The sequence below is a fragment of the Nelusetta ayraudi genome, unplaced genomic scaffold (assembly GCF_046127955.1).
Source record: "Nelusetta ayraudi isolate G7.1 ecotype Tasmania unplaced genomic scaffold, CSIRO-AGI_Nayr_v1 ptg000026l, whole genome shotgun sequence".
Lineage (NCBI taxonomy): Eukaryota > Metazoa > Chordata > Actinopteri > Tetraodontiformes > Monacanthidae > Nelusetta > Nelusetta ayraudi.
The window spans coordinates 7,938,442-8,008,245 of record NW_027466076.1 but is presented as its reverse complement, the minus strand read 5'-3'; the positions used below and the strand labels follow the sequence as shown (position 1 = coordinate 8,008,245).

The window sequence follows — 69,804 nt, the reverse complement described above, 5'->3', positions numbered from 1 at the left end:
GTTGCCACAGTCTTTCAATAATCATTTATTATTCCAACATTTGGCTAGTTTGAACTTCCAACTTGTGTTCTTAGTTTGTTTTAGTCCATTATAAATAATAAACTCTAGTGGGAATAATGTACTGCAGAGGCTGTTTCAGTGTTGACAGCGGCGTCTTGTGCTCACCTTGGGGAGGCGGTTGAATTGTCCCAGGCTGAACTCGGAGATGTCAATCTCCACAGGGTATATGATGGAGAAGCTGCAGTTCCTGTGCTGCTGCGGGATCACGATTGTGTAACTGCCCTCTGGTGACTGGGAGATGACATTGCAGGCTGGATAAGATACATGAAAAAACATAACTGAGACACACTGGAGCGGGAACAACAATTACATGTGTGTATTTGTTAACTGAGAAGGCGAAGAAAAAAACAAACATTATTTTGATATTTTGATGGGGAAAAAACATCTGTGTGGTGCGTCTAACCCAGGTAGGAGCAAACTACGGCCCGGGGGCCATATGCAGCCCATAGAGCTTTCTAATCCGGCCCGCCAAACTTAAAGAAATCGCATTAATAGTAAGTAAGCCATAACATAGCTGTATTTCATCCATGTTTTCAGTGTTGTAAGAGTCATTTCAATAAAGAGCTAAATACTGTGGGGCTTCAATAACAGATACTTTAGTTGCAACTTTGCTTTTGTTCATTGTCAATGGACATTAAATCACATGTTTTCAACTCATCCCATGATATATTTTTTTCTCCTATGAGGGAGGTCACCAAAACACCCCCGGCCCCCCTCTGTCAAATTCTAGAACCCATTGTGGTCCCACCAGTCAAAAACATTTGCCCACCCCTGGTCTATTCAGAGCCGCCACTCTCCATCCATGGGCTGGAGTGTCACCATCAGCCCGAAGGCTCTTTACTCACGGAACGGGTTGATGTGCTTCCTGACGGTGAGCGTGAAGCTGCTGCCGGCGCTGTGGATGCGGAAGAAGACCATGGCGACGTTCTGGGAGGAGCGCACGGTGCCGCGCGGCGCGCCGGAGTCGCAGTAGTCCACGTAGCGCTCGCGCAGCGGCAGCGGGTGGTCCTGGCTGCTGGGGAACTTCTCCCCCTTCATCACCCAGCCGTCGAACACCTTCACGGACAGCCACAGGGAGGAGACGGAGGGAGGACAGTCAGAGGCTGTCGGTGCGCGCATTGAGACTTTTAGTGACGTTTAATGGTGCGTAAAAATAGCCATGCGAGACCAAGACCTTATCAAGACTAGAGAGTGTTGAAATTGGTAAATGGACTGCGCTTACATAGTGCTTTCCAGCACCTTCACGGTACCCCAAAGCGCTTTACAATGGCCTCTTATTCATCCATTCCCTCACACAATCATACGCCAGTGGGTGGCTGCTGCCATGCAAGGCGCTGCCAGCCCCATGTGGGAGCAATTAGGGTTCAGTGTCTTGCCCAAGGACACCTCAACATGCGGACAGATGGAGCCGGGATTTGAACCGCCAACCCTTCGACCACCAATTTGAAGCCCGCTCTACCAACTGCGATTGAGATCGAGACAATACCAAGGCATATGGAGGTCGAGGCCGAGATAAGACTGTATGCGTCGAGGAAAAATCACAACAAAACAGAACGAATGGCCAGTATCTTTTTTTTTTTTAGTTGAAGTTTGCTTGTGACGGAACAGCCACTCTCCTTTTCAGTGAGGCATCTTCTTATAATTTTCTGTAACATTTTGCTGCTTTGCTAGCTATTTTGAAATCATTTTCACAAAAACTACTTTGCTTCAAAAAATTTTTTAAAAAAATAATGAGGATTAATTCAATGAAAATGATGTCATGCTAAGCATAAATAAACTGCGTAAAAAAAACAACAACAACATAACCTTAATGTCTGAGCTCAACGTCATCTCACTCATGGTGGTTGTGAAAGACCTCAAGGTTCTGCAATGCTCCAGGGATGAGGTGGTCAAACAAAATCTTTCTTATCTTTCGTTATTAGTCATTGCAGTGTTGGCTGATCCTCGACTGGTCTTGATCAAAAATCTCGACTCCGCGAGACAGGGACCCTTCAAAAGTGGTCTTGAGACCAACCAAGACCAGTTTCGAGTACTACTAGAGCCGCTATGAAGGTGGCGCTCTGCGACCGTCGGTACCCATAAGCGCGTTACATACACACGGATTCCTTCTGCTGAAGGAGCTTTGTGTTCAAGAGTTGACCGAACGGAACCCAACACTGTCTGTCGAAAACAAAAACAGGGGGCACATTCCAACACTTTCCGGGGATTACACCTCGCGCGCACGAATCATTTGCTAGACTGTTGCGTTTCTGCTGCGGAATTTACCGACGTTCAAGTGCAAAAAAAAAAAAAAAGAAGAAGAAAAGAAAAGAAAAAAACAACAAGTCACACCTGACATCTCTTGTCGTTGTTGTTGTGAATTGTGTTTGCTTCGCTTACGGTGATAAAGTCGCCTGCGCTGCAGTCCACGTCCACCCCGTCGTATTCCACGCTGATGACCTCGTTGGGCTCCGCCATGAAGAATGCAGCGCAGCTGAGCTGAGGACGCTCCGCGGTGAACGTGAACTGACCCTCCACCGCCACCATGTCCAGGCAGCCTGCGGGGGGGAGACTTCAGTTATCAGTATTGATCATGATGGACCCTGCCACTCAAACTTGGACGAACACCATCTTTTTGACTTCTCACTTTTTTTTCTTTCTTTTTTTCTTTTTTTTTTTTTTTTTTAACTCAGAAGTCTTCTACTCTATGGAGGTATCTGGGTTTTGTGTTTTAGTAGTTTTGCGCGGTGCAGTAAAACGCAAATCCCCCCTTTTTTTTTTTTTGCATGCAAACGAATGTCAAGTGTTATTTTTGACACAGAAAAATACACAACTCGTCAGACTTACGCAGAGGTCGACGATACATCAGCTCCTCCGGCGTTTCCCTCTTGAGCTCCGAGTCCAAAAACGAGTACAAATCATCTTTGGAGATGTCGTTGTTCTGCGGCACAATGCGCACCCAAAGGAAAGAAGAAGAAGAAGAAGAAGAAGAAGAAGAAGAAAAAACGTGCGTAAAAGTTAGACGAGAGCCGTTCAGAGGTGACAGGAGGAGTTGCTGGCGTTTCTCACCTCGATGTATCTGGAGTCTCCCTTCAGCACGGACAGACATAGCACCAGGAAGAAGAGCTGCTCGCGGAAGGTGCGCTGCTCCATGACGCGCGGAAGGTGCGTGTGTGTGTGTGTGTGCGTGCGAGCGAGCGAGCGAGCGAGCGTGCGGGGCGCACCTGAGCCTGCGGAGGGGGGGGAGAGAGAGTGACGCTCACCGCGACCGCCGCTGCTTTTTATGGGAGCAGCCAAGTTCTGTTACGATCAAAGTGACATGCCCCCCCCCCCCACACACACACACACACACACAGTTTCTCCCCTCCCTCATCCAAGGCGATTGCGTGGGTGTGACGAGCGCGATGGATGGATGGACAAGCGAGGTAGAGACATGGTGAGAGAGAGAGAGAGTGGAGGATGTGTGTGTGTGGGGGGGGGGCGCACAGCTGATCCCCAAAGATGCTCTGGCAACACGAGTCGGACGTCATCGTCCCTCAGATTATCTCTCAAGTATAGCAGCCCACACACACACACACACACACACACACACACACACACACACACACACACACCTGATCTTCCAACAGCTGATTATTCATTCATTGATGGGACCTTGAGAGGAAGAACTGTAGGTGACTGAAGGGAAACAGTTAAATGAACAAATGTGATCTATAAAATAAGTCCAGGCTGATCTAAAATAGAAAATATGACAGCGCATGATTGTGAGGGACGATAATAGAAACAAAGGGCAAAAGATATAAAGGGTAATTTCTGATGCTTTTACAGGCTTGCATGAGACCTTCATTTTTTAGTTTTACACTGTAATTATTTTGTGGGGAGGGGGGGCTGTCTTATAGTAACAACCCAAGCGTACAACATGCATTGTAAGTGTTACAAATGTACTGTTTTTGTTATTGTGTCCCCCAGAACAGCGATTCTAGGTCCCCAACACAGACGAGAAAGACAATTAGCTGCATAAAAAGTCGCAGGTTTTGGGTCTCGATAGCGAGCCATCATGTTTTCAACACCAGAGGGATAAATGACACGGTTTCATGCATGCTCACAAGGTCTTTGCAGTCACTTGAAGTTAGATTGTGTGTCGAGAGCATCTTCCACCTGTCCGCCGAGGTCTGCAGAGGTGCCTCAGGCCCTTCAAAGGTCAGTGCATTTTTTGTGCCATGAAAAAAGAAGAAGAAGGAAAAAAAAAAGCAAGCCTCAGAATAATCCACACTCTTGGAAGCACACAGCATGTTTGAGTTTTTGTAAGTCAAGTCATTGAGATTAGTGAAAAGATGGAGCTGGGAATAATGGGATAATCCAAAATCAAACAAGTTATTAGTGACTGTTTATTAGTAGACATAAAAATGCTTAGAATGGCTTCATATTAGCGTTTTCATTTTGAAATATGGACTCCCTCTTTTTCAAACGCTCACGAAATCTCTGTTCAGCCTCGGTGCGCCTAACCAGGATTTCCTCCTATTCGCCACTGAGTGAAAGCGCCGCGATGATGGCCGCTCCAGACGTTCTGCCTCGTCTTCACCGAGTCGTGAGAGGTCTGCTTGAGAAGCCGAAGCCATTAAGCACCAACGGTGAAGCTTCATTAGGCTCCATCAAAAATCGGAAGGCCCTTCTGGAAGTTATGGACATTATCTATCGGTGGCTCGGACTCGGGCATAATTAATGTCCACTTTAGCAAATGACATTTCTCAAATAGGCCCTTTTACGCCGCTGCAGGAAGGAAGGATTCACATCTGAGTGAGTTACTGCCGTGTGGACATAAATGTCTCCAGATGCACGAGTGCCACTCATGTTGCAATCTGCAGTGTTTTCTAATAGGCCGCTTCAGATTATACAGCACGCACTGTATAATTTACTTTTTCAGATGGGCAGTTCTGTCAGTATAATTTCCTTTAAAGCATTGGTCACATTCAGACAATTACCAAAATAAGACTATGTGGTTTAACTTTAATCGGGAATTGTGGAATTTGAGTGTGCGTAGTTGCTTTACATATATATGTACACATATATACGTGCATATATGATCATTAACATTACATCAATTAACATTCATTCGCAAAGTCTGACACAAACAGGTTGTCGGCGAATTAAAATGCAGATGAATTTGATCATAATAACTCGTAGTGTAGGTTGTAAATGGGATCAATATCCAATACACATTAAACTGACATATGTTAGCAGAAAGGCTAATTTTTTGCCAAAATGCTAACGTTATAACATGTTAAATCGCTATTTTTCCTTTGCACTAATATTTGAGAATGGAGAGCCGGTGCAAATATGCTAATAAACAGAATTATCTCTGTTATTTTAGTGACAACGGTAGATTTGTGCAAATTTCATCTGCATTTCAATAATTTATTCTACATTTATTCTTCTGTCAATCTTGTGCAGAGGTCTGGCAAGTATAAAGACACTCGCTCGAATGTTACTCATGCAAATCGCTCCTCACAAATGCCTGTGTGAAGATACAACCTGAGACTGATGAAAGCAATTTTGCAGGTAAAGCTAAATGCTGCCCTATTGGACTCAGTGACTCACTACTGTTGATGTGCATACGATTTATCTCGACTGCATCTGAAACACATATAATCCTTGGTTGGCTGCATTAAAAGAACATTCATGAACACTCCAAGGCAAAGCAACAGCTGTGGAAAATTAAAAAGCTTCATGACGGTTGAAATACGTTAACTGACTTGAGAGAACAAATAATCAGGAGTTATAGCTTCCTGTGAAAAGACCTTCCATCTGTCAACATCATTTTCCAAATCCTGCCGCTCTCGTGAAAAAAAGCTCTTGCAGAAAACCTTTGAGACAAACAGTTCTCCCGTTTGAGGCCGTGTGTTGAGGCAGTAATCCTGACAGATTCAATGCAAAGGATGGAAATGGTTTGTTTCTGACGGCTCTGTTTTTTGTTTTGTTTTTCGAACCACCAGAAGTTTAATAAAAATGCAAACACACGCGGCAGATAACACCACACCACCATAGCGGCGGCGGATGCTATCAGCCGGCCTCTCGACAACTGACAAACAGCCCTCAGCTTGAATGGCATTCAAGGGAAAACCTTTTGTTTGCATTCTCAAGGTGTTTCGGCGTTGAGGAAATGACATTTATTTATCGGTCAGCTCTTATGGATCTTCGCCTGCTGCTGCGCGCTGACGCTCAGACAGGGAAGGCAGAAGTACATCAGTGCTGACGCAAAACATGCAGATCGATGTCAGAGCAGCCAGCTGTTGAATCAGAGTGGATCGGAGGACTCAGAGAATTCCTCAGAGAAATCATTTCATTTTTTTTTCACATTGTCCATGAAAACAATCAACTAAAAAAAACATAGGACAAGTAAAAACAAAAAAGGGCGTCGGTCCTCTTTAAATTAAAAGAGGACCGACGTGATTTTCGGTTTGATGTTTTGCTAGCCTGGAGTTAGCAATCGCTGCAGGCAAGTAAGCTGTGATGCACCATAATGCCTTTATCCTTCATACATCATTTAGTGTGAAATGTGAAGCGTCAGTGTCAGAGAAAAGCAAATGCAGCTTGTTAGTTTGCTTTAAAAGTGAAAAAAAATAAATAATAAAAAAAAATACAGGGACATTCACATGCAGCAGCCACATGTAGCTATGTGTGCGCATGCAAACGAGTGAAATTCTCATTCATGCATCACAGAGTAACATAAGCAGGTGTGTGTGTGTGAGTGTGAGTGTGTGTTAAGAGGGATTCTGCTCAGCCGTGCATAATTCAGATTTAGGGGGGGAACAAAGGCCTGCTTATGTCATAACAGGGTAAGCTACATATTCCTGCAAGCCGAGCAGAAGGGGCTGAAATCCGGCCCAGTAAACAGGATGAGCGCTCACCTGGCGTTTTTGTCTTTCGTGTGTCTTCCAGGCCTCTCACCCACCAAAGCATAACAAAAGTCAAATCAACTATTTAATGAATCACTTACTAGCTTGTTTTTTGTTTTGTTTTTAGCCCAATAATACAACTCTTCTTATTTGTATTTTCATCAGGTGTTTCATCAGTGCGCCACACATTTTGCAAAACGCATCTTCCAGTAACAATCAATGTTTACACATGTTTACGTATTGAGTAAGTCACTCAAGAGTGTTTATCCTCTTTAAAATCTCCAGAAGTCTGTGTTCTGATGTTAAAAATGAGCCTGAGGCGAAGGAAGAAGAAGAAGAAGAAAAAAAACTTTCAGAGGCGGGAATAGGATTCTTATGGGCTTTGTTCGCCCCCTGCTGGCCAACTGAAGAACCTGCAAACATCTTTTTTTGTTTGTTTGTTTTTCCACTGTTGAGCGACTATACAAAGGATCCAAAATGGTATGGTCGCAGAGCGGGTAAGTGAGGGGGAAACTTTTACCTGCCGGAAGCGCTGGTTGTTGATGAGTCATAGCTCCGAAAACAAACTGCTCTTGTGGGGTTTTTTGCAGCTCAAACACAAACAATGGGGGCGATTTCCTTCATCTTAAACATTTCCGTGCATCTTGTTTGAGTATCAAAGGTAGTTGAAGCAAAATGAAGAGAAGCAAAGCAAAGGCGGTCAGCAAAGTACGACGTTCCCCGCTCACCCTCGCAATTCATTCGAAAAACCCGCCACAGGTGAAGAACGGCTGAGATTACCGCCGCTGACGCACCACCTACACCACGTGACGCACATCCCCGTATGTGACTAATAACAAAATTCATGAAAGCGTGCATCCTTGGAAACACCACAAACACTACAAATAACATTAGCGGGCACCTACAAGGACAAATCAGCCACTTCCTCTAATAAGAGGGGGGGCTGTGCATGGAAATCACCAGGAAGAACCAGCACCAGTGCAGGACATTCACCCTGTGCCAGGAGGACCTGCGGGTTCGCACGCACTCACCCAGTGGGCTCCATCCATCACCGTCCAGCGCTGATCACCTCATCTGACAGAGCTGCAGAGACAAATGACTGCTGTCGCTTTGTCCACGCTGGAGGACACACAGCAGGCATGTCTGCATATTCATCTGAAGCCTGCTACTATTGGACAACTGCTGATAGTCAGCGGGTTTTATTTTCCCTTTTTGCTCTGTGTGTTGTCAGAGATTTCAGCAGGACATATAGTCACTGTTTTGTTTTTTTTTTTGTTAGTTTTTATTTATTTTTATTTTTTTCCAGCCAGTTGGCTGACGGCACTTTCAGGGGTATTTTGCTGTGCAAATAAAGGCACAAAGCACAAGGATGTCAACCATGAGATGAGGCTGTTTTGTCAACTTGCGTGTTCAAGGTTGACAGCCTGACTGAATGTGGGTGTTTCGTCTCTCTCTCTCTCTCTCTCTCTCTCTCTCTCTCTCTCTCTCTCTCTCTCTCTCTCCGTGTGTGTGTGTGTGTCTTGCTCTTATGACATTCAAATAAGTTCCTGAAGATCAAGTGGGACATCAGAAAACGTTCAGTCATCTTCGCCAACTCAGCTTGTATGTTGAAGAATGAAAACATGCTTCACACTTAAAGACACAGTTCTATGCTGTCATTCCCACAAGCACTTTAAATGCGACTTGCTTGATTTGCTTTTGGCTTCACCATAAAATATACATCTGCCGTTGATACTACATCATGGTATCTGGAAACACGTATTCAGAATTATCAATAAGTACAAATCTCTGGAGCGCCTGCAGTTAAGTGTTATCCATCACCATGACAACACATTTCCTGTTGACATTTCCGCTCGCTGTTTGTGAGACTTCTTTCCTTCATCTCGTAAACTCCTCCTCCTTTCTTTTTGACGAGCAAATGTAGAAGGTTCTTTTTACTAACTGTCCGCTAGCCTCTAGGATTCAGCTCCATTGTCCAGGAACATTTGACAGCCCACGGTTGTGTCCAGTCCCCGCTGTGTTGACAGTGAGCCGCATGACCAGCCACAGTGCCCATCATCGTCTCTGGACGACTGCTTTCACCAACATCGAAATTTCTTTGAGTTCCCATTCCGGGAAAACGTATGAGCCGTGTCCATCGGGGCAGAGATTTTAGCGTTTGGCTGCGATTTCTACAGACATGTTCCAAGAGCAAACAGTAACACGTACGGCCTGCGTGGCGAAAAGCACTACGCTGGCTGCGAGTCATGTGATGGTCAGAACTTAGAAGACGGCCTCTCAAAAGTGCAGATATAGCAGTCAGTAAGCCGGCAGTGAGAATAACTCTCACACCTTGTCATGGTATTTTTTTTTTAATATTGAGGCTTCACTATTAGTTCACCTCACTGAGGAAGGACCTGCCCCCTGAAATCATGTCAACACTCACAGTTTTGACATTCTAGCTATAGCTGGAAAATAATATAAATGATTTTCTTACCATGAAAACCAAAATGCTTATCAGAAAAAAACGTTTAAAAACATATATTTTCTCTTGACGAGGAATGAATAGAGTTGTAACATTTGGACAGTTGGTTAAAAAAAAAAAAAAAAGAACAACGCGTAAAATAATATCTTTTAAAAATTGTAAACATTTTAAATCAGAATTAATGAGGTAGCGCCTTTGCAGGAGGGCACTAGGGCCACACGGACATCGAGCCTGCAGACACACCGCCAAGGTTATGAAGTTCACGGACCGTCGGACAACTCAGCTCTCTACCTGTGGCGCACCGCGGCTCTTTAGCCACTACTAATATCAGATGCGAGGTCGGAAAACAATCCACATGATCAACGCAAAAAGACGAGATTTAAATTAGGGATTCTTTTACATCTGAATGGATTGAGGGGAGAGAAAAAAAACAAACAAACATGAGCGCGTTTCCCGCAGAGGAGGAGGTCTTGTCCCCAAATGGACCAGGAAAGGTAAGAAAAGTTCACAGTAAGATGAAAAAATGTCTGCGACTTGCAAAGATTTATTTCAATTTGACAGCCCCGAACTTCTGACACAAATATTATATTTTGCCTCCTCAACAACGGGCAAGTAAATCGTAATGATGAGAGTTAACGTGACATCAGGTGACGTAGGAAGCAGTGAAAAGTCAGTTTGAGTGTTTTAAAGTCAACTGTTTTACTCAAAACACAGTCACAACGGGATTCATTGTATTGGATATGCTGTTGCTGCTCTAAATGAATTTGCTTTGCATACGACTCGTGTTTGCTTGACTTAATATGGAAAAAATGGAACTGTTTTTAAATATGAAATTTACACTATCCTTCAAATAGTCACGCTCCAACAATAGGCTCAGTGTTGCAGTGGGATTAACTTTAAAAACCAAATCAAAATTCCAACATTGTTATTTACGCTGGAATAAAAGAGTAAGGCACTACAGCATGGTAAACCATGAATTAGCTTCTGGTCTGCTGCTCGCAGTGCTCATCCAACACTGGGATATGTCAGCACTATAGCTGGTCATGGCTGCAGACTACCAGCAGAGGGCGCCCTGCAGCGTAAACAAGCAATAACAAAGAGAAGCTAGAGGCGACACGCTGACTTTGAAATATCTACTCATAGCTTCAGTAAATGGAATTCAATCAGTTCGGAAACATAGACCACATTACTTCAACAGCACGAATGTATTGAGGTGGTATTAAGTGTGAAGCAGCTGATACATTAATAAAACACTATTAGTGGGGAAATGAAATTATACAATAACCTCGTATTGATTAAAACACAAGCACTTATTAAGTGAAGCATCCTTGTATGATTAATAATAATAAAACAATACATCCAGTATGATGAGCCCTCTGTGAACCAGAGTGCTGTCATTAATCTGGGAGTGATATTAGCCCTCTTGGTGACATCACAAAGGGCTCATTTCCTGAACTCTGTTTTTTATTAGCGCACCCAATCTCTCTGAGCTGTGCGTGCAAAAGGAATATTAGATTAGAGACAAATCAGTTAAAACAATGCAAAATAAATTTTTTTACCCTAACCCATTATGGAGGACTTTAAGATTGTAGGCAGCCTGGCTGATGTTTCCTCATGTCCTGTGTGCAGTACAGGCACATTGCCAGTGAAGGGGTTTGGCCAGGCCAGTGTCACGCATTCTAGTCCATGACCCTCCCAGGCGAGTTTGAGATTACATTTGTATTAGTTAACTAAAACTCCTCAAAGAAAAGAAGGAATATCAAACTGGTTTATTGCTGAGCAATTGTACTGAATGGAGCAGGTTAAAGCGTCACTGCAATATAACTATCCCACGCCAATTCCCTGAATACTCACTGAGTCCAATCGTATATCAGTAACCTGACTGTTAATCTACCTGGCGTAGCATGTGCGAAACAATGGCGAAATAAAGTTTATTCTAGTCCAAGTCCACCCAAAATATCTGATCATCTGAAGGGGAGCTGACAATGAGAAGAAGAAAAAAGAATCCAAACAAACTGGATTAAATGAGCCATGAGCCAAAGATGAACCTCAGCGTAGAAAAAGTAGGCGGAAGCCAGACATGTGGGTGTCTATTTGTGTACACGTTTTCATTTGGACCCAAATATAGCAGATTGTTTTCACAAGAATGAGCTGTGTTACTGGAAGCTGTGAAATGATAATACTGGCTTCACCACACCGCTGGTGTCTCCCCCCCACCCCCACTATACTTTATAAGAAGCCGATGGTTGATAGTCGACATCATTTTCGTGACGCCTGTGATGGAATCTGCCTCTTTGCTCAGCCTCCCACCACTTCCTCCGCCGCGTCAATCTGTTATCTTTTAATAGAAGGTGGGGAAGTGGCTTTTAATCAAGCCTCGCTCGAGCCGCTACATCTCATTCAGCAAAGTGAGGACACGAATGACCTCGTGGCTCCGGGTTCGCGGTGTTCTGGGGTGTGTGTGTGTGTGTGGGGGGGTACAGAGTCACGATGATGATGATGATGATGATGATGATGATGATGATGACGGAGAGATGTAAGCGATAAGCACAGTGGCCAATCAGCGGCGAGCGCCGCGGAGGAGAGAACTTGGAGTGGAGAGAGACACGCAAGCCAACATTTCCACGGAAGCCACTCGAGTCTCTCGCGGGCCTGACGGGCGACGATGAGCCGGGCGCAGAGGGGCGGAGGGGCGGACGTGAGGACCGAGGTGATAACGAGCCGCCAGGTGGTTCCGTCGTCTTCTCACTGACTCCAAGTCTCCACCAGATGCGCGGTAACACAAGAACAGACAAGGCCAACCGCTGCTCCTCGCGCGTTTTCTCCCTTTTTTTTTTTTTTTTTTTTTTTTTTTCTCCATTACTATTATTATTTATTTTTATTCCATTGCAAAAACATGACATCGGATCGCGCGGTTCCACAATAGCGGAGGAGGTTCGGGAGGCATGAATTGAAATAGAGAGACAAAAGAGAGAACCTTTCCGACGCTTCATGAGCTCCATCGTTGCGCGGAGGAGACAGCGACCAGAGCCCGCAGCGGCGGCGGCAGCCTGCGCCGACGACAGGAAGGCGGTACCCAAGCGTCGGCGCTCATTAGCCGGGGGAAGCTGAGCTGAGGCATGGGCTGCGCTCCCAGCATCCACGTCTCTCAGAGCGGCGTGATCTACTGCCGGGACTCGGACGAATCCAACTCGCCGCACCAGACCACCACCATCTCGCAGGGCACCGCGGCCACGCTGCACGGGCTCTTCATCAAGACCGACGCGGCCGAGAGCATCCCGTCCGTCATCACCTACCAGAGCCGCCACTCGCGCAACAACTCGTGCCGGGACCGCAAGGAGAACAGCGGGGCGCACGTCCGCATCGAGGCCGAGACGCAGACCAGCCACACCAGCGTCAAGGTAGGGCACGGAGACCCCCACTCTTCATCCAAACCACCACGACCACCATCATCATCATCATCATCATCATCATCATCATCACCACCATCATCCACCAACAGCAGCAGCCGCATCACTGAGCGTGAATTACACGTGAGGAGGCCCATTTGTTTGTTTATGTCCAGGGGAGGCCCGCAACCTTCGGTGTGGTGCGGTTTATTAGATCTGTCCGCCCTTAACACTCCATTTCCCGTCTGCTTACAGCGATTTAGACACCACACTGTAGATAATTCACAGTGCTAATGGGCTTTTTTGTGTGTGTGTGTGTGTGTGAATTACGGGGGACGGCATCATGGGCGCCACACACACACACACACACACACACACACAGTCAAAAGATGCTGTGAGTGAAATCAACCCGCATGCCTTCAACATGTTATTGTTATGATGGGACATTTTTGTGAACAAGCTTGTATCTGCGGTAAATGTCTCAGTGTTAGTAATGCATGTCTGACTGTAACCTGTTAATGATCTCCCCAGAATCGAGGAGTCCATCCTGTACCTCGTGTACTTGCTTGACTTTGTCATGACACCTCAGTACTTAGCCCTTAGGTTGTTTGTGCCCTTTGTGACATCACTAAGGGCACAAACAACCCCAGTCAGGTGCTTGCTCTGCCCTTCTCTTCTGACCATCTCTATTTTGTCTCCTCCCAAACAAGCGCAAGGTCCTGCAGAGCATCGGCTTTTAGCAGGAGGCTTAAAATCAAACTGACTGTATAAGCAGAAGTGTTGAATGTGCTGTTTTCGGAAGAATTGTGGAGGTTTGGCGACAATTTATTCATGTAAAACTGCCACGCAGGTTTCCGGGGATGAAAAAGGGCCAAAAGTGGGACCTTTGGTGTGTCGGCTCCCAAACGAGGAAGTCCAGATGTTGATAATAAATAGAAATCAGACTACGGTGTCCCTCCATTGTTAAAGGGAAGAAGGCAGCATTCCAGTAAATTGTCACCCTTGTTTAAAGAACACTGCACAGCACACAAGCGCCTCTGTAATTTCAACTTCCTCGCTCCGTATTTCATCTCATCAGCCCCCCCGTCGTCGCTGTGAAAGAAGTGTACAGTCTGTGTTTCGTCTAATAAGCAAAAATGTGCGTCGAATCGGTCGCCTCAGAAGCAACAAAGCGCAGACAGTGTGCCTCGACGGGCCAAAAGTCAAATGATCGACGGCGGCTTAACAACTTGTGCTCGTCCCGCTTCGGCTCAGTCCACCATGCCGGCCGGGTTTATGGGACAGAGAGCGACACTGTTGTGTAAACAACGTCATCAGCCTTCCGGAGAGACAATCGGCAGGATTAGCAGCGCGCACAGCTATTAGCAAGGTAAAAAAAAAACAAATAATAATTTGGCCCGTAAAACATAAGTTCCGAAAGCTATGAACAAGTAGGTTTTTACTTCAGCACAATCCTCGGTGTTATTATTATTATTTTTTTTACAGGGGGCTTGTTTGGCCCAAACTCCCTCAAGCTCTCCCCCAGAGAGCATGGAAGTCATTTCTAAGGGAAGAGGTGAAAGGTCCGCATCAGTGTTTAAACTTAAATTTGTCCCTGGTGAAACGGAACGGATGCCTTTTCCTCAGCGGGAGACATAAGTGATGAATAATGGGCTGTCAGCAGGACAAAGAAAACTTTGGGAAAGAGAAGAAGCAGAGAGGGTCAGAGTCAGAGAACATGCCGACTGGACGCACAAGCGCTGGAAATGTTGATTTGGAGAAAAGTAAATAATAATTCAAGAGAAGTGGATGACATGTTGTTTTTTTTGGAGGGGGTGGGGGGGGGGGGGGGTGGTACTGATGTTAAAACAAGCACTCCATATTTCAGACAAGAAAGTTCCTGGGCTATATTTTAAAAGTACACATTAAAAATGACTGCAGTGTATTTATGTTTAAACCTTTTAAAATATTCTGTTTGGTCCACGTTTGTTTGGTTTTACTGTCACTCTAATTTGACCATCATACCAAATTCCATTTAGTAGATACAAGTGCTTTTTACTAATAATATTTCCCATTTTAAACTGAAGAACAAAACTCTTTTTTTTTTTTATCCCCAGAGCATAAAATATCATCAATGCGTCGCTGCTTTCATTGCAATCTGGATTTTCCATCTCAGGGTTGAGAGTATGAACAGCGCGTGTCCCCGCAAAAAGACGTGTTTGAATTGAGAGATTTAACGTTTTCTATTTTGCTCTCCTAACGAGCGGCCGCAGGAGCAAAATCAGATGTGCAGTATATAAATATCATAAACTCGGAGCCTTGTGTACATGTCTTGTCAAGAGGGAGCATGTGAACAGATACTTCCTTATATTTATGATTGACCCCCAGAGGATGTGGTTGTGTTTTTTGGGAAGAGGTGATGGAGCAGATGATCATGTCATCAGGCCCTTTAGAATAGATTCACTTATTCAGGCCAGATGAGATTTATTAAAAATTTAGTCCGATTTGTCTTTTATGTTGCATTAAAAAAAAAAAAAAATTTTAAGCTCCCACGTTATATCAATTGTCACATCTTTTTTGTCATACCGGAACTCACACCTTTCATTTCCCCATAAGACGTGCCCAGACCTCAAGAAGGCGCACATTTTTAGCCCTCTGTTTACAGCCACCCGCAAAAACAAAACAAAACAACACTGCTGAACCGATGATTTGTTGACTTTCCACATGTTTTGAAGGGGACAAAAATAAGAGAGCGGAACAAACAGCTGACTGGGGGAGCTGTCACTAACCTGGAACTGTGCCCTTTGTGACATCACAGCTGACTCACCAGTTGATTCCTTGTACTGTGTATATTAGCGAACACTTCTAAAACAAGTGGACAAGAATTAAGGGTAGGAGTTTATCACTGGCAGGCAAGAGACGGATGAATGTTACAAATGACGGGACCTTTAAATATGTTTAACATATAAAGTATCTGAGTTGAGCTTTTGCTCTTTATCATCCTGTTTTCCTTCACTCTTATTTTTAGCACTTTTCTAGGTATCGTTCATAAGACAACTGCAGTGACTTAAGCAGTTGGGTCACAAACTGCGCGTGCGTGCACAGTTTGTGTGTTTGTGTGTGTTTTTGCTGGTTTTGTCAGCTGCTCCTTCCCTCTGTTCCACTGCATCTCGGAGGGAACGCTGAGGATCAATGATACCATTTATGATTTCAACCATCTGCCTCCCTGCAGGATCTTGATAAACTGTCCTAAAACCTCAGAACTCGGCCCAAACATGTGACCCAAGTTGTTTTCTTGTGGTGTAACTGGACCAAAAAAAAAAAAAAAAAAAAAAAATACAGTTTGTCACACTTATCCCTTCTCCTCTTTAAAAATAATCAGATTTAGAGGAACTTAGTTTTTTTTTTTTTTGCCGTACTGGAGCAATTCCTGATTTATTGCCGACGCAAAGCTTATGCATTCTAAATTAAAGTACATTATCATTATCATTACTATTATCAGCAGTAGTAGTAGTAGTAGTATTAATAGTGGTGGTGGTGGTGGTAATGTGAACACTGTTCAACATTCAGATCAGTGCGAGCGTGTGTTTAAAAGAAGGCCTTTGCGTGCGCATGCATGTCTTTGTGTGTGTGTGTGTGTGTGTGTGTGTGTGTGTGTGTGTGTTTGTGCGCGCGCGTGTTTATGTACACCACTAATTTGTTTACCCCTCCGGTCAGTGCAGCTGGAGTGCGAGCATGTGAGCGGGCCGCTGCTGCTGCTGCTGCTGGTGGTGACCCCATACACACGTCCCTGCAGGGCTCAGGCGCACACACACACACACCGAGTAGCGGAGTTGAGGGTAGGGGCTGGGGGGAAGCCCCTCCCCCTGCCACAAAACGCAGGAGTTGTGCGCTCTGGTGTGCGGGTCTAATTCCAATAAAAAAAACATTTCTCAAAATCTGACGTGAGCAACAAATGGGGCCCCGGTGGAATAAAACGTTCAGAAATCAGATATCAGAATCAGAATAAACTTTATTGTTCCCCAAGGAGGAAGTTTGTCTTGGCCTTTCAGTGCCCATCGGCCACAGTACATTACAAACAATAAAAACCATCCCCCGCATGATTCCAACAAGGCAAAACAATCAAACAACACAGTAAAAGAGACAATTTGTGACTTTGTGTCAGGACACCCGTCATTCAAAGCAATCAGTACTTATTAATAGCTGCAGTGGTTTATTACCATTTTTTTATACATTTTTTTTTAGATTTTTGCTGATTTGCTTTGGACAGCGAGAGCGCCGAACCAGGATGACATTCCATACCTGATCAAACTTCCTAGAATGGCCTTATAGTAAATTCACGTTGATGACGTCTCCAGTGGACTGGAGAGTCAAACTGGATTGATTCCACCATTCACACTTTAAAAAAAAACAATTCAATCATGGTGTTTATCAGGTCTTTGTGAAAAGCCGGCTGTTAGAGAGGCATCATGGAAGCATCAGGACCTGTAATGGCGGAAATTGATAATGTTTTGATTGAATCTGCACGACCGATTCCATTTCTCTCCGTTTGAAGAAAAAAAGAGCAAAGCCTTGAAATTGTTTTAAGAGAATTACAGTTTACGCAGTTTCATAATTCAAATTGATTATTTCTAGCAGTAGTTTCAAATGTCCCAAGATGTCCCAGCTCATCACTCAGCCGAACTCTAACCACCAAGTCAGGACAACAGTCACTTTTTCTCAAGTACACCCAAAATCTCCTGTGCCTCAAATAGCACAAAGCAACAATCAAAACACCTGTAGACGCTCATGATCTGATTGTTGGCAGGTTGAGTGATTCCTCAAAGACCGGCAGCCAATCACATCCCACGCCAATCTGTCAGCGACTAAAGACGGTGCAGAGGCGGGACCTCTTACCTTACTTAAGGCCTCCGTTGGCGGGACTACAACTAGGCCCGCGACGACGACGGTGATGACGACAGCGGCGGCGGTGACGCACGGAACCTTAAAACAAATTATTTTAATTTTGCCTGATTACAAGGGAAGCCTGAGCGAAACATAGACATTACAGCATCGCCAGTGAGAGGCTGAGAGCGAGAGCGCCGCAGCGAGACGTTGCGAGTCAACGCTGCGGCCCTCGGCTGAAACGCTTCAGGAGAGCCAAACGCCGACGTCACACTGTCGCTCCTACGAGTTTGCAGCTTCCTGCCTGGCGCCTGCAGGGCGCTCAGCTCCTGCACGTTGACGTCAACGTGTGTAAGACTTGAGGATTTGCGACATTTTTAAGCATGTTTGATTTGACCCCGAGACGCGGATGAGAATCCCTCGCAAGGAGTCTGGATTGAGTTTTACCACTGTCAAACTCCAAACTAACGTTACAAAATGTGCAGCTTCGTATGAGGACAGTTTTAAGGTCTGCTGCAGACCGCTTTAGTCGCTGCTGAGATTTATGCTGATCGTGTTTAACTTTGTAGTTGGATGTTTTGTCACCTCTGCACTTCCTTTGCTCCTTTTTGTCACATCTCTGTTTTATGGAGGGTTTTGCTTTTGAATTTTGACATTCTAAAAATCGTGGCCGTCCCCTGCAGATGTAAAAGTGTGCTTGGATGGAGGAGCGAAGAGCCTCGCTGGCATGTTTTAATGCGCTCATTGGGCGACAGATAATTGCGAGAGATATCAGGAATCAGTCCCAAAGCGGGGTCTGCTAAAGAGCCGGCTGCTCAGTCAAGCAGAAGCTGTGAAGAGTTTTTGATCACGGATCACGTAATACAACTTTATAATTCATCAATAAATGCATGTGCATGCGTGCTATGAAGGTTTAGCAAGTTTCAGTGCTAATATTAGCTGTTCTGCGCGTATGAATATTAACCGTGGCTTTCGGCCTCGTGGCTTTTTTTCAGGCTTTGAATTATAAAACGATGGTTGAGCTAAAAAGACCAAGATGTCTCACCAGCTGTGCCCCATTAAAATCGAACGTCCTGTCACACCTTTATGATGCTTATTTTGAAACATGGAAAGGTCAATGCTAAGCTAATGGAATTCTGCAGAAGAAAAGTACTCGCATCATCATGGAAATGTAACGTCTGCACTGCCTGATGAATTCATCAGGAGATGTTGGGTTGTACTGTAGTAGTGCCGTAATATTTTTATTTTTATTTCTCAGCTTACCTGTGTATAAATAACAGAAGGCATTGCCAGGACACACGGGGACAGAAGAGGTCCTGGGTCTGGGAATTTACCCCGGGCAGACCACAGATATCAAAATCTTTATGTAGTCCATTGTGTTGACTTTGTGTGGCAAATGCATCAGCTTCGACAAGATTGTGAAGCAGCTGATGACACCGCTAGAAGTATAAATCTAATTCGATTTTAACAGAGAAGTCGCATTAAGCCCGAGACAGCTTAGCAATTAGCCGACTGATATTTCCACACGCTCACACGCACAGGCGCACACACAGACACACATGCGCAAGACTATGGGCTCTGCGGCTCACGCCCTCAGAGGACTGTCAGCTGTGTCACATTACGACTGTAAACACTGAACCATACAATAAAAGCAGCACAAAGAGAACGACACATCGACCAACAACGGCTCACTGTATCCGCAGCCACGGCGCTCCGTGTGATCTTCTAACATTAGGTTTGCTGGCAGCAAAACAGAAGAATATAGAGTATAGATTTCCATCTAGAGCCACACACGGGACATTGCCACAAGTCTCATTATAAACCCTTCAGTGACACTGGGAATTCTGAATTATTCACACTGGCCAGTGTGTCCTCACACTCAAAGGTCACCACCTCTTGCTGTGGTTATGCAGTTGCATGTTGGCAAAAATAGTCCAAAATTCTACTTTTTTTTAATTTTTCAAATCAGAATAAGAATAAGTGTTTTGGAGAAATACCCCCATACTTGTGTACAGGGCCTCAGTATCTGCACTGCCCACCCGGCCTGTGAATGTCTCATGGAAGCTGATGTTGAAACTTCTCAGCTGATCATTTTCATCACAGTTTGAGCTTCCGGGCGAGAGCGCCAGAGAGGTGACCGCTGTCTGATAAAGGTAGCGAAAAGAGAAAGTGTTAAAAACGGGCTGCGTGCGTACAGTTAGGGACATAACTGTATCAATTGGCTAAGTGTTATCTGAGAGAAGGGGCACAGTTGCAGCCTTGTTGCCGTGTGCAACAGCAGCCTCTGGACAGGTCTATTCGTGGTAGCGTATCATCACGGTTGAAAAGTTACCGCTCCTCCCCCCCGACCCCCAGCCCCAACCACCACCACCACATGACGAGGCAACAACCCTACCCCCCCCACCGCGCGTCACTCCATCAATGTGAACTTATCGTGACTTTTGGAGATAACTGCGTCGGCTCGTGGAAGGCCACGTGCCACGCCGATGAGACCTTGTTGCAAGGACTGGTTTCATCTACGTAAAAAAAAATAAATAAAAAAACCCACCAAGGTCTCTCACTCCTGGAGACGAGCGCCGTAAAAACACTTCACGGCCGTCTGGCGCCGCTGCGGCACGCGAGAGAACCTTCCCGCCGGCTTCCTGCGGGGTGAGACGTCACCCGCGGAATCGGTGCGCGACCTCGCAGCTGCGTCGTTATTCTCCCGACGGCCTTTCGAGGTTTTCCGAGGGAGAGCCACACACGGGGCTGAGTGCAAATGAGCGATAGGCCCTCAGCTCTGTCATTTTCATCAAAATGATTAGACGTCTTGCGCGTAAACAGGGGCGTAAACAAGTCTTTCAGCGCACCGGCTGCCGCATAAACTAGAAACCGGCGTCTCATAATCCCACACCGCTGTAAACAGTCGGCACACCTTCAAAAGAACACATTAAACACGGTTTAACTTTGTTCTGGTAATTGGGTTTCCCCGAAGAATAAACGGCGCGAGCGAAACGCGCGGGGGAACCGAGCGCAGTTGGCCTCCGCCGTCAGAGCAGTGTTTAAACTTAATCATAACAAAGTGCGCGCTGTATATGGAATAACATGATGTACCTGGGCCACCAGTCACTAATCAGCGGGTTATTTACACAGCACCTTTAAAAAGGAGCAGCGTTTCAAAGTCTTGTCCCGAAAAACAAAGCTAGGCGGCTGGATCGCCCCTTCCCCGAGATCGCAAGTGTGAAGTCGGCCACAGTCCATCTTAAAAAGGCAACCAGTTTCAGACCGGATATTGGAAAAAAAAAAAGGAGCAATCGGCTTCCTATCAGAGGTTTTCTATGGGCTCCTTCAGCAATGGGTATAATCAATAAATTCCTCGATTTCGTGGACTGGATGCGGCTTTTGGGTTTTCCAGACTAATTACCACCGTCGGACAAAGCCGGTGCGCGGTTGAGAGTCCCGACTGCCTCACTGCTTTAGTCACTCAGTGGCTGCCCAGTGACTACTTCCAGCTTTTCTGCCATACGACTACATTATTACAGCACTCGGCCATTCCTCCTTCTGCTTTTATCACTCCAATCAGCAAGAACACTCGCTAATCCGTATTTTTTTTTTGTGGGGGGCGACCTTGCTCGGCGGCTGGATGGCCCCTACCCCGAGATCGCAAGTGTGAAGTCGGGCAAATCCATCTTAAAAAGTTAATTAGTTTTAGATGTTCTGTGGCTTCCTTCTCCAATGGGTATAATCAATAAATTCCTTGGTTTCGTGAAATATTCCAATGGCCGTGCAAGGTTTTTATGCAAGACAACATATAGCTGAAGGGCTGTGAAGGTTGGGAGTGCCAGTGGGTAATGACGGGAAATAAAAGTTTGGTAGACTGTCAAAGCTCAACCACAGTCTGACAAAGTGTACCCGACTTTGACCAAAAGAGGTTATAGTGGATCATGGTGTGTATAATTTGATCTTTTAGCTACATCCAGTGCAGCTCAATCCCATTTGGATCTGTGTTATTTCAGTTCTAGTTGGACACCTCTGGGTATTTGTCATCCTAAATGTTGTTTTGTAATAGCAAACATTGTCCCGACAGTGGACCCGAGCCCACCCCCATGAGCCTACGGTGGAGATGGCAGGTTAATTAACTTGATTGGTGTAACTGTATTTAGACAGAGTATGAGTGGATCATCTGATTCTCAGTGTATACTTTCCCTCTCCCCTGCCTCTGAGCCACCCACTGTATTTGTTAAAGACATCTTGTTTACTCTGTATGTTGCGCCATGATTCGCTCTCCCAGCACGTCCTCCATCATCTCCTACCTCCACGGACCGATCCGGCTCCGAGCAGTGATCGCGGTCAAGTCGACAGCCGGCTTCCTGTGCTGTTTCACATCTGGCTGTGTCGTCCACGGACCTTACAGAACTATTTTCTCATGCAGCCAACTCCCAAAGCTCTCAGACATTTTTGCTGTGTGTGCTTCTCGTCATCACAGAGGCTCTCTGCAACCGTTCCGTCCTTTTATGTCAAGTGTTTTGGCTGCAGTATTAAAAGCACCAGCTGTTTTGAGACACTCTGCGGACGTCAGCTTCGGCACATTTACTTCAATGACTTAAAAGACAACCAAGAATGGTTCTTTTCTCTCAAGAAGTCTAACAGGGGCGAACATGTTCATATTAGTCATCCACTTAAAATGATTTACTTTTTCAAATTTGATTAAAAAAAAATACCTTGGTGTGTTGAACGGGTTCATCTCATGTCACCATCTGCTAAAGAGCCCATTGAAGGCCTTTGAAGGCAGATTTTGAAAGGAACTTTTTGTCTAGCATGTTCAAACTGTTTAGTACCGTTGCCATTGCTGAAGGCTTCCTATTAGTATGAGAGGCAACATTGGCCTAAGCCCTGTATCATCCAAATCAATGCAGCCTAGCAAGCTGTTGGACAGCAGGTCCATTTGTGAGGAGGTGGCAGTATTGCCCAGAAGAGGGTTTTTCCCCTTGGTATCACATCATGTATAGTGAAGCTGTGACATGAAGTGAGTCCATTAAAAAACAGGAAGTTCCATTTGAGTAGATTTCCAAAATTGAATTTACTGAAGACAAATTAATGTTCCCACCAGTACTGACCTATTGTGATATATATGATATTGGATAGCTATACCTAGCAGGTCAGCGCAGCTATAGATATAATTCTATAAGTAATAAATATAAAGGTAGTATTTGTTTGCAATTTGTGTTAGTACCATTCGATGATACTGATCATAACACACTTTGGCTTCATCCCAGGTGGTTGTCCCTGGGAAAAACACTCTGGCTGGTGTTGGCTTGCTGGGACTGGATGCGGCTTTTGGGTTTTTCAGACTAATTACCACCGTCGGACAAAGCCGGCGCAGGGTTAAGAGTCCCGACTGCCTCACTGCTTTAGTCACTCAGCAGCTGCCAGGCGACTACTTCCAGCTTTTCTACCATAGAACTACATTATTACAGCACTCGGCCCCTCCCCCTTCTGCTTTTACCACTCCAATCAGCAAGAACACTCGCTAATCCGTGTGTGCGCGTGCATGCGTGCGTGCGTGCGTGTGTTTTCATCCACATATTCTAATATTATTCTGTGAGGGAACATGACTCAGCAGCACTGAGTACTCTTGAAAACATCCAAATTCCTGCCTATGACACGCAGAGTGAGGTGTCCAGCACGGGATTGTGTAGAACATGGTGTAATGCTGAGTCACTGCTGTCTGTCTGCGCGCGTGTGTGTGTGTTCCCAGAGGATGCACATGTAGCAGAGTTGCCAATTCACAACAGAATGACGCATGGGGTTAAGACTGCTGTGTGTGTGTGTGTGTGTGTGTGTGTACATGTGCGTGTGAGCGCACACACACACGCACACTCACTACGGTACAGAATGTGATTCTCCCGCTGGCGGATTATGTGAGTAAACCTGTGAGTTCAATCTGACACCGGCTGCTAATTCCCTCTAAAGAAGTTTGGTCCACTCAGAGCTGCTAAGGCTGTGTGTAAACATCCAGAGCGCGGTGCGGGGAGAAGGGATCGCACCAGCCGCTTGCTGTTTTTGAGGGGATACACGCTCGAGACTTAAGGTGGTCGAGTGCAGCTTTGACAGTTCGAGCTCGGATACGACAACATGCCAATATGCTCCTGGACATTAACGGTATAATGGTAAGGAGAAGGACGGTGCCTGCAGCGTCGGTGCCTCTGCGCTTGTGTCTGTTTTAACCCTGAAATTGTCGCCCACTGTGTGCAGGTCTCTGCTACAGAAGAATGCGTCGGACCAATGAGACTGACACAGGAGCCAATACAGGTGAGAGCAAAATGGGTTTCTGATTTGTGTGTGGTTTCTAAGAGTCTGATTGCATTTAAGTTGCTTAAACTGTGTTCAAATTCCCAATTTCTCTGTGCTTTGTTTGCGTCAGTGGACATTCGTTTTTAATCCTGACTAGTGGAGATTAGTTAGTGAAACACCACCACTAAAGCGATCGGTGACATCTCTAAATGCCTGCAAATTAAAGTTAATTAAATTATTGGTTACAATCAGTTGGTACTGGGAGTGAATCGGTCAGCCGCTAGAAAATATTCCCTGTGTGTTGTAAGATCTAGGCGTTATGTTGACTATCATCAAATTTACAGAAATCCTGAAAATGGGCTTTTACTTACAAATTTACCCTATCTGGGATAAATTTAAAAAAAAAAAAAAGATACACATTTCTCCTCAAAAACTTTGAAGGGTCCGCAGGAGCTCATCCGTGCGGAGACGAAAGTGGGAATATTTCAAGGTGAGCTGGATTTGAGCCAGGGATTGTCTGCGTTCATCCTCCGCTCGGGGATTACGCCATGTCCCAGTCAGATTTATCCTTATGTAACAAAGAAACTAAGAGTTCTCCGCCGCAACTCCTGTTGTTGCTGCACCTCCTCCCCCAGGAACCGGCTACTTTATTAGGTGCTTGTTTGCCGCTTGGATCGAATTTGCTCGGGGTTTGACGGATCTCCAGACCGTTTCATTGAGTTCGGCTCAGATCCCTCTCCAGCGGAGTGATGTGAGCGGCCTGGCACGCTTGGCTACGGTGTCTACAGTGCCCTCCTCCTTCCCCGCCTCCTCCTCTCCCTAATAACTCGCCATGCCAAATAATATCGCAGCAGGCAGGTGGAGGGAGCTGCCTGCTGCTTTATGAAGACTTATTTTCATGCCCTATAAACTCTTTTTAAGCGCAATCTGAAAAACCCCGTCTCGGCTGGATCCGTGACCTGGGCTCATTCTCTCCAGCCGCAGGATCACAGAGATGTAAAGCCGGAGATAAAATGCTCTGTAGACACGCCGTGAATTTTATTGACATTTACTGTTACGGCCCCTCAGCCCTGCAGAGTCTCAAACTCTCGGCGCTCAACCTCCCCCTCCTCAGACAGTGATTCATGCATTTCACTTATTGCGCACACGAGCGACGGTAAGGTCACACATGTTGTACGTTGCTGTTTTTCCTCTATGGGCAGCTGCAGTGGTTATGCAGAGCCGTTTCTTGCTTGAAACCTTGTTTGAGGCTACCTTAAATATTTTACTTGTAAATTATATGTGGAGATATCTCACAATACACTTAAATCGTCTCAGGTGTTGCTCCAAAAGTGTAATATGAGCAAAATGGCCCAAGCTGTGTATTATCGTATCAATACGCTTGCTATGAAACGCAAATCACAGAACACTGCCAGGGGAAGGACCAACAAGGCAGAGAGCTGAGATTTTAAGTCTGGAATCTGGCTCATCCATCTTGAAAAGCTCTAAACTGAAGCCTTTGCACTGCGTAAAAGTCAACATCCGTCCATTTGTGACAGAAACAGGAAACAACTGACCTGAAAAGGCTTGATATTAGAGCTTTTCAAGATGGATAAGCATGTTGAAATCTCAGCGATCCCGCCACCTTGCAAAGTGAAGGCCCTTCATTCGTGGAATTCTTTTATGCACATTGGAGGACTTGTTTTCATCTTTTGTGATGTATTGAGAGACTGGCGAGGATGCTGCAGTAGTGGCTCTTTTATTACGGCTGACCGGCATTTTTTCCTTCAAAGAACAAAGAGCACCGGAGGTGTTGCCCTGTGAAAAAAAATATGTTTAACTTTGTGCTCAGATTTGGATGGCCTCCCTTTCCAAATGTGAATGTCTGAGTTAAATTTCTACTGTTTTAAATCAGAGCTTGAGGAGTCTTTTGTGGGTTGTGCAGAATCAGTTTCTCTGAAAGTGCTCGTCAGGAGTCAAGCAGCGAACACAGATTAATACGACCTTTTAGTTAACGGCCATTGTTAGTGGGGGGGGAATTCATTTGTGCCTGTTGCCGGATGCCTTTTGCAGAGCTGCAGGCAGACTCACTGACGTCGCCCCTGATCCTGTTCAGCTGGGTCCTCAGTCAGGCTCTGACAAAGAGCAGCGGCGATGCCGCCACAGTCCCACTTTATGAGTTTGAGTGTAAATCATTTCCTATTAGAAAAAGAACAACCGTCACCGTAAGGATGTTTTCAGCACAGCTGTTCAATCAGAATCAAAAGAACAAATGAAAAATAATCAAAAGGCAGCATGGCCCTCAGAGTAGGGGGAGGTCACTGGGGAGCAGGGAGTGGAGGGGGCGTTGCCTTATTTAAGGGTTAAGAGTTTGATTTATAAGTGAGGTTGTTTCACACGCTGTGATACACGACAACAAATCATCCGAGACGCTTTTATGCGTTTATGAAGGTGCGAAGCAGCACCGGTCGTAAAAAACTCAATTATGTCGGGGGGAAAAAAAAGCAGAGTGGTTATCGTCTGATTAATCCGATTAATCCTGCAAATTGATCAGAACGTAACAGGGGATTCATTTTTGGTTTATTCCGTTGAATGTTACATCAGTTTATTTCCTCGTGGTCGTCGTTCACGTGGTGGGAGGCTCGCTGGCGCAAAAGAAGATCAATGCAGTCGCCGGGAGGGGCCGGGACGCAGCGGGACGGGGGGGTGTTGGAAGCCAGCTGGCCCAGTGACTCGCTGGGAATCTCCTTAGCCCTGCGCCGCTGCCTGGCCCGGGTTGTGCAAAACAGGGTGGATTAACCTTTGAACCGTCAAACGGTGTCTCTCACCTCGCGGCCGCGGCGCAGACGGATGAAAGACTACCTGGAAGTGCGGCACCGCCGGACCGAAAACAAGACGCCTTGGCAGATCTTTCCTTTAAAAGCTCTTTAAATCTGTTTGATTGTGCAATCGCGCCTTCGTCTGGCGGCGGCGGGAGGTTCGAGGGTCGGCGCGGCCTCGCTGGGATGGGGGTGTAAAAAATCAGTCGGCCGGTTCTTCAAGGGCCTCCCGCCGCTGGCGACGTATTCGGGTGGCGGGTCAGAGACGTGCGCGGCCCGGCTGCAGAGCGTGCGGAATTTCGCGCCTTTGCACGAGCGCCGCGGTTTGCACAACCCAGCCGCCGATCAAAGGCGGCATTGCCTTTTCACGGGAGCTCGCCAACGCCGGCTCTTTTTTCTTTTTTTTCCCTCCTTCTCTTATAGCGCGTTGATGCCTTCCACCCCAGCTCTTGAAACCTCACAGGGGAGTCACGACACTCAGGCTCCCCATCCCCTCCCCACCTCACCCCCGGGCTCTCTCTGTGCTGCACTCGCAGGTCGCCCTCTCCTTTGTTGTCCTCCGAAGGAAGCAGAGGTGACACTGCTGCTGCTGCTGCTGCTGCTGCTCTTGGCTGCAGACCAGCTGCGTGTGTGCGTGCACTCGAGCGCACGCGTGTTGTGTTTTCTCGCCGCTGTGCTGAGGGATGGGGGAGAGGTGGGGGTTGGCCTGGTGTGTTCATGGTCAAAACGCAGCGTGGGATGAAAAACATGAGTCGACCGCTCTGCTCTGCCGGCTCTTTGTCTGTCAGTGCGAAAGGCAGAAAAGGACGCCGTTTGTCACACACACACACACACACACACACACACACACACAAACAAACATGATGTTCAGTCATATTTAGTCATTCTTAGTATCAATCAATTCAAAACTTTCCCTCATGAGCGCCCACACTGCGTGGTTTATTGATCGCTGAGAACTTAAAACTTAAGGAAAATCTCTCGTCAGCACATCCAAAAAGGCTATCGCTTGATAATCCAGCTCCGTTTACAACTGTCACATGTCGTTACTTTGAAAAAGTCCCATCCGTGTGGCCCGTGGCAGTCCGGCTATCGCTGTTGAACTCCATCCCCTCCGTCGTAAATCCTTGGAATGAATTTGTCTTTCTTTGTGATAAGGACCTAATAGTCAAAAGTAGTGAACTCAGTGAATATTCAAGGGTGGAAAGTCTTACCACCAGGGGGCGGTGCGTCGATTCCCTTAAACCGTCTCAGATGACTGTAACGGATTGAGATTACCCAGAAAACAAGCCGACACGTCATACGAGCGTGAATGTTCTATGAATTGTCTGCGGAAGTCCACGTCCCTGGAATCAACGGGTACTTCAGATGAAGTCCGATTCTGGGATGTTCTCCGACTCCTGGAGTTGCTGGTGGAGGAACTCATTTACCGCGGAGACGCTGAAATGCTGAGGTTTCAGCTTCGTCTAACCCGGGCCGCGCGTCTCTCCTCAGGTCCTCCTGGTGTTCGCCAAAGAGGACGGCCAGAGCGACGCCTTCTGGTGGGCGTGCGACCGGGCGGGCTTCAAGTGCAACATCGCCCGGACGCCCGAGTCTGCTGTGGAGTGCTACCTGGACAAGCACCACGAGATAATCGTCATCGACGGGCGCCACTCGCGCTACTTTGAGCCAGAGGCTGTGTGCCGGTGAGTGTCTCCCTCATACGCACACACACACACAGGCTAGTATTATTTCCAAATCTCAGAGACAATTTCTTATTTTAATACATAAAAAACATTGTTAGACATTCAATCATTTAGTAGTCGTGTTACTACAAGCCAGTCAATGATGCACAGTGGGACTTTGACATACTGTGCAGCAAAAATTGGAGGCCCCAATCACCCCATCTGGTGTTCAGTGGTGGTACAGCAGGATCCGACCATGGTCGAATTCCACTCAGCTTCTGCATCAGCAGGGGAAAAAAAGGCCTCCGCAACTGTAGCACGAAAGTGGCACTTTTCAAACATGACAGATCCAAGGGGGACTGACACTGGCCTTGAGCCCTGGCACAAAAAAACACCTGTCCTATAAGATAACATTCATTCTTCACATGTCCAGGCCATTCAGAGACTCCAGAGAAGATTTTTGTCCCACGACTTCTCGCCACCATATAAACTGGCGGTCAACCATTGCAGAAACAGTACAATTTCTTTGTGACTTTCTGTTTTTCTGTTGACCTTTTGCAGCAAAAACCAAACGAAGTACTACTACGAAACCTGTTCCCAAGTGATTTAAAATAAGTGCCTTGTTATTTAGGCCAGGAACAGATTCATATCTCCCCCGTTGCCTTGTTTCCACAATTTGGCAGCTGCTCTCTGCTTTTCTGTATTTTGTTTTTCTCCTCCACACCCCCATGAGGCTCGCTACTGCTGCTGGTACCTTTTGTTCCTCCTACAACCCTCCGTCTCTGTCCTCTTCCCTTCTCCAGCCAAGGCCACTTCCTGTCAAGTACTTTGGCGTTGCGGTCGAAGCTCATGGGCAAGAAGTTGCACAGCCTGCCGATCTTTCTTAGTGCAGCGGCATGGCCACGAATGAGTCCACTCGGTCTTTACCTCCCAGTGAATAGAAATGACACTCCAAATAAAGCAGATTTACAGACCTGTCATATTTGTTTCATTTCCAGGTTGATCCGAGCAACCAAGCCCTCGGAAAACACAGTCATCCTCGCTGTCGTGCCACAAAAGTAAGCTGAAAAGAAGTGTACCAAATTCATTTTTCAATTGCCAGTCACGGAACCTGCAACTTAGTGACAGCCCATCCAAGATTTGCTATTTTCTGTGTCCTCGGTATTAAGATAAGAATGAATAAGTTAATGTTTCTTCTGAATGCTCAGATCAACAATCCTGCACTTCAGTGACCACTTTAAGAAAAATGACAATTCTCTAGTTATTACTTAAGCTAAATAAGGGTAAATTTAGAGCAGCGACGGGGCCAATTTGGCAAGGTCTTATTTAATATTCTTTTGAAACTGCATCAATCTGTAAAAGCCTTTTTGACTGCCTTCATATGATTCACATCACGTCACACATCAGATTTGATTGGCATCAAGCTAAAAAGAAAAAAAAAAAGGATGAAATGACTCAGGCATTATTTTGGTTATGAATTAGTTTCAAGGTCACAATAAGGAAAGGAAGTTGCTTTCTCATTTCTAGAGGGTTCCTAACCAAGAAAGGGACACGTTTTATTTTTGAATAATGTCGGTAAAGTGATCTCAGAATAAGTTGGGACCTTCAAGACACCGAAACAGAGAACTGAAGCCCTCCATTTCGAATGCTTTCACTAAGGTGTGACTCGACACTGGTTTGTGTATACATGCGACGTGACAAACGTCAGAGGCTACAGACGGTGATCGCTCTTTCCCCATTATGTTTCAGGCCAGCCGACCAGGAGGAGCCATCTGTTCTTCCTCTCCTCTGCGCCGGCTTTAGCAGGGTGCGTCCAGCGATTTTCCACAACTCCTGTTTGCATCAGGCTGAACTTGTAAACCCGTGTCCCCTGAGACGTCAACTGACAGCATGTCGGCCAGATTTGGAGCTTTAGTTGCCGTTCGACGGCGGAGAAATGTTGTAGAGGAGCAACATGCTACCAAGCGAATCCTCATTGCAGTTTCTTGCTTGTGTTTCTCCTCCAAATGCCGCTCAAACTGGTCTTGGCCTCCAGAGGTTTGCGGAGAACAGCAGCGTGGCTGCCTGCTACAATGAGCTCATCCAGATTGAACACGGGGAGGTACGCTGCCAGTTCAAACTCAGGTACGTCATGGAGGAGGAAAAAAAATAAACAGATGCACTTTCCGTACCGTTGTGCATGAACGGAAAGTCCGTCCTGTAAGGGCCAGTGTGTCTTTATTCATCACCAGGGCTTGTAACTCCGTCTTCACTGCGCTGGACCACTGCCAGGAGGCTGTTGAGATCACCAGTGAGGACCACATCATACAGGTACTGTGCACGCTTACACACAGAGTCAAACTCCCACTGATTTTTCCAATGTGTTAAATATGTGAAAACATTTAAGTACACACACATTTCTCAAGCTGGCAGACGTATAAAAGGACCTACATCATGCAAAGTACTTGCAATGTCACAAAGGGTTCTGATATGTCTTCCAGGTTACTGGAAGTTATGAAGAATGTTACTTGTTTCTGCTTTGTTCCAATTATTTGGAAGGTGCAACAAAGTACCAGATTGAGCAGGAAGCTTGAAATGATGGATAGTTGTTCATGTGATGATGCTCCACTGGAATTGGCAATGAAAAATAAAGAAAATGGCTAAAGCATGAGACCTTTAAAGGACCTTGCCCGTTAAAACTACCTTAGCTGATGGCTGATTTCTTATTCTTTCCTTTCATCAAGCCAAAATCATTCTTTTTTTAACCCCTCCCCAGTACGTGAACCCTGCGTTTGAACGGATGATGGGCTACCACAAGGGGGAGCTGATCGGGAAGGAACTGACCGAACTCCCCAAGAGCGACAAGAACAGAGCCGACCTGCTGGACACCATCAACACATGCATCAAGAAAGGAAAAGTCAGTGTCACGGCGTCCAACCGTGTGTCTGCTTTCACTCTTAAGACTGGGGCCGTGCTGTGTGGTGACGTGTCTCCCCCTACACTCTTTCCAGGAGTGGCAGGGCATTTATTTTGCTAGGAAGAAGTCGGGCGACAGCATACAGCAGCACGTGAAGATAACACCTGTGATAGGCCAAGGAGGGTACGTCAAGTTGAGGCACATGCTGTTTGACGCTGGTTAGGAATACGTGACGAGCTCCAATTTCGCTCCCAACAGGAAGATTCGCCATTTCGTAGCCATCAAGAGACCTCACGTGGACAACAATAACCAGGTAAGAAAACATACACCTCTTGCTATCCTGAGGGCGATGAGTATGAATGAAGGGTGGTGACATCCCTTGAAACTGGAGCTTTGACACTCAGGAGGACCAAAAAGTCTGTTTTAACTCACGTCTTCTATTATTCCATTTGATCACAACTTGGAGGCTGATTGGACGAAGGGCTGATTCGACCACCAAACTAACTAACAGACCAATCAGATGCTTTACTGCAGATTTATCGTGTATAGCTGCAGCTCAAGTTGCAAGTTGCATCTTTAGCTACCGTATTTTCCGGACTATCAGCCGCTACTTTTTCCCCACGCTTTGAACCATGCGGCTTATGCAAAGGTGCGGCTTTTCTGCGGATTTTACTTCACCCGCCAGGGGGCGCTTTAGCATGAAGTGCTAAAGCGATGAAGTGATGAACAGTGACAGGTGGTTTCTGGGCTCAGTGTTCATGAAGCGACTTTAATGGTTCCAGTGCGCATGAAGAAAAAGTGCCAGCGGTCCGACGTGTGTTCAGTGGGTTCAGTGCGCAACTTTTCTGTTTTGGCTCTCGTCTGTATGTTCTCTTGTCTTTATGCGCTCTGTCTTTGTGAGCTCCGGTGCGTCGCGACGTACCAATTAACCGAGGTGACGAGCGGGACCCCGCAAACAGGATCCGCGGTGCGAGTCCAGAGTCGCAGGCTCGCAGCCGCCGAACCGATCTGCTCCGCAGACCCGTTTCCTAACAAAACACCTGTGGCTTATAGTCCAGTGCGGCTTGTATATGTACACATTTGTTTTTTTCCCCTAAATTTAGCTGGTGCGGCTTATATTCAGGCGCGCTTTATAGTCCGGAAATTACGGTACATATCGCCGTGCGTGTCTGAAATTTTAAGACGGCCTGAAAATGGCTTTGATTTGAGGTCGGCCAGGCAGATGAGCAAGATTTCAAGATAAATATTCATGCGATTCAGTTACTCTTCAAGGTTGCCTGACCAGGATTAGTCAAGCCTGCACATTCACAAAATATTCTAATAAAGCCAAGTGCCTGCATGTACAGTCCTTAAATCCCTTGCAGCTGTACTGCAACACAACTCAACTTGAAGAAATCTGCAGGCTCATAAACCTACTTTTGCACATCGCAGCGGGTGCAAAACTCTCCGAGTTTGAACAGATGTCAGTCCGCCAGCGACCCTGCCGCGTCACAGCTTGGGCCAATCAAGTCGGGTGGAGTGATATTAAGTCCAAAGCTGCCCAGTTTGGCGGCCGGCTGACAGGGTCGGGGCTCTCGCCGCGATCCCTGCAACCCCGAGGGCTTCCAGCACCGCCGAGCCGTGCCCCGCAACTCTGGCTCCGCGTCAGGTGTGCGCGGCCGCTCTCAGCGGTGTTCCAGGCCAGAAACGTCATACCGAGCTAAGCTACGGCTAATCGCAGAGGATCCCCCCCCCTTCGCCCTCCACCTCGCTAAGACCTCGGAGGACTGGCAGCCAGGCGTCGGGGCTATTTATATGCCCCAGTCAGGCTAGCTTTAGCCCGCTGCTCTCTTTCACGGTGTGCTTACAAAAGGCAAGTCAGAAGTTGGCACCTGCCCTGCGAGGCAACAGACACATTCATCCCCCGCCAGCCCTGAGACATGGCAGCGGCTCATCCCATTCTTCAGTTGCTGCCACGGCCTGAATGGGGCCGAGCCAAACTGCTGGTATATTATTTCAAGACTTGTAAAAGTTTGCCGTTGAAAGCATTTGTTCATATCAACAGCCCAATACCAAAGAGGTCAGTTCAGGATAGTGTTGTTGTTAAGTCATCAGGCCTGCAGGGATGTACGGTCACCCGTCTCTGGCTCGGCCTTTTCTATTAACAGCGCCACAAACACCTGAACTTTCTGCCAGGTCGACTCAAGAGATATTTTTTGCAAGCGGGGGATCTCTCGTCTTGCTCCAGCTGCCCCAAGAATCCCGTTACGACGCAGCCTGGTTTAGCATTAGAAGTGTTTACACAGGGTTAAGCCTATTTAGTGTGTACGGGAGGGTCAATAGGGCTAAGGGATTTAAAAAATAATAATAATACTGTCACTTTGTGGGCTTACATTTCATGTCTGAATTAAATAGCGATGAAGAGCAGTGAAAATAAAACTATCCAAATAAAGCACAACAAGAATGTCCACGCTGGCCATTACATAAAGGTGGAGGATGCGCCGTCAGCAGTGTGTAAAAGGTGCTGCGAGTCCTGGCTGAGGAAAATCCTCTAACTGGATTAGAGGCACCTCATCTGCATATCTACAACAACCTTAGCGGGACTAACAGGATGTTCTGTACAAACAGTCGCAGGCAGGAAAATTGCAAACACGACAGGGGGGAAGCAGCTGAGCAGCAGAGCGCCAACGTGTGGCGGCAGTGAAATTTAAAAAAAAAAAAAGAAATCTCGGGAGATGGCTGGATAAGATTCTGTCGCCCTCTATCTGTCAGGCGATCACATTTCTTCCCAGTGGAGCTTCGGTAGCTTCGCACTTAAAGCCCAGTTTTACCCTGTCCAAAGCTACACTGCTGTTCTATGCCCCGATGATGCCCATTGGTCCAGTTATATTATGGGTGAATAAAAGAAACGCATAGCTCCAACCCTCCAGTTTTCTCCAACTCTGAAGTCGAAAAAGGTTCTCAAATGTCTTTCATCTGGAGGATTTCACAGATTATGGTCATCAAAACACTTAATGGATGAATAAATGAATCTGGACTTTTTCTCCCCCTCCTCCATCTGTCAGGTCCACAAATACAACAAGGAGGACAGGTGCAGCGGCGAGCACTCAGGTAGAGACACCCACACCAGCTTCAACCAGGACCCGTTTTTTACTTTTCACTTTTCATTTCTACATTAATCTTTTTTGGAATCTACACATATTATTGTATTATTATTCATATTGATGATAAAAATTGCCTTTGAGCGTTGCCTGACTATTTAGACTGGTGCACCGGCTTTAAATTATACCCTACTGTTTTTGAATGTGTTTCAAAGCTGAGCAGAACACAGGGACTAAATTTAAATGTGTGTGTTCTTTTGGGGGGTTTCTTTTTCATCCCTCCTGCAAACAGAGTGCTACGCTCTCCGGCACCGGGACCGGCGGAAAGACTCGGTGGACGCCAGGTCGCTCAGCTCTCGCGGCAGCGACGGTGAGGCCAACTCAAGGGACTCGGTCCAGTACCGGGACTGGAACCGGCCAACACATGGAGGTTGGGGTTGGGGGGTAGTCAAGCAAAAAAAGGCAGGGGCGCAGTGGGCAGTGAGCCAGGCTGCGTCACGGAGGCCTCTCCAACTCGAGAGGCGCTTCGTGGGCTGGTGATGACACAAGGAGATGAAATCAGAAGAGCCCCCCCCCCCCCCCTCCTCCACTCACCTCCACACAGCCTCTGCTATTTTTAAAAGGCGTCTGCTGAGTGACGCTTCTCTGCAATCAAACCTTTCACCTCCCTCGACTTCTTTTTTCTTTTTTTTAAATTCTATATTAATACTTCACACTTTCAACAAGGTTCTGTTTTTTTTTTTATTCATCCGTTGTGCAGCCTGATTAGAACCCTCTCTAAAACGGATCTCTGCCTTGCAGCGTCCAGCCTCCAGAATCGAAGACATTCCTCCGTGGCGAGGATTCACTCCATGACCATCGAGGCTCCCATCACTAAGGTATATCACCAGGTGACAGCCGGACGGGGAGGAAAAAAAAAAAGCACAGACGGGCTAGCTAGCAAAAGCTGGAATTGTCTTTTCTCTGGTTTCATCTTCGAGAGCCGCTCGTACATAACAGGTTCCCCCTGCAAAATAGCAGCGCGGTAGCCTCGACTCAAGGACCTTGGGTGTTGATGCGGCGGCACCTCGCGTCTAACGCGACGCTCAAGGCGAGACGTGACGTCGTGAGCGCGGCTCCGTTTAAGAGAAAGTCCAGCGTCGGCGGCCACCCTTTCACAAATATCACACCGAGTCCCCGTCACGCAATTTGCGCCTCGGAGCGACGTGAAAGCACAAACGGCCCTTGTGGGAGGAAATCGCTCATTTTCCTCGCTGGCGATCATCAGGTGTCACGTGTTGTTGTTTTTTTTTTTTTTTAAGCGTCGCATTTCCGAAGCTCAAATGCAGATCTGCTCACTTAGCAGATTTGTTTTGTAACGGGTGAAATAGCGATTCCCTGCGTGACTTTCTGCGAGGATCCCTGGGTGGAGAAGGGGAGGGAGGGGTGCTGGCGTCAGAGTCGGAGGTGAGCCGCGGACTCAACGCAGCGGCACCTCAAGCTTTTGCAGCGTGACGCAGGAGCCGCGCAGGAGCCGCGAGTCGTGCATAATGGAGGAGTACCGGGGAAGCACTTACGGCACTTAAGTGTCATTATTCGTTCGCCATTTCTGCGTTCTATATTTACCTCATAATTGTGAGCCCGGGGGCGGCGAAACAAGCCCGCACGCGGCCGCTGAGCCAGCCGGGCACCCGCCGGGGGGTGACGCCGACAAAACTCAAAGGTCGCGACCTCGCGCGTCCTACGCCAGCGAGTCCAGCTCCACGGCCAGAGAGACTCAGGTTTTCAAAAGACGGTTTGTTCTGATGAAAAAATAAATAAATAAAAAAACTCACGGTTTATTAACATACTCAAAATAAGCTTAGCAGGAAGTGTTCTTATTCTTATGTGTGACCAGCGATAAAATCTTAAACACTTTGGCACTGATGGTATCGTAACGATCACATCCTAATTTGTGGCAATTTATTTATTCATTTCTTTTTTCATTTCTTTTCTACGACTGCAATTCCAAGTGCGATGATCTGGTCACTGACTTTTTACAGGACACCGTTGTACTGCCGGTTTGCAAAAACACCCTCCGTGTCGTCGACTTTGAGCTTCACTTTAAGGTGAAATAATAGAAGCTGCAGTAACAGAAACCTCCGATATTCCGTGTGCCGACTTCCTGGTTGCGCTCGTCTCGCTCACAGGCCGATGAACTCAGGTCAGTCCTCGGGGGGGCCCCCAAGAAAGAAAAGATTTCCTCAGCGTCACATGCGCGGCTCCATGACAGCAGCGTGAAGAAAGGAGGGGGCGGGGGGTGGTGTGGGGGCTGTTTTGTGCGTTTCGTCGAATCTCTTGTTCCTCGTGTCCTCAGGTGATAAATATCATCAACGCGGCCCAGGAGAGCAGCCCGGTCACCGTGGCCGAGGCCCTGGAGCGGGTGCTGGAGATCCTGAGGACCACCGAGCTCTACTCGCCCCAGCTGGCCTCCAAGGAGGACGACCCCCACACCAACGACCTGGTCGGCGGGCTGATGAGCGTAAGACACAGCGCAGATACAGTTTAACACCTGGTGTAAAAACACAGTTTTACTCCAGGGGTCACCAACACGGTGCCTGCGGGTACCAGGTAGCCCCCAAGGACCATACGAGTCGCCCGCAGGCCTGTTCTAATCATAGCACAACTCGTTGAGCTGCGTCTATATTTCAGTTTTTATCCAACCTCGTTAGGTCACTGTTGAGAACTCATTAGTGTGATCAGTGTCTTCAAATAAATCAGCATCATTAATAATAATACATGACTGAAGGCTAAGTGAGGATATTTGTTATTAGAGGAGAGTGTAGCACACTGGTTGCCCTTCATATGACTCAGCACCAATGAAGGAGCTCTCAGGTTCGAAAGGGTTGGTGACAAAATGTTCCTACGTCAATTAAAAAACATAAGTCAGTTTCTTTTTGTACCCATGTCCAGTAATTACTGGAATTTTAACAAAGTTTTTCATTATTGCTTTTTTTTTTTGTTTGCACAAATCGATGTTTTTTTTGTTTGTTTTTTTAATTAAAGTATATAATGTAGTGCTCAGTTGATTCAATAGTTTTCATATATCTATTGTACAGTATCTATTAGCGTAAATCTTGGGGAGAATTGAATATTTATTTATTGGCTGAAAACTGTAGATAGAAGCGCGACCTTTGCCATAAAAAGAAAAAAACATTAATTCATTCATTTTCCATACGTACTTAGTCCCAAGCTCAGGGTCACGGGGGTCTGCTGGAGCCTATCCCAGCTGTCATAGGGCGAAGGCAGGGTGACACCCTGGACAAGTCATCAGTTCATCGCAGGGCCACAAGGACAAACAGATTATTGTTATTACTATTATTATTTATCATTATTATTATTATTGTTATTATTGTTTTTATTTGCTATTGCAAAACGACTGTTCATCATTTTAAAATTGGATTCGATTAATCTCACTCTTTTTCTTTTTTTCTAATACATGGACCCTCTGTCGTGTTTTTTCTCTTAGGATGGGCTGCGGAGGCTCTCAGGGAATGAGTACGTTTTCTCCAAAAGTAAGTAACTGTGTTTGTAAATACAGAGTACTTCAAATAGGAAGTGTGGTGTGAGGTGCTGCTACTGTCAGTGAATAGTGTGTTATGACATATATCACTTTTTTATAAGAAATGTGGAATGAAGTCTAGTGCTTTCAGCCTTGCATACCGATTTGAAGGTGTGTGTGTGTGTGTGTGTGTGTGTGTGTGTGTGTGTGTGTGTGTGTGTGTGTGTGTGTGTGTGTGTGTGTGTTGAGGGGGGACACTTCACGTTCAGACTTCAATATCGTGTTTTATCGCAGAATGACGTTAATGTGAGAGGAGCGTGAAGGGGTAGCCGCACTGTTAGGTAACCCGAGCTCTGCTCCCACTGAATCTCATGAATAAATCTGAATTGTAGAAATCCCAGAGTGTTGGGCCTTTCACATAACTGTGTTATCTGACTGTCATTAAAGCAATGTAAGTCAGCGGAGCCTTTAAAGCGGATCTTGCGCAACACTTTCGACGGCGGTTTCATAATCTCGTCACTCACCGTTCGTTCGTAGCCGGACAGGAACGCAACGTTTATACAAATATCAGCCGTCCAGATTCTGGGTGGTTGTTTGTAAAATAACGCTTCTGCTCGTCCTATGGCCGACTCACCTTACACCGTTGTGCTTGTGCGCGCGCGCAGACATGAGTCAGAGCCAGCTGTCCATCCCCGTCACCCTGAGCGACATCCCGCCGCACATCGCCGAGATGCTGAATGACGAGGAGTGCTGGGAGTTCAACATCCTGGAGCTGGAGGCAGCCACGCACAAGAGGTACGACTGAGCCGAGGCTGCTACCAGAGACTCATTTGAGTGACTGAGGTCGGTCGGCACAGCAGCTCTCCTCGGCTGCGGCTACTTAACTGAACGCTCACGAGGGAGAGTGGATGTACTCCATTTTCGCAGATCGATACGCTCCAACCAATGCGCCATGTGATGCAGAGTTTGAGAAACTCTGTATCACATCCTGTACTTAAGTAAAAGTATGGATACTTGTGTGGAAAAAATACTCTGAAATGTACTTAAGTATAAAATAAAAATGTTTTTGCAATTAACAAAACAATACTGATAATTGATAGTTGATCATTTTGCTTACTGCTGGATAGTTTGTTTTTCTTCTTCCAACTGCAGGACAACCAAACTGTAATCAGTAATAGTTACAATCAGCCATGATTGGATGTTTACACCTTTAATGTCAATAACAAATCTAATGTTCTACATGGTTATTTTCCTCTGTACTCAAAACATACTGAACAGTGACCCCAATGCCGAGCTACTCTAAAATAATCTCACGCTATAATATAGTCCAATTTATATTGCACTACACAACAGCATCTGTAAAAACTATAGCTAGAATAATAATAAGTGAATTACTTTGAACAGAATCTGTATCTTTGAAAAGTAACAAGCATGTTTTTCCAATGTAAGGAGTAGAAAGTACACATTTGTACAAATATGGAGAAAAAGTATTAAAAACAGTCATCAGAAAAAGAAATACTCAAGCAAAGTACAAATACCTGAAGAACCTACTGAAGTACAGTAACAAAGTATTTGTACTTTGTTACTTCCCACCTCTGGAAACAAGCTCTTCACAATAAAACAACTAATATAATGCAGTTTGGGAAACGGGACTATGTCATACAACAGGACGTGCTGGGTGAAGACTGGAGGCAAATGTACATGCAGCGCTCTCATTTGTCGGTTACACGTGTCACCCCTTGCATCCCCGTGCAGACCGCTGACTTACCTCGGCCTGAAGATCTTCGCCAGCTTCGGCGTGTGCGAGTTCCTCAACTGCACGGAGGCGACGCTGCGCTCGTGGCTGCAGCTGATGGAGGGCAGCTACCACTCGTCCAACTCCTACCACAACTCCACTCACGCCGCCGACGTGCTGCACGCCACCGCCTACTTCCTGCGCAAGGAAAGGGTCAAGGTTAGTGGAGAGCGACGCAATTAGCACAATTAGCCCTATGTTTACAGTCCCTCTCAAAAGCATTTGACATTTTTGGAAGGGGAAAGAAAGAAGAGGGTAGAAGCAACACCTTGCTGGGTGTGTTGACACTAACCCAGGTGGAAATATCAGTGATCACACAAACGGATGATTGTGAGGGACAACTGTGTGTTATGGCGCACAAGTTGTGGGGTGCTGGTGGAAACAATCAGGGGATCAGACAGGCAGACAACACACAAGGGAAGTTACACGACAAAAGAAGACAGTGGATTTTCAAAATAAAACCAAGTAAGAGAACTGGACATGAGTTCCTTGACATGGGGAAGGAGGCCGGCTGGCGCAGTGGACTGCTGAAGCAAAAACCCCTATGGGGCAAATCTGTGAAACAAAGCCCTTATCCAATAAACACACACACACACACACACACACACACACAGAGCACTGCTTATAGGACACAAAACATGATCATGCAGGCTGACACGGCTTCAAAGTGAACAGAAAACAGTCCTTGCTCCGCCTGTGTGTCCATAACAAACATCAGTGTGTGCTGCAGGCGGCGCAGCCGTAACGTTTCATATTCGTCTCTGGTAATCCGCCAGAAATCCTATCAAGGCCTGGCCTGTACGACAAATATGGCCAAAAGCGGCGTCCTCACCAGAGTCGCCCGACGGCTCAACATTTCATTAAAAACAAAATGGTCTTGTGGAAATATTTTTTTCCCCAGCTCCCTCATGATGGTGCGGAAGAATGCGTCACTCTGTCTCCTCCTCTCCTTCCATCCATTCCAGAGCAGTCTGGACCAGCTGGACGAGGTGGCCGCCCTGATAGCGGCCACCGTGCATGACGTGGACCACCCGGGCCGGACCAACTCCTTCCTGTGCAACGCCGGCAGCGAGCTGGCCATCCTGTACAACGACACGGCCGTGCTGGAGAGCCACCACGCCGCCCTCGCCTTCCAGCTCACCGTGCGCGACGGCAAGAGCAACATCTTCAAGAACACGGACAGGTCCGACCCATCCTCCGCCACCGCCGCCGCTCTCCGACAATGTTATTTATTTATTTTTTCGCTTCCCCTTAAATTTTGCTTTGAGGCTTTCGGGGAGGGTCTCGTGGACCCCCACCCCTTCCCCAACTCCCCTGGACTGACTCTCTTCTCGCTTGGCCTCTGACAGGAACCAGTTCCGGACGCTGCGGCAGGCCATCATTGACATGGTGCTCGCCACCGAGATGACCAGACACTTTGAGCACGTCAGCAAGTTCGTCAACAGCATCAACAAGCCGATGGCGGCCATCGAAGAAGGCGGCATGACTGTGAGTGCTGCAGGCCTCCCCCGTCCCCGTCCCCGTCCCCGTCCCCTCCCCGTTTAGGGTTTCATTACATTTAAGACGCAAGCAACATGACCTCATTCAGCGGAGACATCCGCTCTTCCTTCTGGTAAATCTTCTTACTTAGGCTGCGTTCAGACTGCTGCAGGCGAATCTGATTCAAATTAGATTCCTTCTCAAATTCAAAATGTTTGGGGCTGACAGTCCACACTGTGTTTAGCAAGTGTCCAAATTGGATTTGGCTCTGTTCAGACTGGGCCACGCTATTGAGCGATCTGACAGGTTGCTGTAGCGACGACGCCGAAGCGGAGAAATTGCGACAGCGGCAAAAACTAAATGGACTTGTTGTGATACATGCCCTGGAGCTTGGCTTGATTGGAGCTATCTCCTCACACACTGATGAGCCAGTGAGTTTCCTCCTATGTCTAGGGACTGCTGTATTTAACTTCTTCTGTCCACTTCATTACGTCTGACGACAGTCAAAACCGATCAGTGTGTTTGGAGCTGTTCATGCCATCTGACACAACCTCCCAGTGGTGGTTTCAATCTGTTTTGCTCTTTAATTCGGATTTCCTGTGATTTGCGACTGTTCAGACTACAAAAGAGTCATCCGGTTTCAATCTGGATGGGCTACAAATCGGATTTTCGCTGGCAGTCTGAATACGCCCTTACTGTAATACACAATGACCCACACAAAATCATGAGTTCTAGCTGTTGTCCGAATCTACTTTGTACTTATTAAATTAATATAGTCCCAATAGCCGATATTGATGAATAAAAACATCTTCTGTTGATTTGCTTCTACTGGGAAATTCACACTTTTGTTGATCTTGTTAACATTCAGGGTCGGATTTAGACCGGATACGTCATCCGTGCGCGTGTTTTTCGTTTGTTTGTTTTTTTTCAGGGTGTGAACAGCGACTGTGACGGCCAGGCCAACATCAGGAACTCTCCGGAGAACCGCCTGCTGATCAAGAGGATGCTGATCAAGTGCGCCGACGTAGCAAACCCCTGCAGGCCGCTGGAGCTCTGCATCGAGTGGGCGGGGCGGATCTCTGAGGAGTACTTTGCACAGGTGCACTCAACAAGCTGAGCTACTTAGCAGAAGTCTTCTTTTCCTCCCAGTTAAGAGAAACATCCACTGTGGCTAGGACAGCCAGTTTGGAGGAAAGCAAAAAAACAAACAAACATTGAGCTCGGATAAAACTGCTGCTTGCAGTTGCTTCCTGCTGGCTTTCTGTGCTACATATTGCTACGGCTTTACGTGCGAGATTTCAGACGGTTAGACCCGCCAGCTCTTACAAGAGGTGCTGAATCTGCCGTGCGAGGTGTTGCGGCAAGGCAAGGTGTGACGTTGGAGCGTCAGCCAGGCGGCCAAGTTCGCACAGTACTATGTCACACCAGCTGGGGGCGCTGTGTCACTGGCAAGGGTGTCATTCTTGCTATTGGTGGAAGTTAAAGGGTCACAAAAATACTAAAAATGTACCTACCTTGAAATCCTATTTCAAGGTAGGCGTTGCTTTTCTGCAGTTACGTCACCGTGCTGTCTTTCTCCCCCCCCCCCTCCTGCAGACGGATGAGGAGAAGAGACAAGGGCTCCCGGTGGTGATGCCGGTGTTTGACAGGAACACGTGCAGCATACCCAAATCTCAGATCTCCTTCATGGACTACTTCATCACTGACATGTTCGACGCCTGGGATGGTAAGCGGGACGTTATTTCCTTGACGTTTGTGCTTGTGCCATGTTCGTCATTTCCGAGTGAGCTCTGTGCATATTGGCAACGGAGCTCGACAAATCGGGGTCTACGAAAGGTCCCAAGTTATTGTTCACATCAGAGAGGTCACCGAGCTAAAAAATGTAATTGCGTCGAAAATAAATGAAGTGCTTGAAGTTTTTAGCCTCGTGAAGCTTCCTTGCCGGCTGTTCGCTCCGGCTCTAATGTCTAAACGAAGTGCACCAAACACTTTCACATCCTCAGTTCTTGCGCTATTCTGCAAAGCTTCCTTCCTCGGACAAAGCACTTTCATTGCACCTCAGAAAGCTTGTTTTAATATTTACATTCTTTAGGCTTCTCCAATGCGGTTTGTTCACAATGGGAACGTCTTAAGTTAAAACCTCTTGCTGGAAGTTAATAGAAGTTGCAGTTTCCCCAATTAGTAAAAATGAACCTCTCATGAAAAACGTGTGAGTATCTGCACCATAAAAAAAAAACTGTTGGAGACGCTTACAAGACCATGCAAGAAAAAACATCACCTATTAATATTGATCAAGGTGTCGTTAACGTCCGTCAAGGCAGCGCTTAAAGCATTTCCCTCAGTACGTGAGGGACGACCTCACCGACTGTTCCACTGACTGATTGACTCTGAGCCCCCATTGGTCCCATCAGCCGCTGATACATCACGCTTTCACGGAAACACCAGCTGTGGCCCGAGTTCTCAGGCCACACGAGTTAAGCAAAAACAGATTTGCGCGGCCTATCCGGAGAAAGCAGAACCTGGTACATTCAGATCTTCTCCCAGCGGGCTTCCCGCAAGAACCCAGAAGTGGAAGTAACAGGAAAGGGATGAGGAGGGGGCGGGGGAAGTGGCGGTGCTCCTATAGTCCCCCCCCACCCCCATTCCCACTGAAATCCCCTCCTGCTTTAGTCTCCCCATGAGGAAACTTGTTTACTGACAGCGCTGCTCTGATGTCACGGAAAGATCCCAAAATGCCAGTGGGACAGGAGAGCAGCTTCCAGGGAGAAGAGTGGACACGTGGAGGAAAGGGAGGGGGTGGGGAGTGCTGGTAGTGAGGGGGAGTCAGGGGAGTGGGCGACTTCACATACACAAACACCAAAACACCCATGCAGCCGGTCACTGCGAGTTCACAGATGGACGGATGCAGCGCTGGTCAGCAAACAGAGCGGAAGTTGGGATGTAAACAAGACGGGCTCCCGCTCTCTCTGAGAATGAAGGCCAGGCTCTGGATACGTGTGCATGTGTGCACGTGTGTGTGTGTATGAGAGAAACACTCTCAAGCCCCCCTTCAACAAACTCCCCCCCCCGCCCCTCACTCCCTCAGAGTGGACATGCATCCTCCTGACAGCTGCTGTAAACACAGGGAACAAGAACATCTGCCTCTGCTGCTTTCGTATGCAGGGGCGGAGCTAAGGCTGCGTTCAGACTGTAGGCGAATCTGATTGCAATCAGGTTCCTTCTCAAATCTGATTTTTAGGGCTGACTGTCCACACTGTTGTTAAGCAGGTGTCCAAGTGGGATCTGGCTCTGTTCAGACTGGGCCACATTATTCACCCATCTGATAGGTTGCTGTGGCAACGACGTCGGACCGGAGGCGTCATCCAGCGCGTGTAGTGCGTGACGTCATATAATTGCGACAGCGGCAAAAACTAAATCCACTTGTTGCAAAATCAGTAATCATGAATATTTAACATTTGGTGAAGATGTCCTATTCTCTAAGTCCTATGAATGGATGGTGATACTGCATAAACGAGCATAAATACAAACAACTACAGTTGCCACTTGGAATAATGCCTCTGTGTTGTCCCTCCATCCCTCCGTAGCCTTCGCCTGCCTGCCAGGTCTCATGGAGCACCTGTCCGAGAACTACAAGTACTGGAAGGGTCTGGACGAGATGAATTGTAAGAGTCTGCGTCCACCTCCTCCGTCCTGACCGCCTCCTCGCCGCCCACCCCCCTCTCACCCCGAGAGGGGCAGGACGACGGCGGCGGCGACCAGCTCCGGTGAACTCTTCACATCGTCTATCAACTCTGCCAAAACGGAGACGATCTCCGCCCGGGACGAAACCAAGATGACGGACTCTTTCCCCGCAGTGGTCGGCGTTGGAGGTGACGCATTTAGGAGCTGCACTGACTCTCTGTTGCCACTTGATGGCTCTGCTGAGTATTTATAGCATCATGAAGAAGAAACATGCCACAAACCTGCACTTTAGCTACTCCGAACGTTATAATAAGCTCACTCTTTCTGCTATCTGTGCTTCTTCTCCTTTTCCCCACGCTGAAATCTGCTATAAAAGAAGACCTGGTGGACACAAAAGACGAAAGAACTCACCTGTACACTCACTGTCATGCTTTTGGGGGCGATGTCTGCGTCATGCTTTCTACTTTAGTCAGGCTCTTTTCCAAATTGCCAACTTTACGAGGTGCTCAGGTACAAGTATTTTTTTTTGGGGGGGGGGCGGATAAACACTAACTGTAGACATTATTGCACCCCGAACGGTGGCATTGCGACAAAGCAAGCGTACATCAACGTCAGCGGTGGAGTCACGTGTCATGTCACCGTCCAACAGGTATCCGTGAAGCTCCACGTCTCCGTGGAACAGGAAGTTGCAGTATTTTTTTTTTTTTTTTTTTTTCCTTCTGCTTCGTGCTGCGTTTTTTATGCTGCGACTTTTACTCGTGCCGTCGTCCTTTGCACACATTTGTAAGAGGTCTGCGTACAGGTAGTTTCGTAATTATTTTGCAGCAGGAGAATAATACAGCAAAATAACTAGGCCGCAACGGGGTTAGATGTGTGGTGACTGCCCTCCAGTGGCTCTATAATGCAATTGCAGCATAGCGGCACAAGCGGTAAAACAGTGTTATTCATTTGAATCGGCAGCGAAATTTGACGGCTTAGCTCATGTGAATACTGTGATTTTAAACTTTTAACGTTTTAATGGAGATTTTAGCCCTGGTCTTTCAGAACCTATTAATTTATTTCAGAGCTCTTTATGCCAATTTCAACCCAATGGTAAAAAAAAAAGTAAAAAAAATACATGTCATACATGTCATGTATGTGCGTGTTAGCCCAAGACATATACTTCACAGTATTAACCAAAGGCACTGAGAGCTCTTAACAGGTGCCTTACACTTTTGTCAATCTTTACAGAATAAAACTTTTTTTAATTTAAAAATAAGCATCCCACAATATGCAGAAGTCACTTTTGTTTCATCATGTTTTAGAACTATTGTAGGTGTATCCACCTTGTCGGCACCCCAGAGACGCTTCACTTCTGTTGCTTTGTCTGCTTTTCAGAAAACGTGCTTACCACAGTCAATTAACACAACAAATTAAAATAGTTTTTTTTTTTTTTTTTTTTTTAATAAACAGAAGAATTAATAACAAATACAAGAAATCAAAAGCCATACGTGTGCTGGTATTTTAAGGTAAACTGAACAACATTTCTAATGATTCCCCTGTTGAGGAAGCATTGGTATTTGGTATTTCTGTGACAACTGCCAGCTTGTTTCGGTTGTAAAACTGAATGAGAGGAAGCTGGATCAGATGTGAATTCCGCTAGAGATTTATTGTCGACCTATAACTGCCCACATTTCGAAGAATGCTTTGTGATGACTAAGGTCTTAAACAACGCCTTAAACTCGACTAGATGGATCTACTTGCCATTCTCGTGCACTCTTTTAGTTTTTCTCTCTTTTGCTTTGCATTTTACATAAACTGTTTGTGTAACTTTTGTTGTGGCTGTTCTATGTTGCAAAAATTATGTTTGTTTGTTTGTTTGTTTGTTTATTAATAGTGACTTGAAATGCTTCCCGGCTCACTGGACACGAGAAGATTTTTTTTGTTCTTGTCAACAGCCAGATTTCCATTCACAGTGACAACACACATGATTGACATGTCAGGTAAACCTGCCGTGCTTCGGTGTACAGTGACGGCCGGAATGAGACACTACAAATGGCGACGGCTGCTTAAACGCCTCTCCTGCTTCAAGTGTGCCAGGCAGGAACAGAATGTAGAACTGCTTGTTAGGAGATGATAAGCCTTCATCGCCTGGTGTTTTCTATTTCCTCCTCCAACACTGACGGCTGTGGCTGTGGAAAAGGTGCCAATCCTCTGTCATTTTGTACAATTTATAATAAAAAAAAAACAAAAAAAAACACAAGTGTAAAATGATGTTAAATACAGAACAAACTATTTTTCACAGCAAGAAGAAAAAAAGTCGTTATTGGCCTTCAGGATGTAAAAAAATATTTTACTGCCTCAATGTTCTAGTTAAAAAAAAGAAAAGCTTTCTGTCACCGTTGCTTAAAATGCCATTTTAAAAGTTTATTTTAGTTTGCAGTCTGGATATTTATGTATTATTTTAATGTCTGTCCAACACATCAATGTATTGTGAAAGACAAATTAAAGCATTCTTTAGATGTTTATTCATGTTCTATTATTCATGGTCTATTTTAGGTACTCTTTAAAAGTAAACTGGGCTTTTGCTGGGAATATGAATAAGACATTTTAAGGCCCAATACAGTAATACTTTTACCATTGTTGTGACAACGTGTATCTCCTGTCTCTTCAGAGATGGGAAAAGTTCAGACTTAACTTCTTCACTGTTGAAACTGTCCCATTCCACTCTTTATTCTTAACGAGAAAATGCGGTCCTGTTCCAATAAAACCGGTGCAAACTACTGCAGCATCCACATTGATCTCTTGACAAACTGCCCAACTCCTCTTTTATCCCTCCTTCATTGGTTTTTCGAGCAAAATCGCAGCACTCGCTACCTGCTGATTAATGGCTGAAAAATGCTGTAGACTGCAGATTTTCGAGGTGAATTGGCAAGACCTCGGCTTTTAATGCTCGGTTATCCAGCTGCGCTGTTGCGCTGCGGTGTTCTGGATAGAATGCAAACCGGGCGAGTAAAGGAAGGGGAGTGCCAGACATTTTGTTTTTGACATGAAGTATTTTACTTCAAGAGACAAAGACGGTTTTAGGTAAAAAGTCAAGCAACAATCATTAAATAAGAACGCGAACAACAATCAAAAGCCGACTGATTGACTTGCAGCGTCACATTTCTCCCTCGGTGAGGCAAATCGAGTCAAAGTAAGTAAGTCAAGTCAGAGTCCTCCGTTCTCCTCTAGCTTCTGGAACAGCGCCAGGCTGCGCAGGTGCGACTGGCGCTCTCCGTTCTTCCACAGGATCAACAGGTGGTCGGCCGAGCACGTGACCAAGCCGCTCTCCCCGAAGCTCAGAAAGATCTGGGGGTAAAAAAATAAAAATAAAACTAGGAAATTTAAAACAAAAATCCGAGGATGGTGAAAACAGTTATGAGAGCCTTATGCAGTTTGAGAAACGGACCTGCACTGCCCCCGAGTGGCCGATCAGATCGCCGGTCAGCTCCAGCGTCTTCAGGTTCACCAAGTCCGTGGCTTTCTTCGACTGAGGCCCCGTCTGCTTGTTGGAGCGGCCGAAGGTCCACAGTCCAAAGAAACCTGGCGCAGGAGACAGAGTGGAGGGGCAGGAGGGGGTCGTGATTGCAAAGTTTACGTTTGGCGATCGGGTGATGGAGCCGGTGTGAGACCTGCCTCGCACACCAGCTCACTTAGCAGGAAATAAATCCACTCTTAAGGGCGCGCGCTCTCCTTCCATAAACACAGAATCACATCTGGACAGCGTTAGCGAACCTCCGCGCCGCCCACACAGCGCGACGCCACAAACAAACGCTCACGCCAACAGCAGAGTGCTGGCAGTGATCCACGTGCTTTCAACGGCCTCACTGGCAAAAAAGATTCACTGCAGCTGGGTGAAAAACGCGTGCTGCTGCTGCTGCTGCTGCTGCTGCTGCTGCTGCTGCTGCTGTTTCTGTACCTGGTGAGGCCGGCTCTGCCTGCAGAGGAAGGTCCTGGATCTCCCACATCCTCACGCTGCCGTCTTCAGAGCAGGACATCAGCTCGCTGAAAGAGGCGACGGCCGCGTTATCTATACTGTGGCTACAATTGATGTGTTTTATCCCCCCGCCCCCACACACACACACACACACACGTCCAATGTCATGTCTGGGGCTGATAGTTTGAGATCAGACGCCCGTCACCTGTCTGACAGCAGCATGGTGTGCAGGACATTGGAGTCGTGGGCCGCCTTCCTGTAGGCCACCACCGTCTTGCTGGCGATGCTGTAGACGTACAGGCCGCTGCCCACGGCCGCCAGGATGTGCTGCGGGACACACAAACGTCAGGCTCCCTCCAGGGGGAAAGTCTGGTGGAAGTCTGACACGGGGACTGGAACATTATCCCGGTTTACATGAAGAGACGGTTCAGGCACTAAATCTGTCCGGCTGCGAGATCTGTCCGGGGTCCTTACGGCAACTCTATTAGGACAAACTACATTACGGTCAGATAGATAAGATAGATAAGATAGATAGATAGATAGATGGATAGATAGATAGATAGATATAGAGAGATAGATAGTATATAGAGTATATATATAGGTAGATATAATAGATAGATATAATCATACTAAATCTATCTATCTACTCGTCGAACAGATAGATACATAAATAGATAAAATGATTATATCCACATATAAAGATAGATATAGATAAAATATGATAATGATTATATATATATAGATAGATATAATTAAATATAATATTTACATATATATATATATGTATATCATATCTATTCAAATATATGCAAATATATTCGTATAGCATCACATCTACCTACTTATTGATCCGTCTATCTAGGTATCGACCGCAATGTAGTTTGTCCTAATAGAGTTGCCGTATGTGACGTCGTCGGCAGTCGCCGGACCGCCGGACAGCTCTCATAGCCGGACAGGTTTTGTACCTACAACGCCAATCCTCCGCAACTTATTAGCCCCGCCGGCTAACGTTCTCACTCATCTCTACGTCAAAGTTCCCGGAATGTCCCCGCCTCCATCCCCTCATCCATCCCCTCACCTTGCCGTCGGTGGTCAGGTGCTGGATGGACATCTCGCTGGGCTTGGGGGCGCTCAGTCGTATCTCGGCCTGCGTGGAGGCTTGCGGCTCCTCCCACAGGATGTGCTCGTAGGCCAGGATGTTCCAGTCGAGGGCGTCCCACAGGATCAGCTCGCCGGCGTGCGAGCCGCTGGCGAACAGGCCGTCTGAGGGAGACACGCACGAGCATGAACACTGTCTGTCGGCGTGTATTTTTTTTTTAATTTTGTTTGTTTTGGTTTCTGAATGTTTCACGGACGGACCGTTGACGTTGATGAGCGCCCGGATCTGGTCCTGGTGGTCGGACAGGCAGCGGATCTCGGCCATGGACAGAGAATCAGGGGAAACTGTCAGCCTGTAGATGACTAGAAATAAGATTTCAGGAAAAATTAGAAGAACGTAACTAAAGTAAATATATATATATATATATATATATATATATATATATATTTATTTTTCTCACCGATTTCTTTGTCCATTGCCGCAGCTACGCAGTTCTTGGGCAGCTCTATCAAAGCCGTTATCCCTGCAAATGGGCCAAGAACAAAACCCGTAATTGCGGCGAGCGCAAACAGCCGTGCGGAACTTTCAGGAACCGTCGGCGCTGCACAGCGTCCGTGCGTCTCTACCCGTGTCGCTGTGGTTCCGTCTGTGACACTGCAGCTGGAAGTCGGGGCTCCACACGCACAGCTCCTCGCCGCCGGAGAGCCAGGCGCTCAGCCGCTCCAGCACCAGCAGACACTGAGGGGCGGGCGCGCGGAGGCGTCGTCGAAAGGGAGAAAAACAATTAACCGCTGGAGGCCGCAATTAACCCAATTCCAGGATTTGAGAGGAGGCAATTTTTTTTTTTTTCCAATTATGATTTCCATAATCATAACAAAACCTTCCACCGTCAAACCATTAATTAGTACGTCGCGCACCTCGCGGCAGCAAAACAAATCATTTGGCGGTAATGGCTTTTGCAAACGGAGCCCCTGCGAGGATGTTTTCTACAAACTCTCCGTCACGTTTTGGTTGTTTGGAAACACGACACCGCAGTGTCACCGCGGGCTCTGCTTCAATTGGGATCACGGTACGCAAACATAAAGAAAAGGTTCATTCGACGCCAGGAGAGATGCAAGTTATGTACTCGTGAGCTTCCAGCGCAGTATTTATATATTATACTCTCGACTAGGGTTAATAACGCGTTAACTCAAACTCATTTTAACTGCGCTATTGTTTTTAACGCACCATTAAGGCCTGGTTCACACCGGAGGCGGAGGCGCTGTCTGGACATGTTGTCCAGTGGAAGCGAGCCGTCCTGTTGTCAGAAAATGTCAAAAGACTGCAAAATTTATATATAAAATAAATATTGTGCTAAGTTACATGTAGAGCAGGGTAAAAAAAAAAAAAAAATTGCAATCAATTTGCGATTAATCGCAAGTTAACTCAGGACACTTATGCGATTAAAGCTTTTTTTTAATCGACTGACGGCCCTATTCTTGACACAATATGGCACAGCGAGACTTCCTGGGGTTCAACACCTCTATTACATGAACATGTTACCTGTTCAATCACCACATCTGTACAACCAAGATAAGAAGTAATGATGCAGTAATAAACAAACGACCATGCAAATGACAATAAAAACAATGAAAAATAAATAAACATTGGAACCAAATCAAAGTTACCAATACCGCTAGATGTTCTCCTCAACTCATGCACATTTTTAACACTGTCAGTCAACAAGATGATTTGATTGATTGTTGGCATCGTCGTCAGTGTTTACCTTCACAGAGGACTGAAGATCTGAGATGGTCTGGACTCTGTTGCCTGTATCAGGGTCCCACAGCTGTCAAAGCCAAATTAAGGAAATCAAGAAAAAGTAATCATACCAATAACAACAACAATAATAACTGAAATTACAGGCACCCCCGAGACTCAGTTGTGTTTTCAGTGCCTGAGTGAGTGTGTGTGTGTGCGTGTCAACACGCCAGCGAGGATACACTGAGACTCCTGTCTGAGGAGGCCGTGATGAGCGAGGTGTGCGACGCCAGCTCCGTGCTACACGTGAAGGTGGTCATGGCTGTTATCTGCTGGGAATGGCCCCGCAGCTCCTGCAGCCTCTCCCCGGTCTGACGGCGGAAAATGAGCAATTAGTGCCACTGTGTCGCGCGCGGCGCTGCAAATAATCACCTCCAGGCGTATTTACCTCGACGTTCCAAACCAGAACGAGGCCATCATCGCCCGCTGAGGCACATCTGGAAGACACAAGACGGGAGCTGTGGGTTTGCGTTAGGAGCCGTGCGGCGGGCCCCGTTTCGCCAAGCGCACTGCGAACACGTGCCGAGTTAATCCCCGCCTGAGAGAGGAATTATTTCCAGCAGGTCCGACTCTGACTGAAGAATCTTACATTTACGGGAGGGGGGAGGGGGGGAGGAAAAGAAAAAAAAAAAAAAAAAACATCTGTCCACCTTTAGTTGGCCTCTGACCTTCGACCATCCACACTTGCGTGCTCCCATAATCAACAGACAGGATGAGCAGATGAAACAGAGAGATAAAAATGAGGGGAGAGGAACTGTCGCGGATGCATTCCCGGACCTCAAAAGCAATCTGGAGAGAATTTTCTGGCCTTTGCCCCCCGACTGCGGACCGGCGCGCGGAGACGACGAGGCCCAGAGGAGGGGGGTTATTACCGGGGGAGGCCAGGCGTGAAGTGACCCCTCGCCTCGTGACCAATGCATGCGCACACACTTAGTTCGGTTATAGATCCCAATCTGGCCACTTATGCAGAATCACTCTACCATGCCGGCGTGAGGCGAGCTTCCACAATGCCGCGGCACCCCGAAGGGGAGGAGAGCAGGTGCAGACGCTGTAACTGTACGGCTGCACACACACGCACACACACACACACACACACACACACACACACACACACACACACACACACACACAGAGTCACACACAGAGGTGATGATTGGGCTCTTGTCATGCTCTGTAAGTTTTCTGTAGGTGAGGATCTCCTGTCAATCACGGAGGGGATGGAGGCCAGCCAAGGGTAGAGAGGAGAAAGGTTAGAGAGGGGAGGTGGGGTGTGGGGGTTTGGGGTGGGAACGGGTGTTTGGGGGAGAGGGGCGGGGGGGGCTGAGGTCTGCCTACCTGAAGTCATCAATCTGCACCAGAAATCGAACAATGTCAAAATGTCCTTTCAGCACCTGCAGCTCAGTGAACCAGTTTTTGGGCTGTTCCTCTCCGATGCACAGCACGGGGCTTTTCTGCAGACACAGGAGGGAGGAGAGCGTGAGGCAAACAGGCTGCGGCGCGCACAGCCAGACAGGCTGACAGAAGGCTGACGGCCGTGGAGACAGGACACGGAGCAGCCCGGCACCACCTGACTCCCGCTCAACTTATTCCCAAAGTGCACAGAAGTGCCTCTCGGCTCTTGTTATTTCTAGAGTTCTGCTCTCTGAATTTGGTGGTTATCAATGGCCCAACTAAATAATGCCCAATTTTTTGAGATTTTATTACATTTATTATATATACATACACACAAACATATTTATATATTAAAGAAATTCGTTTTCAGGGACCCTCATTATCTTCAAAGGTCCAATATTACACAAAACTGACTGTCCAGATGTTTAATGGGTTTGTCTCTCCAGAGGAGCAGCAAACACTTTACTCCCTCTGCTTGTGACATCAGAAAGGGCACTTGACACGAGGGATGCAAATGATCGATTAATTCATGAATCGTTAGTTGATCGACCTTATCGATCGACTAACGATTAATTGATTAGCGGCATTTTTTTCCTGTGAACCTAAATTTCACAATGAAAAATGTGTAAGGAAGACATTATTTAACCCTTAAATAATGTTGAGGGTCCAATGTGACCCATTTTCACATTAGAGAACAGTAAAATAAATAAATAAATTAAAAAAAAAACTAAAGATTTATTCTCTGACTTTAAATTAACTTCTAATGGGTCACATTTCTACTTAAAAAAAAAAAAAAAAGTTGCTTAAAAGTAACTTATTCTAGGTATATTTTGGCCATCACGGTATCTACAGGTGAATTCCTCTTTCCTGCCACTACACCGTTATAATGACAATAACTACCCCTGTAAGAAAAAAAAAAGTTCAATGAATTGCAACTAATTTAATTTAACCGATTAAATTCTTTATCGACAATTAATCGATAATCGATTAATTGTTAACATCCCTACTTGACGCCTCTCTCAGGCTCGCAACAGCCCCCTCTGACACCCCTTTGGAGGCTAAAAGTGTACACGTCTACAGGACGCTGTAAACAGAGGGCTAAATCTAAAGGTCCGTAAGCAGCGTTTCTTCAGACTGCTGTCATAACATTGTTTGACATACATGCAGCGAAACGAACAGTAAACATCTTCATTTAAACATTTTAAGTATATTAGTTGAGAGTAATTACAGAGCTATATTATACAAAACAAAATTATACAGTAAATAAAGTCATTAGCCATTCAGTACTGTTGGCACAGAAGTCAGGTTCGTGAAACACGAAGTAGCAAAATTCTCTTGGCTGAAACAGGAAGAAATGAGGAAGCGCTACGTGTAAAAGACCACGCGAGTTGTTCAGTCTTATTTGCTTATTCGTTCAGCTAACGGTAGCTAGCCACCGTCAGGCTACACCTGCTTACCTCCATAGAGCCCTGAGCCTCCCGTCCACCGAGAAACCACCGAAACATGACGTCGTTTCTTCAGCGATAAACCAAAACTACACGGATGCAAAAAAAAAAAATGTCAAATGAGGTATTTGTTTTCGCTCCTCATAATGCCCAAACGAGGACGATAGAGAGGGAAACAAGCTAGCGCTTATGGCGACAGTACGGTTCTATTTCATTACCGCTGACGGAGACGCGACACGCCTCTGCAGTCTGCAGCCTAAAATATCCTGTTGACCAGTAACCTCGTGTCGGGATTCGGAGTTTCGTCCGGCTGGATCATTATTTTTTGCCCTAAGCGTGCATGAAATAAACAAAATTCTGAGGGAAGAAAATGTAAGGCAACTGCATGTTTTGAGTCGCGCTGGTGAGGAGGCTCAGTCACGACCACAACAACAATTCATGTGACTGAAACTACGGAAGCCTCGGCTGGACAAAATGTATTTCGGACAATACTCAAGGAAAACGAATAACCCCTGTATTTTATGATGAAACTTTAGTTCATTCGTCAGTTAAATAAAAGTTGCGCTCAAAGTATAAGGGTCGCTAATAACTTGAAACAACTGTTATTGACACTACGGTTATTTAATCAATAAATGGACGATGAACCGTTTATCGACAGTTTTACACATACAAATGTGACTGTCACAGTCGTGAATTTTGAAGTGGATGCAGATGCAAAAAGCAGATTCTAGATCGTGATGCTGATGCTGCTGTCCATGCACCGCCAGCTCAGGTGGGTGCCATTCTCCTAATGACCGCTAGATGGCAGTGTGAAATAAACCCACAAGACAAGAGAACGGTTTGAACCTCAATTGATGAGGCAAAAAAGGTAAGGAAAAAAACATCTGAATTTGCTCGATGCTTTCCTTATTTTCTGTGAAAATTGTGTCAGTAAAAATACAGAAAAACGCGTACCTAAAAACGTACCTTTTATGATACAAATTCACTAATTTTTATTCACTTTACTTTGTTCTGCACAAAATCAGCCATCATGTTGACCTTTTTTTTCTCCGTACATACCTCCTGTTTTTAAATTTCTACACACACACTCACTCACTCACTCACTCGCTCACAGAATAACGCACTGTATCACCCTGGCTGTGTCTACTCCTGCTCCTCAGATTGAGACGACACGCAGTGTAGGGCCTGTGACCTTCATGGTGGCTCAGATCTGCGACTGGCACTGATTTCTGATTTAGTGTCGATCCGCCGCGCTTGTCAGGGGCTGCGAGGTGCTTTCCATGCGGTAATAGAAAAGCTCAAGGGCAGCTCGGGAGAGGTGGAGGGCCGTGGGGAGAGGGATCGGAGGAGGTGCAGTGGGATGGGGGTTTTTAGATTTTGGTGGCGGGGGGAGCGGGCCAGGCTCTTGTTTGTTTAAGTAACTGTCAGGTGTCTGAATAAATAGGTCAAATGTGCAATGGTGGGATTTCAGAGTGCTGCTCATTCAGACAGACAAGCAACAAGAAGGGAGCCGTGCACCAAGCCCTGCGAGCCTGAGCAGGGTGATCATTCAAACTGGGGACTGCTAACCTGACCCAAACAAGATGACTTACATGTTTATCTTCAGCATTATTACAATACAGGTTAAATGAATACTTGCCAAAATTACACATTTCAGCACAGGCAGAATTCCTGTTCCCAGAGGATCAATTGTATCACTGTGGCACTATAAAAAAAATAGGTCAGTAAATAATCAAATCATCAGGATTAATCTTCCAAGTAAACTGTTCTTAAAATCCAAATAGCAGTTTCATATATTGTCCATATTTCTTGTAAATTACCTCGATGGTGCATCGTGACATTTAAAAAAAAAACACGTTTCCAGAGGTGGTAAATATTAAGGCACTCACTGTGGAGCTACAGGGGGAAATTGTTGCTGAGTGCAGGATGGTGTAGACAAGGTGTCAAATATGACCAATGCTCGGACTCAGCTGGAGGTGAAGTCGTGACGCGATGGTAACCAAACTGTAAGGAGGCAAAAAAAGAAGAAAAAAAAAACAGCCAAAAGAAAGAAATATACCTCTGCCGCAGAGCCCCGATCCCAGCCTCCAATCTCCACCCTGTAAGGAAAACAAATGGTTATGATGATGGAAAAGGAATTAAAGTGTAATTTAACAATGGGCCAACAGCGGTGTTCGATAACGGGCTGCCTGCCGCAGCGCCGGCTGGGCTGTTGTCCAGCAGAGACTCTCATTCCTGACCAACAGCACCTCACTGTCCCTCTTCATCAGCCACTCGCTGTGTCCTGCTTTAGTCACCGCGGCCTCTGGCTGCACCTTCTCAAAGCCTCGGCGAAGGACGTGAAATGTTTCTCCGCCTAACGACACCCCCGCACCCCATCACCATCACCACCACCACCACCACCACCACCATCAAGTACCAACAGATTCTTTTTTCCCCCCTCCATTTCGGTCCTCATCTCTCATCTCTTGTTCTTACTTGTTTTACAGTGACCATCACACATCCAGTCGCAAATATAACATTGACTTTGACGTTAAGGTATGAATCACGATCGAGTCCTTGGAGGTTCTGATCGGTGAGCTGCAAAGGTGGTTTTGGGATGATAATTTGGATAATGGAAAGGAAATTAAAAGGTTTCATTAGCTTGCTGGAGATCACCGTGTTCTGTTTTCTGATTTAAAAAAACATTTTCATACATTCAAGATTTAAGGGATTTGTTTTTCTTTAAAAAAAAAAAAAATGAAACCCTTACTGTTAAAAAAAAAAATACATTTTGGGGCTGCATGAGATCTCATTTGCAAATCTTTTTTTTTACCTACTTGACCTATGATGACCCCTCATGTGGTCTATGCAATTTAAACAGACTGAAAGACTTCAGGAAAATGTTGGGAAAACATTTCCAGGTACCGTTGCCTCCTTCCAAGTTAAGTTAATTTATAAAAAATGTCCTCAGGCAGGTAACTTGATTTCCAAGATGGTCATGACGTCCATTGTCTAAACTGAAAACGCTTTCTGCAGTAGTTCATCAAGGTGGACGTGCCAAAAATGTCTGATCAGAAGATACAAATGATCAGAAGATACAAGTCAAACCTCTGTCAGTGATCCGCAAACGCTCGCACTAACAATTTGTTGTCATCGCACCTTCCACTATTTACCCCGAGGCCAGTGTGGGTCTGACGCAAACATATGAGGCACATCATCCATAGGATGGGGTGGGGTCTGCAGCTGACCAGGGGAGCTGCCTTTGCTGGATGCATCCAAGCTTGTCACTCTGATTTGTCGCATGAGTCTGACTGTAATTGCCATCTTTCAGTCATCACGGCCTCATTTTCAGTCTTGACCTGCTGCGCGCGCAGACGCGGGATTAAAACGGGCTGCTTCGATACGTCCAGAAAGTTGCGGGAACGCGGCTCAGCTCAGCGCAGTGATGTGAAGCTGCCCATTCCTTCCTCCCTTCCTTCCGTCCTTCCTTCCTTCCTTGGGCCCTCAGCACATCTTCCTTTCTGCCGCGCTGCTCATCCTCACGGCCTGCCCATCAACACCCCCCACCCCCCATCCCTCCCTCCCTCCTTCCTAACTCGTTCGCTGACCCACTAATGTTCTGTTCATTTTCTCTTATGAATAGATAATGGGCAAAAATCAAATCTCTTCATTTGCATGTAATACAATTAAGAGCTTTTCAAACAATGACAAATGGAGGGAGCAGCGAGATGTCAGTCAGCTCCGGCGACGGGAGAGCGCCGCCGCCGCCGAAGCACCTCTTCATCTTTTTTAACGCAAAAATTAATAAAACCCTCAAATGGGATTTTCTCGCCACCATCTGGCAGAACAATCACCAGGACACTCCTGGACCGCGCCTGTCAAGGAAAATTAAACATCTAGTACATTCTGATTCGGGGCATGGATGCCAATTCACAAACACACACACACTGTAATCCTGATGAACCCAGGGGAGGAGCCCGAGGCCACATTGATTCCAGAGTTCTAATTAATAGCACCGCTAACCACTCTCTATTTATTGGCAATAATAGCTTCAGCGTCGGGTCATCTTTCTCATAACTGCTACCACCTGACGGGTTGATATCATTTGTTCACTGCTGTTCGCTGTCAGCAAGCAGCATTGGGATCGCGGGAGAAAGATGGAGGAAGGAAGGACACCAAAGTCTGCAAACTGTTTATTCCACGCGTGGACAAGATGCCATTGCTGTTTGCGAGGAAGCTTCGTTTAGTTTGAACTACTTTAACATGAGGCTTGGCAAGCTGAGTAAACCAAGTGGAGTCTGGTGGGATGTATCAGGTCACACAGCTGTGTGTTTAATAGTTGTAGTACAGCAAAGTGATTTCACACTGGGATTTAAGCGATTCACACATGTAGCATGCTATTTATAGTCACGCAAAAACAATGACTATTTCAATCTTTGCTAATTTGTAAAGAGCTAGAGATGATAGACCTAGTTAAGTGCAGCTTAGCAATAAAGGTATCCTTGTCAAGTACATAACAGTATTTGGATTTCTGTATAATCCCTGTATGTCAACAAAAATGGTCAGAATTAAAAAATATATATATATGTATATATATATATATATATATATATATATATATATATACATATATATATATATATTTCTTATTTTGTCTAGCTGCAGCAGACCATAAACGCAAAATAAAAGAATTATTGTTATTATTTTTAGAAATTTTATATGGACATATAGTAGTTGATTGGAATCAATATCTTCACAAGTAGTTTGAGTGCAGCAGTAATCATTGCTGTTAGGCAGCGTTTTGGCGCCTAAAACACTTTTATGCTAAGCAATGCTAAAAGCTATTATCCTGTTACCAAAATGTTTTTTTTTTTTATTGTTGTTGCTATTTTAAACTAAGACTCATGCTAACCTACTGTTTTTTTTATTTATTTATTTCAAGAGAACCAAAACATCAATCTACAGGAAAAAAAAAAAAAAGCATTCACAGTAACGCACATGCATTCTCCCTTTCAAATAGACACACACAAATGTCTCTTGCTCTCTCTCTCTCTCCCTCTCTCTGTCTCTCACTCACACACACACACACACACACGCGCACACACACACGTGCAGGAAAATTAATGAGCTCTCATTCATAATCCCGGATAGAGAGAGCCATATTCACCCTTGGATGGTTTATTGACTGATTTCATTTATTTGTGCGGGATAAATAGGAGGTAAACATTGGCTCGCTCGCACATTCTCCACGACACACTCGCTGCACAGCATTCTGGGAGAAATGATCCCACCAACAGCAGGGTCACTGATTGGCTATACCTCGTCAGTGTGTGACAAATTACCCAATGAGAAATAGGTTAGCCATTTCCACAAACTAATTAACCTGGGTGATAGTGAAACAAATTATTACATTTATGTAATATTATTTCACATCTGTCGCCAGACTACAAAAATCTTTATCCTCGAGCACCGCCTCCATCACTCCCCCCCCCCCTTGATTTTAAACAGACACAGTCTTATGTATATTATCCATTTAAAAAGGTTCAACTCTAGCAGTAAGAACACACATCTTTCATAATAAAAGGCCATTTTCAATGAGGTGCAGTAGCTTTACAAGGAAGAATAATATTTCCCATAATGATAAAATTTCCGCTCTTTAAGTAAAATGTGCCTTTTCTGTCAAGCCGTTATGCAAAATTAGACAAGTAGTGGATTTAACAGCCAAGGGGATAAAACATCTAAATGGCTTTAACAACCTATTTGACACTGTTATGGACATGCAGGTGAAATTTAAATCCAATCACTATCAAAGTTCTTTTTTTTTGTATCTATATTGGGTCCATGTTTTGTTTTTTTTCTTGCCCAAACCTGCTTCCAATATTACCCAAAATGCAACTGAAATGTCAATCCTCCCATTATAGTGGCATAACAGTTAACAGAGCCTTGAAACAGAGATCATTTTGTGATATTTCTTCTTTTTCACTGTTATAATAATGTTCATATCAAAGTGTTCTCCACATTTTGCAGGGCAAGCCGACGCACTTTGACCCTTTAATCTAAAGCCCCTCCTGGAGGACTAATAATCCAATTGACCACTGACATCACTTTCATTCACATCGTTAGAACATTTTGAAAATACCAAATGTGCGATGAATTCCTTTTTATTATACAAAAATTGAAATTTTGCTTGCTTGTTTTTACTATTGTCAACCGACCATCATGTATGGTATTGTTGTATTGTTATGGGCCAAGTGGTCTCCAAAAGACAACAGAACTAAGTTGGGTCTTCGTCTTCACCACCATCAAACCGTTCTAGTCCTCACTGACTGGATCTGATGATTTACTGGAGGTGATGTGAAACTGGAGTGAGATATTTGTACAGAAATTGAAGCTTAATATGTTGGTGTTTTGTTTTTGTTCTTCAGTTTTGCACATCAGGTAACTACTTAAGTGTTGTGAAGATAAATCACATTGTTCAAAGAAAAAAAAAATCCCCAAGCTGTTTTTTTTAACTGCAGTGAGGAGAAACATGGCTGAGTGTGACATAACAGAAATTGATTTTTATTTGCTCATTTACATTCAATTGATATAAACATGGCCGTGAAACTGAATGGGTCGAACATTTAGAAAGTCAAATTTGATAATAAGCACAGACATAAATTTGGGAACAGAAGTTATCACAAAATGACCAAAAATGGGAACAAGAGTTTTCTTTTTTTTCCGCTACACAAAACATCCTATATAACAGATTATAGTTTAGTCAATTTCCATGTCTCAGTTTATGGTATGTCCCCTTTTTTTTTGCCTTAGACAGCTCATGCAGTCAAGTCTTCTCTCCATGTTGTTCTGATTCCTGTTTCTTTGTCCTTCGCCCTCCTGCAGGTGGATCTCTAATGTCCTCTAAAACCTTTGAGTGTCTTTGCCCACTGCACTTCTCCTGTGCCGTGCCTTCAGCCTCTCAGAGCCTCATGCTGTGCAGCAGGTGAAGAAGGGAGTCAGTCTTGTTCATCATCAGAGGATTCCACAGACTTAGAAAAATAAATAAAGAAATCAATAAATAAAGAAATACATAAATAAATAGATAAATAAAAGTATCACTCGCCCAGCAAATTTGAATGCAACAACAGAGAGGGCCTCAAGTGCCAGATAAATAAATAAATACAGAACAAACCAATAAGTCATTTAAATAGACAAATAAATAGTTGCTATAAGGTACATGCAAAATATTAAATAATAGCCTCGAGCAGAGTCAGTCTTTTGTTTTGATTCAACAGGCCGGCTGGGCTGGGGTAGGGTAGGGTGGGGTGGGGTCAGGTGCTCTCAGTTTTCCCCTCCGGGTGGTGACTGGCACAAATGCTCAGCCGTGGCTTCCTATTTAGACAAGTATCCTGGTTTCTGCGCCGTCTGAGTGGACTGTGATGGATAGCAAGTGAACGCCCGAGATCTCCCCTGCGCCGAGCGAAAAGGTGGTGAGGGAGGAGGGGAAAGAAAAGCTCTGGGCGGCCAACTGCGTGGCGGCCACTAGGTGAAGCTCATAGACACTGTGTGCTCGAGCGCTTTGCGGCGCAGCGAGGCGATGCTTGTCCCTCTCCAGACGTCGCTGTCCGGGGAGCTGCACAGCTGGGGTGACCCGCCTACGTTGGTGGGGCCGGACAGCGACGCCGGCACCATGCCGGGGAAGGTGGGCTGGTAGAGGTGCGACTGGAGGTTGCCGTTGGACGACATGTTGGACAGGCCCATGGAGTTGGGCGGCGGGCCGGCGCCCAGGCTGCACTGAGACAGCGACTGGGCCATGGCCTGCTGGCGGCCCAGGGCGGGCGACAGCTGCAGCTGGGACACGCCGGGCATGCCGGCCGTGGCCCAGCGGGTGTCGTTGGCGTGGAAAGAGCAGAGGCTGTCGCCCATGGCCGCCGCCGCCGCCGCTGCCGAGGGGAACTGAGGCAGGCCGTGGTGGTGGGTGGGCAGCAGGGTCCCTGGGGCTCGGAAGACGTTGGTGGTCTTCTTGCGTTTCTTCCACTTGGCGCGTCTGTTCTGGAACCAGACCTTGCAGGGTTCGAGAGGAGAGGGCGGTGGGTTAGGCCTTGTTCCATGGAGACGGCATTTTTTGAAACAGACACGGAAACGCCTGAAAACGATGTAGTACCTATGCCGGGCCTGATGTGGCGTCGCGAGTTTACTACCCGAATGCGGAAGAAGGAGAAGAACACCTGAAGCACGGCGTGTTTACAGAATTAGCAGCTGGCTAACAACATTAGCACAACCGAGAACAGAAAGAAAGACGGTGTGGATAAACGACAGAGTTGAATTTCTGCTTCGAGTTACTTTAGAACACAAAGCCTGAAAAGGTACAGTACATGTTAAGGTTGACTTGGAAGTCGTGGCAGTAAAAGTTGGGGTTAGCGGAGGGGAGCGGACGGGCGGGCGGTGGGACTGTAGCCGCTGCGGCGGCTGACAGGTCGTGTTATCAGAGGGGTAATAAAAAAGGTTGTGACATCAGTCTGTGGTCATCATCATAACACGTATGACCCGCAATAAATCAGCTGATGTGCGCTCGGTCTGGGAGCTGCTAACAGCCAGCGAGGGTTCGTCTCTGCCAAAGAAGGACCGCAATTGAAATGAGTCGGTTCAACTTCATTTGTGCCTTTCGTTTGCTGACCCCTTACAAAAACATCCAGCGACAGGGAACAGGAATTACATTTTTGAAAATCTGCAGAATGATTGATTTGTATATGTAGCAGTGTCCATGAAACATCAACTGTCGAATATATATATATATATATATATATATATATATATATATATATATATATATATATATATATATATATATATATATATATTTGGTGATATCATTTCAGTTTGCAGTATTTGAGTTAATTTGTTTATCTATTTACTTATTTCCTGAAAAATGTCCTCCAAACATTGTGTGTCTGATAAAACAAACGAAAAAACAAATTCCATATTGTGCAGGACAATGTGGGTTGTTGTTTTTTTTTTATTTATAATTTATTTTTTCTTTCCAGGCAAAAATAACTAACTTTAATAAAATAATCAATATATAATAATGCAGCAAGATTAATAACAATGCTTATTTTTCATTTGTGGATTCAATATGTAATGCTATCCTATCTAATTTAATTTCTTCAGTTATCAAGATGTCTTTATTCTTATCTTCTTTTATTTTACAGCAGCAGTAATTTCAACAATCTGTAGATATCCCAATTAACTTGGCTTCATAAACAAAGACGTGCTTCCTTATTTATGACGGCTGTGGGCTTGTGAAAAGCGGCGACATTTTATTAGTATTATTATCGTCATTTCCAATAACACCTATAGACATTCTGCGGCGTACACGAGGAGCCGCTGGCCGCCCCGTGCAGGTCGGCGCTCAGATAACAAAGATAATCTCGGAGTGCTGTGACAAACAGGCTTTTATTTCTGGAGTCCTTGAGCTGCGATGGCTTTGCTTGTAAACGGGGACCGTCTATGATTAATGTGAAGATTTGCTTGAGAAAGTGGGGCCGCAGTAATAAGAGCGGGACAATCTCGGTGTGCTTCCTCCCCTCCCCGGCGTAGCCAGCCGTGAAATCCCAGCTGAGATGCATTACACTTTGGAAGGCGGAGGAAAAGCAATTCCTCATTCTGTTTTAAAAAAGACGGAGTGCGCTCTCAGCGAGTCCGGCATTAAGACGTGCACGGCGCTGACAGGCCCATCGCTAAAGCCGAGCCCGCACCTGCCTCCTTATTTCAGCCCCGCAGTCACACCGGATGGGCTTCATTTCACTAATTCCTATTTTATGGAAATGGTCGGCGAGAACGGAGCGGAGCCATGCAATAATAATAACGATTATTAGGCACTTATTTCACGTGCGAGCGCGCCGAGACGATGCGCCGTGGCGGGGTAATAAGGCCGAGGCGCCGTATAACGCACTTTGTGTTTGCGCAAGGAAGTCGTTGAGGACGGAAATAGTAAAGGAGAAGCGCCGAGTGCGATGGCGATTCAGTCAAGCTGTTGATTCAGCTCTGATAACCAGCCGGTAGTTATTATTATTATTATTATTATTATTATTATTATTATTATTATTATTATTATTATTATCATTATTATTATTATTATTATTATTATTATTATTATTATTATTATTATCGTGTGTCTTCAGCGATTAAAGCAGTGGGATAAAACTGCTGCCATCGTCACATTTTCCATCACCAGCTTCCCGCCGGAGTCGAAACACAGATCTGCTAAAATGCAGATTGTCTCTACTCGAAATACATTAAACAAAAATGTTGAATCTATATCAGTTTATTTTATGTTATTTTATTTTTGGGCGTAGATAAATCGCATTATCCAAAAAGCAGTGCAAAAGGAGCAGTCGACAATCAAATGCAGGGAAATAATAGCGTATAGAGCACGTGGCGAGGCGTGGCCATCGTTTTAAATCCGGACGTGATTTTTGAATACAAAACTCGTGCAGGCTCTCAAAAACGCATACATCGAACATTGTTTTGTTTTTTGTTTTTTTTAAATAAAAGGTTTACACACACATATATATATACTGTATATAAATATAAACGCATGGTGAAAACAAATAATTTTATAATATGATTAGGAAAATCTTTTATTATATTTATATATTTTTTTCTTTCCTTTCTTTTCTGTTTTAGGTCTCTAGCCAAAGAAAGAGAATCGTTTTTGTTGGTATAAAAGTAATCATCTCGACAACGTTCCTATTCAGAAATATCTCATTCTGACACGTATTTAACCTTCTTTCATATTTCTGTTCGTTTATTTACAACTGATTTCATTTTAATAACGAAGCCGAACACAGGACAGTGCATTTTATATGACGAAAACACGCATTGCAATAATGCTGTCAAACCTATCCTGATTTGAGAGTAGGCTAATAATACAGTTGTTAAACATGATATTATTGTTATGATGCTGCTGCTGCAGAAATAATTTTAATTTTACTGAATGCAGCTCTGGTTCTTTATTTCTTTTTATTTTTTCTTTATTTCTTCCTTTCAAATCCCTGTCTTGTTCGATTTCGATACTGCGGTGACTTTCATTTGGTTTTCTTCAGTAGACATTAAATCTAACCTGACGAAATTTCGCACAAGACGGGTTTTTGCATTTGTGACGTGTGTACCCTGACTCGTCCTTACCTGCACCCTGGACTCCGTCAATCCGATTCTCAGCGCCAGCTCCTCCCGCATGAAGATGTCTGGGTAGTGCGTCTTGGCAAAGCTCCTCTCCAGCTCGTTGAGCTGCGCCGGGGTGAAGCGGGTCCTGTGCCGCTTCTGCTTCTGGCTCTGGCTCTGGCTCTGGCTCTGCTGACCTCCGGACTGGTTCGCGTTGTTGTTGTTCTGCTGCTGATGCTGCTGCTGCTGCTGCTGCTGCTGCTTCTCCTGCTCCTTGCTGCCGACCTGAACCGGGTTGGAGCCTCCGCCGCCGCTGATATCATCTCCGGGGAGCATCGTGGCTCCCTCCACGCCGTCCGGACCCGGGCCGAGCTCCCCGGAGTGTCCCGGGTCGGGTCCGCCTCCCCCGCCGAGCCTGCACTTCAGAGCTTCCCTGTGGCCCAGGAGCTCCGCCGCGGCATCCTTCATCCCTGCACAGACAGCCACATGTGGTGAGCTTTGCACGGGGAACGCTGCACGGGAGAGAAAAGAGTTAGACAAACACTGCATTGTACAAGCATTCTGTCACATCACATAGCCAATGTATCCAGCGACATCGCAGGCAACAAACATTTTGACTGCAGGGGGAAACGGGTGAAAATAACCGCGCATGCATCGAGGTTAAAACAAGAAAATGCATTTTAGGATAACGGCGGCCCACTGAACTCCTGCAGCAGAATCGGCATGCAAGCTGCAATCTGCCCCCTTAAATACCCCTAATAAAATCCGATCACAGCGATATCTTAGAAAATTGTTAAATCAAATTACGCGGTAATGTGATAATAATAATAATTACTTTTCCAATGCATTAGGCGAGTTTAGCTCCACTTTAGCGCACATTAGACGGCACAAGAAGCAAATTGACAGTTTTTTTTTTTTTTTACACAGTTTGAATGAAGAAGAAAAAAAGAGACTCCAGCTTACAGTAGAGTTGAAGACCGGAGTTGGGCGATGATAACTCACCGAGGCGAGCATCCAGGAGGTCGGCGTGAGAAAGCATTGTGCACCGCTCCAGAGCGAAGTGCTGCTCTCTCCCCCCTCAATAAAAAAAAAACCTCCACACCACCACCCCTATATGACTTTAACCTATTTAAGAAATATATAGATCCTAAATGAAAGCAAATTCGGTTTGCGGTTAAAAAAGGGAGGCTCGTTGCATTATAATGTAGTTTAGAGAAACGGGGAGGCGCTTAGCGGCGGAATGAACCCATGAGCTGCTCCAAACGAGGACCAATCAGAGTTGAAGCCCGAGGCATGTCAGCTCGGGGAGGCAGAGCATGTGCACCAAGGAGCACCTCCATCCTCTCACATCCACAAGTTCATTCCTCCTCATTCCTGTAATTGGCTTTGATTTCCAACACCCCCCCCCCCGCCCCCCATACGCCCACCCCCTCCAAATTACACCCAATAAAATAACCTGATTTAATATCTGCGTGGCAACACACACACACATACAAAAAAAAAAAGAAGCTTCGACCCTTAAGGAGAAAAACCTTGGATCGCCACAATATTTGTTTAATTGTGCATGCTGATGGAAAGCCAGTGGAACGGGAACAGGAGTTAGTCATGAGAGAAAGATTGGTGATGGTGATGGTGATGGTGGTGGTGGTGGGGTGTACTGCACACCCAGGACACCTTGAATATGAACTCGGAGCATTTACGGCCCTTTTTAGAAGCTCCCCCTCCCCTCATTTTCTTTCTTTCCTTCTTTCTTTTTTTTTTTTTTTACGACACACGTATCAAGTGAACCTCTTCGAATGTCCCAGATTTCCCCACTCTATAGCCTATAACAACAAACTTAAGCTTAGCGCAGTGTCTTAACTTTGTAGGGCTATAATTTTCAAGATCATTAAGATTCGATGCTAAGATGTTGCCTTGATTGCCCCGAAAAGAGAGCGGCTAATATGAGTAATATCCCTGCAAATGAGAACGACGTCAGGGTAAAAAAAAAAAAAAAGGAGGTGTGTGTGTGTGGGTCCTTTAAATGCTGTGTGAGCAGGTTAATTCGGCGCAAAGTGTTGCGGTGGAAGCTTCCCTTCGACAAAGGGCCAACTCATAGTGACACCTCAGCAGACAGTGGTATAAACTCTTGATGGGGCGCTTGAAAATGAATTTTGTTTGCATTTTTGATTTATTTGGATCAAGATTTAAAACCAAAAGTTCTCCAAAAAGCATAAAGAAATTGTTCCTCAACAAATTGAAATTGTTATTCGATTTAGACAAATGGGGCAAAAAAAAAACACACACACACACACACACACAAAAAAAAACGGTGAGCCAGATGTCGGTTTTATCGGAGGCAGCGGGTTTATTTATTATGGGATGGAATTGGATGAGAGAGAGAGAAAAAAAAGAGTGGCACAAAGGAGGCGTCCGAGCGTGAACCGCCGGCTCGTTTGGGCTCCTTTCTTCAGCCACCCGGGCTTCTGCATGGAGCCTCTGCGCTCATCCTTTATGCATCTGCAAGCTGGTGGCACGACCGATCGACCAAAGCCACATTAGAGGCACATGCACGGAGACAGCGGTGGATGGATGGATGGATGGATGGATGGATGGACGGACAGTGCGTGTTAGGGGTTTTCTTTTTTTTTCCTTTCTCGCGTCCCGGAGGTTCTCCTGCGTCTTTGCGCTTCCACTGGAGAGACGCGCACCCTGAGACACGACTTGCCCATTTCTATTAATTTATTTTTTTTAAAAAAGGGTGAGAACACCATAACAAAGAATGTGATCATTTAAATGGTCGTGGTCCCCCCTCTCTCGTTGCAGTGTAAACCATGTGAGGATAATTCCGAATCATCACACGTCTAAATGATGGATGCGCGCCTCCTTCCTCTATTTTTTTTATTTCTTTTTTTTTTTTTTTTTACGACTTTTCAATATCTAGAGCGTTTAGGTCTGTACAAACAAAGGTGAATGGCTCTGTCAGTGGAATCACCTCGTAATTTTAGCCATAAGTGCAGCGACACTGAAGGTCGGAACGATGAGACGCCCGGGAGGGTGAATTGGGTTGCCAGTTTCACTTTTTTGCAAATGTTTAGTTGTAATTTAGGCGCTCAACGGGGAAGTGGAATTCGCCATTTGAATTTATTTGAATTTTAAGGTGCAGTGGTTTTAAGGTGCAAGATTTCCCCTCCACTGTTATTTTTTTTTCAGCTGATATTTTTATTTATTTTTTAGAATCAATTTGAATGCTTCACTTAGCTAAACCTGGGCAATAAGTCATTTATTAATTACAATAGATTCTTAAATATACATTTTACGTGTATTATTGTCACGTTTCTTCACTGGTTTTATTCTATTTTAGTAATTCGTTTCACTTAATACCCATTGCTCTGTGTGTGTGTGTGTGTGTGTGTGTGTGTGTGTGTGTGTGTGTGTGTGTGTGTGTGTGTGGATGGGCTGCTCAAACTGAGGTGAGCCGCAGGTTCACATAAACAGCTCGCATCAATCTTCTCCGCACAGAGCACACGCAGTCATAACACAGCGCGCGCGCACACACAGACCCTCATAAGAACGCGGAGCTTAATAGAGATAGACAAACAAACAGGAAGTTAATGCAGTGCATCTGTGTGGAAATAAGGCATTTAAATGCTTGACAAGGAGAAATACTTTTTTTTTTTTTTTTTTTAACCTAATGATAAAATGGGCCTTTATTTTTTTTAGGGGGGGTGGGGCAAAGGGAATTACGTCGACTTCCATCATATATGTCTGGTCTGGAAATTCGATTAGGACGGTTTCTGTTGAAACTATATGCAAAGTCTTTTCTTTTTCTTTTTTTTCCCAGAGTGACGCAATAAATCGATTCCCCTCCTGTCAAATAGCGTTACATCGTGCAGGTGTGTGATTGGTCAGCGGTTGGTGGATCTGGAACCTGTGATCTCAGCCGCACCTCAACCAGCCGAGGGCAGATTATTGCGCATGCAGGTCCCTTTTTCTGCCGCTTGGGAAACAAAATCGATGTTATGATCACAAATGTCAATTTATCGAATAAAAGTCCTATTTGATGCGACTGACTTGGGGGGAAAAAAAACTGTATAAGAATAAAATCAATTGTGTAAACAACGCGTTTTGTTTAAACAAACTTGAGCACCGAGGGTGTGCTCGTTCTCGTAC

At 45.8% G+C, this 69,804-nt stretch overlaps 4 protein-coding genes across 10 annotated transcripts in view; 1 reads left to right on the top strand and 3 right to left on the bottom strand.

Annotated features, from left to right (window-relative positions):
* crhbp (corticotropin releasing hormone binding protein) overlaps window positions 1-3,292 on the bottom strand; it is a 4,603-nt gene extending 1,311 nt beyond the window's left edge. The window contains exons 1-5 of the mRNA XM_076029521.1: window positions 3,109-3,292; window positions 2,887-2,980; window positions 2,440-2,597; window positions 906-1,116; window positions 166-311 (exon numbers count right to left, since the gene is read on the bottom strand). Coding sequence (XP_075885636.1) covers window positions 166-311; window positions 906-1,116; window positions 2,440-2,597; window positions 2,887-2,980; window positions 3,109-3,192 — 693 coding nt within the window. The 5' untranslated portion in view covers window positions 3,193-3,292. The remainder of the gene's footprint in view (window positions 1-165; window positions 312-905; window positions 1,117-2,439; window positions 2,598-2,886; window positions 2,981-3,108) is intronic.
* A 6,056-nt stretch (window positions 3,293-9,348) lies between these two features.
* Window positions 9,349-46,092, top strand: pde8b (phosphodiesterase 8B). Of its 3 annotated transcripts, none has more exons than XM_076029517.1 (22): window positions 9,349-9,893; window positions 23,886-23,942; window positions 28,214-28,404; window positions 29,382-29,441; window positions 30,133-30,190; window positions 30,419-30,507; window positions 30,615-30,693; window positions 31,139-31,279; window positions 31,374-31,462; window positions 31,538-31,592; window positions 34,324-34,369; window positions 34,652-34,729; window positions 35,161-35,237; window positions 36,695-36,859; window positions 37,847-37,892; window positions 38,545-38,674; window positions 39,635-39,833; window positions 40,640-40,857; window positions 41,024-41,162; window positions 42,085-42,252; window positions 42,750-42,879; window positions 44,738-46,092. In XM_076029517.1, exons 1-22 carry the CDS (start codon window positions 9,840-9,842, stop codon window positions 44,845-44,847), a joined length of 2,379 nt encoding a protein of 792 aa, XP_075885632.1. In that variant the 5' UTR covers window positions 9,349-9,839; the 3' UTR covers window positions 44,848-46,092. The 3 variants fall into 3 exon arrangements, with proteins under 3 accessions (XP_075885632.1, XP_075885631.1, XP_075885633.1); XM_076029516.1 differs by lacking the exon at window positions 9,349-9,893 and adding an exon at window positions 11,897-12,800; XM_076029518.1 differs by lacking the exon at window positions 9,349-9,893 and adding an exon at window positions 23,260-23,800.
* A 1,757-nt stretch (window positions 46,093-47,849) lies between these two features.
* Window positions 47,850-54,971, bottom strand: wdr41 (WD repeat domain 41). 2 transcript variants are annotated; one of them, XM_076029520.1, is made up of 14 exons: window positions 54,747-54,971; window positions 54,541-54,606; window positions 53,027-53,142; window positions 52,080-52,128; window positions 51,874-52,002; window positions 51,657-51,719; window positions 50,518-50,629; window positions 50,352-50,414; window positions 50,152-50,253; window positions 49,871-50,055; window positions 48,998-49,119; window positions 48,775-48,860; window positions 48,265-48,398; window positions 47,850-48,164 (listed from the first exon to the last, which is right to left on the bottom strand). In XM_076029520.1, exons 2-14 carry the CDS (start codon window positions 54,586-54,588, stop codon window positions 48,024-48,026), a joined length of 1,350 nt encoding a protein of 449 aa, XP_075885635.1. In that variant the 5' UTR covers window positions 54,589-54,606; window positions 54,747-54,971; the 3' UTR covers window positions 47,850-48,023. The 2 variants fall into 2 exon arrangements, with proteins under 2 accessions (XP_075885635.1, XP_075885634.1); XM_076029519.1 differs by having other exon boundaries at window positions 54,541-54,617; window positions 54,747-54,970.
* A 6,079-nt stretch (window positions 54,972-61,050) lies between these two features.
* Window positions 61,051-66,759, bottom strand: otpa (orthopedia homeobox a). Of its 4 annotated transcripts, none has more exons than XM_076029514.1 (3): window positions 66,616-66,759; window positions 65,677-66,122; window positions 61,051-62,553 (listed from the first exon to the last, which is right to left on the bottom strand). In XM_076029514.1, exons 1-3 carry the CDS (start codon window positions 66,689-66,691, stop codon window positions 62,032-62,034), a joined length of 1,044 nt encoding a protein of 347 aa, XP_075885629.1. In that variant the 5' UTR covers window positions 66,692-66,759; the 3' UTR covers window positions 61,051-62,031. The 4 variants fall into 4 exon arrangements, with proteins under 4 accessions (XP_075885629.1, XP_075885628.1, XP_075885630.1 ...); XM_076029513.1 differs by having other exon boundaries at window positions 65,677-66,164; window positions 66,655-66,755; XM_076029515.1 differs by having other exon boundaries at window positions 66,655-66,747.
* Between the last annotated feature and the right edge of the window lie 3,045 nt (window positions 66,760-69,804).

Excerpts from the sequence above, each read along its gene's own strand:
- pde8b (XM_076029516.1), top strand. The coding sequence starts at position 12,519 with ATGGGCTGCGCTCCCAGCATCCACGTCTCTCAGAGCGGCGTGATCTAC. Across the intron at positions 12,801-23,885 it reads CCAGCCACACCAGCGTCAAG|GTCTCTGCTACAGAAGAATG; the intron begins GTAGGGCACGGA and ends CACTGTGTGCAG. Across the intron at positions 35,238-36,694 it reads TCGAGGCTCCCATCACTAAG|GTGATAAATATCATCAACGC; the intron begins GTATATCACCAG and ends TCGTGTCCTCAG.
- wdr41 (XM_076029520.1), bottom strand. The coding sequence starts at position 54,588 with ATGTTTCGGTGGTTTCTCGGTGGACGGGAGGCTCAGGGCTCTATGGAG. Across the intron at positions 52,003-52,079 it reads TTCTGGTTTGGAACGTCGAG|ACCGGGGAGAGGCTGCAGGA; the intron begins GTAAATACGCCT and ends TTCCGCCGTCAG. Across the intron at positions 50,254-50,351 it reads GGCAATGGACAAAGAAATCG|TCATCTACAGGCTGACAGTT; the intron begins GTGAGAAAAATA and ends TCTTATTTCTAG.
- otpa (XM_076029512.1), bottom strand. The coding sequence starts at position 66,691 with ATGCTTTCTCACGCCGACCTCCTGGATGCTCGCCTCGGTGAGTTATCA. Across the intron at positions 66,165-66,615 it reads CTCCGGTCTTCAACTCTACT|CGTTCCCCGTGCAAAGCTCA; the intron begins GTAAGCTGGAGT and ends TCTCCCGTGCAG. Across the intron at positions 62,554-65,676 it reads TGACGGAGTCCAGGGTGCAG|GTCTGGTTCCAGAACAGACG; the intron begins GTAAGGACGAGT and ends GAACCCTGCAAG.